At 41.4% G+C, this 72089-nt stretch overlaps 2 protein-coding genes, 2 long non-coding RNA genes and 1 pseudogene across 4 annotated transcripts; 1 reads left to right on the forward strand and 4 right to left on the reverse strand.

Moving 5' to 3' along the window:
• Positions 1–9673: 9673 nt before the first annotated feature.
• Positions 9674–10105, reverse strand: LOC139784989 (uncharacterized). Its single transcript, XM_071724159.1, has one exon. The coding sequence runs from the start codon at positions 10103–10105 to the stop codon at positions 9674–9676; it is 432 nt and encodes a 143-aa protein (XP_071580260.1).
• A 7401-nt stretch (positions 10106–17506) lies between these two features.
• LOC139784986 (uncharacterized) lies at positions 17507–18085 on the reverse strand. The gene is made up of 2 exons (XR_011721746.1): positions 18038–18085; positions 17507–17943 (listed from the first exon to the last, which is right to left on the reverse strand). It is a non-coding gene; the product is annotated as an uncharacterized lncRNA (long non-coding RNA).
• Positions 18086–20953: 2868 nt separating this feature from the next.
• LOC139784990 (putative nuclease HARBI1) lies at positions 20954–22703 on the reverse strand. Its single transcript, XM_071724161.1, has 8 exons — positions 22624–22703; positions 22410–22503; positions 22128–22318; positions 21883–22018; positions 21579–21723; positions 21282–21476; positions 21046–21182; positions 20954–20980 (listed from the first exon to the last, which is right to left on the reverse strand). Exons 1-8 carry the CDS (start codon positions 22701–22703, stop codon positions 20954–20956), a joined length of 1005 nt encoding a protein of 334 aa, XP_071580262.1.
• Positions 22704–32059: 9356 nt separating this feature from the next.
• Positions 32060–32972, forward strand: LOC139784991 (uncharacterized; annotated as a pseudogene).
• Positions 32973–55932: 22960 nt separating this feature from the next.
• LOC139784987 (uncharacterized) lies at positions 55933–57767 on the reverse strand. The gene is made up of 2 exons (XR_011721747.1): positions 57558–57767; positions 55933–57152 (listed from the first exon to the last, which is right to left on the reverse strand). It is a non-coding gene; the product is annotated as an uncharacterized lncRNA (long non-coding RNA).
• Between the last annotated feature and the right edge of the window lie 14322 nt (positions 57768–72089).

Here is a 72089-nt window from a genome sequence, read left to right on the forward strand (position 1 = left end):
TACAGATATTTTTATGTCGTTATCTTGCCATTTTGTATCTTTGCCCTTCAGCCTATGCTTGGGCATATTAAATATATATCAAATCAAATATATCTTTCTTCTTCTTCTTCTTCTTCTTCTTCTTTTCCTTTCTCTCTGTCCCTCTCGACTTTTCTTCTTTTTCTCTTATTTGTCATCCTCAACTTTATCATATCTAATTACAGAGAACAAAAAAATTACTAACACACAATTACTAACACAATTACTATCACCATCTTTATATCATCGACGATTTACGCACAATATAAGTTTAATTATTTTTTTAAAACTTACTTCCTTCTGTTTTCCTCCATCTTTCTCTCTTTTTTTCTTTGTCTCCTTCTTTTTCTCTTGTTCATCATCTTTAACTTTGTAATATCTAATCACAAAGAATGAAAAAATTACGAACGAACGCTCTATCATTATCTTCATCATAGACGTGTTACGTATAATATAAGTTTAATTATTATTTTAAGGCTTACCTCTCACTTTTTCTCCCTGTCTACTTCTCTTTCTTTCTCTTTTTTGACACTTTTCAATTTGCACACACTGTCTGCACTGAGCGCACACGTGCGTATATATGCTGTCTCTTTTCAATATTCTCAAACGTCATCAGGTTTCAAGATTGCCGGCCATGCATATATTTCTCTCTCTTTATACGTATCTTTATATAACCTTATATAGTAGTAATTTTACTACTGTTGTATGCACAAAACATTTGTACACAAAACACATTGTTAGCAACATTTATGAAAACCGTTAATAACTGAAATAAGAAGATAACACAAAGTATCTTATGTAAAATAATAAAATACTAAAAATTATAATAAAAACATTATATAGAATTTATCTAAAACTTATCTGAAATTTTTCGATGACAACCGTTAACAGACGCGCGCTGCGCGCGCGTTATTTAGCTTTTTAAATTTTATACTTTTTATTATAACTTAACTTTTAACTACTATTATTTGATTTTTACTACGTTACACTATTATACTCACACGACAATACGCTAACGTTCAAACTGGCAAAACACACTCCGCGATGACAGTCCCTCACGGGATGAAGCAAGCTACGGCGCGGCAATCAATCGAGATAACCAATCAGCATCGCGGTAAAAAGGCAACAATAAATTCGACTATCGACTTAACACGCCTTTTTTAACCCTTATTAAATGCCACCCGGGGTCCAGCGGACCCCAGACCCTTTAGAATGATATATTTTCAAATGTTCCCTCCAAAAATGGAGCTCATATTTATTTATTTATTATTTATTATTTTTTTTGATTTTGGAGCCAATATTTTAACTGTTGGCGATCTTAATTTTTTATTCTATGTTGAAATTGAAATTTTAACAATATAAGCATTTTATTCTCTTTTCTAAGCCTTGAACAACATTGAAAATAATTTTCATAACTAAATATCAAAAAATCAATAAGTAAGGAGACATTTTTCATGCTGGGGTCTTTTAGACCCCATGTGTCATTTACGAGATTCTTGAGAGGTGTGGCATTTAAGGGTTAAGAGTGGATATCTTTCTATATTAGGTGTCTTCATACAGCAATGAAATATTAGCGGTAAATGCGATGCATGGAGGAAGGACGCATGACTCGAGAGTCTTTCGTTCTTCGCGTTTGTTCCATTACTTAGAAAGACAGCAGGAAGCAGGTGAAAGAGGTTCATGGCTTATAGGTATGGCTAATAATATATTATTGACTTATATGTTTACATAGTATTATGATAAGGATAGAAGGAACGAATATCTCTTATTAGGGAGACGAACTTTTATTACAAGCGAACAAGCGATACAAACTCAACGCGACACAGAGAGTATCTGCCGGACGGTTAGACGCAAGTCACGCACGATTCCTTCAAGTATATGTATGACATAGAAGGCCGCTCATATTATTCCTAGAGACAATTATATCACGCAACGCTACCGCTAGGATGTGCGTATTGCTATATCTGAGAATCATTTCCAACACGCCCTCTCAAGACGCACGTCATTCGCATGAGTCCTCCCTTACACCAAAACCGAGTCCCTCCAGACACTTTTCGTGGCTGGCTCGAGCTAACGGTTTCGTCAACACATCCGCGATCATGTACTCCGTCGACACATGCTCCAACGCAAACATTCCAGCATTAATCAATTCGCGGACAAAATGATGTTTAATATCAATGTGTTTTGTACGAGCATGAAACACGGGATTGTTCGACAGACACTGAGCCCCCCGATTATCCACGAAAATCGTAATTTCGGCCCAATCATGCAACCCGAGCTCGCGTAACATGTTGTACAGATAGATAGCTTCCTTCGCTGAAACTTTGTAAATAGGCTTGTTTTAGGGTACTGTTTAACATATTAAAAGTCCCCATGTGTAGACGCTACGTTGCGGGCAGGGGAGGGTCCAAAAGGTCCAAAAAACCAGTTTTTCGCAAATAACTCGGAAAATATTAACTTTACGGAAATTTATGTAGATATAAAAATTGTAGCTTACAAAATTTCGCACAATTTCGTTTTTTATTCAAGTCTGTACGACCAAATGGAGCAGAGATAGCATTTTTTTAAACACCGGTAGTTTTGCGACGCAACGAAAACGCGTACGCGCGTCGCGAATTTTTCGCTAATATCTCGAAAATGGACTCTCGAATCGAAAAATGTTTTAAATAAAAGTTGTAGAGAATCTAATTACGAACAATTTCGTGTTTTATTCATTTCTGTACAGTGAAAAATCGAGGAAATATGAATTTTTAAATAATTTATAACCGCCATAGAAGAGATCTATGGTGGATCTATGGTAGTTGTTAGTCTTCTTCTTCGTCTTCTTCATTTGCACTATTTGAATAGTCTTTATCCGATTCGGAATCGCTCATTTCGTCAGATACAAACATATTTAGGCAGCCGTTCTGTTTGCAATTAGCACAGAGGTCAGAACATCTTAACCCTGCCTTTTTGCAGCCACATGACCCGGTGCAATTTGATTTGCATTTACATGCTATTAATTTAAGGAGCTTGTTGGGTGCAGGAGGATCAGTTGTGAGAACAGGCTGAAGGCACCCATCAATTTTTTTCCAGCCCCATGATTGCGGATCTTTACTGTTGCCCAGCCACGTTTGAACTTGATGGTAAGTTCTAAACGAGTGCTGGGCAGCAGCATTTGACGTGGGCGGCAGTGCAGGCAAACGCAATGTCTTCTTAGTCGCTGATTTTCTGTATGCATCGTATCGAAGAGTATCCAGAGTTGAATTATTAGGATTCTTCGATCCGTATAAATACAGAAATAATAATTCCCCTGCGTTCTTTACATCCGTAGCACTGGATGTTGCAGACATGAAAATATCGACGATTGTTTGCAATTTTTCTTTTTTAAATAAATTAAAAACCGCAATTTTGCCTTTTTGAAAAATTGCAGACGTCGTATCACATCCGCTGAAGGCATGAGCTACTAAAATTGAAGCTTGCAAATTTTGTGTGCCTTGCAATTGCTGTGAAGAGAAGATTTGTTTCAAACTTGGTCCTCTGCCTGGCTTAAAAAAATATATATTCCTATCAGGTGGCGTCAATGCAGTCAGCAGCACAAGAAGGTCCGTATCTTCTCCTACCACGATGGTGGAGTGGATTTCTGAAGATTTTATCGCAGTTTGGATGATAAGAACGTCGACGTCGCTGGTCGCTTGTTCTACACGAAATCCGTCCATTTCAAACGACTTTTTAAGCAGAGCTATTAGTCTCGATTTGTTACCGTTGTGACGTAGAAATGTATCTTGAGCAGTTGTTGCAATTATGTGCTCTTGAAACATTATTTCAGGGCAAGCGTGTTTTCCATCTCTTCTTACTTGTTCAATTCTTTTTGTGCTATTGGAAATGTCATCGTAGCCATCGAAAACTATGATGCAGTGTTTTCCATAATGCTGCTTAACATGATTAACATACATAGCACAAAGATTTTTGTACGTTGTATTGATAGTCCATACAACACGATGCAACAGGAAACCTCCGTCTATGACATACAGGTGATCAACGTCTGGAAAATTATATTATCGCTGGACTCTTGAAACACTTTCATTAACGTAGATTTTGTGTTTTTGCGCATACCATTTTCGCAAAATAGTGAAAGTGAATACGGAGCTAACTCGTACTTTAAAAATTCTTGTAAATCTTCTTCAAATTTTTTTGCGACTGTAATTCGATGAAACAGCAGCAATGGATCCACCGTTACTTGATCATTGTGCACTTTAACAGAACAATTTATCGAAGCTAACGATAAAACTCTATTGTTACGCTTCATTGTCACATCTTTCAATGGCTTGTTCTGCACTTTTTCAATGAGAAGTTCGCCAATTTCACGTGCTCGAAAACAGTTTATCGACGATTTCTCTCCCTGTACTCCAGTATTCAATGACAAAATTACATCAGTGACTGGGAAGGGATTGTGAATACGCAGTCACTTGATAAGTTTTTGAACGTCTTTACTGTCTCGCTCAATTCGACTGTCACGAGCTTTGACGTGCTGCTGCTCACTCGATGAAAACTGGGTTTCGCTGTACATCTCCACAGCTTCACAAATATTATGCAAAATCGGCATTGTCACGGTGAATGACGTCAAGGAACTATCCGTGATGCCTCTGCCAATTGCGCCCCCTTTGATCTTAAAATCTCTGTTTAGCGTCTGTTCGATCATTTGGTCAGACCATGTTCCTGACCAAAATTTGTCATTTCTTTGAAATGTAAATTTTGCACCTTTCGTAAATTCAGCATATTCGTTGACATCCATTTTTTTCTCCAAATCAGCCATATCTTGTAAATAGATATGACATGATTTAGCATAAGAAAAATGCCCGCTAGAATGAAAGTACGGGAGCATATGCCGAACAGCCAACAAATGGTTCGTCCAGTTTCCTTCTCTCTCTGACTCAATAAATAACTTGAGTATCGTCACCATATGAAAATATTGAGCCCATAATTGAGCAGTGGGCCCATTACTTTCCAACTTAAGAAGTTTACTTTCAAGTTTTACAGAAAGGTTCTTTAAAACAGAGTTTTCATTTATTTCATTCATCATTGGAGGACTTTGAAAATGCTGCAGCAACGAAAACACAGTTTCACGTTTTTGATAAGTCATCGGCAATTTTTCCAGAATTATATTCGACAGTGCTAATTGAACAAGCAAATGCCCTCGTATTGCTCGCGCATAAGCGTGACCAGCGAGTAATTTGTCAGCCGAATTCGGAGCGTAGATAAGACTGAGAAGTTGTCGAAGACCACTGCCTGCCATTATATAGCCTATACATCCCAAAAAAGATAAAAGAGTGTGAAATCCACCTAGTCGTATAATAACGTTACTTAAAATGGAGTTTTCACCAGAACAAGCTACTATATCCCTCGGCTTCATGTACAATGGCTGGTCGAACGTGACGAATATTGTTTTCAATTGGACTTCTTTTGCTTTTTCGACAGCCATCTGCAGCGATGTGTAGATTGTGTTGTAGTCGCTGGGCGAAGCATTGACAAAAGGCAAAAATATTACCTTCGTAATCTCTGCACTTCGGTACTTTGTAATTTGTTCGTGAAAACCTCTCCACCCAGGAATATTAGGTATGTCAGAATACTTTGCTACCATCCACAAAGTATCCGCCACGGTTGGCATTAAGATGCCACCGGTCCACTTAATGCTGTCAGCCACGTCTTTACTCAAATCTTGCAGAATTATTGATTTCAATCCAGCATTTGTTTTCTGCTCGAAGATTTGCAATTGCAAAACGCCGCTTTTCTTCAAATGGTCAGATTTATTTAAAATTGGTTGCTTCACTATCCGATCAGAACAGTTGATTATACCAGAAAATGGAGTAACGCACTGTATGCCGCCCATACTATGAAACGTATGCAGCCCGTCGATTGTACCGACATTAAAATCTGTATTATCGAATACAAACTGACAGTGCGTGTGTGGTCGGATTTCGTACTTGGTTGCCTGTAAAACTGATGATTCCAATACTCTTACATCATGGTAAGAGGCGCAAAGACCAAGTTTAGATAAAATGTTAATGATTGTTTTGCAACCAATTTTTTTATAAAGATATGAAGCGATGCCCAGTTGAAGAGTTGATATAAAAGTGTTAGGTCTAACACCAGATATTATGGAATGAGCAATTGCGGTGCATTTTTTTAATAACATTCTGGATACTTTTTATCTTTCATCACAATATGCTCCAGTAAGGTAGTCAAAGATGCTGGTATACAAGTGTCGACATCATCCAAAAACTGCGTACTTGCTGGATATGATGTTATGTCGCAATACTGTCGACGAATGTCGGCTCTTATAATTTCAGCAGCTTTTTGTACGATTCTAATTTTTTCACTGCTCTCATCTAACAGCCGTTCTTCATACCATGATGTGCAAATTATATCATGCGCGACTTTTGTAAAACAGACCGTGGGATTTCTCTTTGAAACATGCGTTATAGTTATTTCAGTCCCAAATTCTTCTAACAGTCCGTGCTGTAAGGTCTTCCACGATGGTGCGTCGTATCCTGCCTCCGCTATGACTTTATAAAGTTGTTCCGCGGAAAATTGACATTCTTCTGATTGGCGTAAGTAATGAAAAATAGTTTGTAATGCTGATGCAACATTGCTTGATGGTGATCTTCCCACTTTGTTCGACTTCGATATCCGGAAAGATATGTAGCAATCTAGGTGGTATATCGCACCACTTTCCACTACATTTGTAGTTGATGCTAAGCGTTCAAGCACCTGTTGGTCTAGTTGATCGTTACGCTTCCGAGCTCTTGTTTTGATTACTTCGGCAGTTGTATCTTTTCGTACCGTACGTACTCCTCGCCGTAATTCATTTCGGAGCGTAGTTTGCTTCACATAAAATGCTTCGTCGATTACGTCATTACAGAACAAGCAATTTCTTGCAAAGTCGAACGAATCTGAAGATCTCGTTTTCTTCGTGCCAGATGTTGAAGCTTCACTTGAACTTGAAGCTTCACTTGAACTTTGTCGTTTTAATGAAGCATTTATGCTGGTTCTGCGGGTATAATTTTTACGGCATTCGGCATGAATAAATACTGAAGATGATGCAGATATCATACTGTGTTTTCCATCTTTCAACAATCGACTCGCTTCGATTAAACTGTTTAATCCTTTCTTAGATATATTGATTAAAGTTCCTGCTACTTCTCCTTGTTCGCAGATAAAGCATTGTTTGTCGTTGTCCATTGTCACGCAAAATAAACAGGAGCAAGTATTATGGAGCAGCAATGTCAATGTATACCGATCTGTAAAAACAATTACTCATTAAAATATGTTTTATTATTTATGTATTAATTTATTATTTATTATAATTTATTATTTATGTAATAATAATTTTTATGTAATATTACATTTCAATTTACTACAATAGATTTCACGCAATTTATATGCCTTTTGATTCAATATTATATGACCTTTAATTACGAAATTTATTCATACAAATTAATAGACAACATTATTAACAATTAATAATAATTGATTAATTACAACATAACCTACATGAACACTAATATAAATAAAATACTCACATTTTATGAACCAATTGCTATTTTATACTTGTACAGACGGCGTCATTAATGCCTTCCTAGCTGTGTTCTGGGGATTTCTATAGTGCACGTTACATGTACTATGCCTTCAGGTGGAAGGCATTAATGACGCCGACTGTACATTTGAAATGTACATTTCTAAAAACACAGTAATTCACACATGTAATTCACAATGTTCATGGATAATCCAGCCGCAAGAATTTATTGACCCTATTTCCTCCAACCATGCCCTTTCGTGTCCCACGAGTTTCTAACAATCGTTTGTTCCGAAAAACAAATGATTGTCAAATAATCCTCCCCATCCCTAAAAAAAGTTGTTATAGTAGGGAACATCAGGTAGAAATTTATAAAAAAAAATACTATTATAAAAAAAATTAATTTTTTTACATAAAAAATATCTGTCACACTTCAAATTCGTTTTTTCTTATTCAGAAATTCTTTTTCTAGCATTCTTTAAGTCCTTAAAGTTCTTCTGTACCATTTAAAAATTACCAAATTTGCGGCGATGAAATTAAGTATTCTTATTTAATTAATAATTATCTCATTTTTTTTCTCATTCGCACTACTTTTAGCTTTAATTTGCGTGTTTGATCATTAAGCTTCGTCAATTTGTTCGTTAGTTATGATTTTTTAAATAAAACGAGTCGTAACGTGTGTTTGCCGCGCCGCGCGCCGCATACCGGCTTCGGGCCCTTCTCAATGTTTAGTACCTACGTACAGTACTATCGGTTCTTAAAATATCGGCCTAGTACCAAACGATTCAGAAAGACCTCAAGAATAACTTCTGACACTTCAATAAGTACAGAAAAATTGTTAAGGACACGTTTTTTCATCATTTCAGGCGACTCATAGTGATGATCTGCTACATACGTAAACTTACCTGTCTTTTGAAACGCCAGTTTCCCATCACGATGCATTCAAAGTTACATGCCATAAACTCTATTTTATAGGAAATTTTGTCAGCTTTAATTTCGGTCTCTTGAAGTTTTCGTAAAGTTAATAGAAACGAAGATATTTACAAAAAAAGGAATGATAATGCAATTTTTCCACAATTTATCAAAAATACAGCAATATTCATGAACTGTTTTTTTTAAATAAAACATACTTTGCGAAGGACTTATACTACTCCAGCACGTTCATATATATATAAAGTAATGAAAACAAGGTAAAATAAATTTTTGAAAAATTATTATCCACATATTTTTGGACTAAAATGTTAATTTAACAAAAATTGATTTTTTTTCTTCAATATTTAAACGCCTGTAACTCATCAACGTTTCAATGAAAAAAGGTCTACGACGTCTCATTTTAAAGATAATTAAAATATTTTCAAGAAAAATACATAACATTACTGCCTCCAACCAATCAGAAAAAGTTATTTTCCAAAATGCACTCAAAAATGACATTTTTTCATGTTTTTTGCTCTTAACTTCAAGCTATCTTTACCAAAATGGATTCATGCATACATCAACATGTTCAAAATTTTATTCTCTTTAACTTTTATTATACATACTATATGTGTACGACCTATACTTTCAGAGTTAATACTGATTTTTACATGCAAAACATCCACTATCAACATAAAAAAAATTGTCTTTTAATTAATAACTCGGCGAATTTGGACCGTAGAGAAATGAATAAAGAACGAAATTGTTCGTAATTAGATTCTCTACAACTTTTATTTCGAACATTTTTCAATTCGAGAGTCCATTTTCGAGATATTAGCGAAAAATGCGCGACGCGCGTACGCGTTTTCGTTGCGTCGCAAAACTACCGGTGTTTAAAAAAATGCTATCTCTGCTCCATTTGGTCGTACAGACTTGAATAAAAAACGAAATTGTGCGGAATTTTGTAAGCTACAATTTTTATATCTACATAAATTTCCGTAAAGTTGATATTTTCCGAGTTATTTGCGAAAAACTGGTTTTTTGGACCTTTTGGACCCTCCCCTGCCCGCAACGTAGCGTCTACACATGGGGACTTTTAATATGTTAAATAGTACCCTAAAACAAGCCTGTTTACAAAGTTTCAGCCCTGTTCGAATTATTTCCTCCAAATTTTGTCATTTTACTGGGCTATTCGGCCTCCGTTGATGATAATGCCACAGTCCGTTGCTTCTGCAATTTCCACGTAATCGCCGCGCCGCTGAGCAAAAACGCATACCTCGTGTACGAACGACGGTCCACGGTACAGCCACCCCAGTCGGCATCCGCGTATCCAACTAACGGCTCATCAGTCTTTGTACATACCAGTCCAATCTCAGCAGTACCAGCGAGATATCTCAAGACTCTCTTTGCAGCAAGCCAATGATATTTACGGGGTTTGTTTGTAAACTGCGCTAATCGCGATACGGTATTCGCAATGTCCGGACGCGTGGCCACCGACAAATACATGAGGGCACCAATCAACTCGCGATATGGACAATTTTCTTGCGGACCATCCTCACTCGCGTCGTTAAAGCGCGCACTCACCTCCGAGGGTGTCACAACCGGGTTACACTGGTCCATCCCGTACTGCTTGAGCAATCCCAGGATATAGCCTGTCTGGGAAAGCACAATTTGACCTTCACCTTGATCAATCTAGACCTTGATCAATCTAGACCAAGACAATAATTTGCAGGTCCGAGATCCACGATCTCAAAGCCTTTCAACAGTTCACGTTTTATATCCATGATGCACTCTATATCTTGTGACGCTACTAGTATATCGTCCACATACACTAGCACGAGTATCACATTGTTACCGTTAATACGATAGAATAGACACGGCTCATTTTTCGCGGCCTCCAGGCCTAAACTCCGAAGTTTCTCTCTGAGTTTCGAGTACCACTGACGACCTGCCTGTCGCAAACCATACAGAGCCTTCCTTAGCCAGCACGCGTTGCCTCCATCACGCAGATCTTTCAGCATCTTCTTCACTCGAGCTCCAATTTCCGAAGTCTCCCCTTGTTTGGACAAAATTCTTTCTAGCATCTCATTCAACATCTCGGGCACCGTCATAATCACTTCTTCTTCCAATAATCCATTCAGATACGCCGTCACCACGTCGAACTGCCATATCTTAAGTCTAAGCTGAACCGCGAGAGCCAACAATAACCGTAATGTTTCCAGTCTTGCCACTGGAGCGAAAGTTTGATGGTAATCCACGCCATACTTTTGACTGTACCCTTTGGCTACCAGTCGAGCCTTGCGTCTTTCTAATTCACCATCTGGACCGTGCTTATTTGTAAGCACCAAACGACATCCAACGATATTCTTTCTATCATCCTTCTTGATGATCTCCCACGTGTCGTTCCTCACGAGACTCGTTACTTCAGACTCTATCGCGTCCTTCCATTCATCGCACGCCTCGCTGCTTAAGGCATCCTGCACCCTAATTTCCGCTATACCAGCAAACACATCATCCTCCATCAAGTCAGAGTCAGCCTCATCAACTCGAGCCTCCTCTTCGTCCTGTGTCGTCGCACGTGTTGACCGATATAATTTTTTCGGTCGCCGTCTGCTTCCAGTGCGCAACAACCGTGGTCTGCCAGGAGCTCTTCTTGATTCTTCTACAGGCCGTACTCTTGTCTCCGGTGTAACTGGCAGTTCCGTAGGAGCCTCGTTAACCCTTAAGGGGTTCCTATAGTGGCAACATTTAGTTAAATGAACTAAACTTTTAATTGGCTTTACGGAATTGCAAAATTCTTTTACAGAATTTAAGTACGTACAAAAATGTAGGTCTGTCTGGTCGACTTTACATCAAAAACAAAAAAAAATTCAAAATTTGAGCACATACAGCTGTCACTGACGACAATATTTGCTTATACAAAAATACTACAGGTTACATATACAAAATGAGATACGGTCAGACCTAGGGAAAACATTTTAGAACAATATCGTGCAATTAGAACTAAGATTGAAAGCCTAGAAAAAAAGATTACTTCTTTTAACTTTTTATGTGCAAATACACATGCGGAATGACAAGAAGAGCAGTATGGCGTGTAGCGAGAGATGGCGCAGCAATCGAAACAAGGACAGATGCCTCTCGTTAGACAAGGGCAGATATAGGCCGGTAATATAGAAAATGATAGAAAACGAATTAGAACGGAATTAAAAATGTTCGACATTATCGACATCGAGGAAATTCGGCCTTCACTATAGGATCCCCTTAATGGCTGAGGTGAAAATTCAACGGTTTTTGGGCTATCTTAATCATCTTCTTCTGCCTTTTCAACTGACGTCAGCAATTCATCTAGCACACGAGCATCGTGTGGAATCGTTTGAGTCTCTTCTAAGAATTTTACGTCACGGGCATGGATAATCTGCCGCATACTCGGCATCCAAACCCGAAATCCCTTTCTATCTCGAGGATATCCTACGAACACGCCTTCCTCAGATCTTTGCGCTAGCTCGTCCTTGCTGTGACTCTTATCTAGCACGAGCACCTTCGATCCGAATGCTCTAAGGTAATGAACCTTTGCTCCTTTCCCAGTCCACTTCTCGTAAGGAATCTTTCCATCTAAACTGCTAGTCAGGCACCGGTTGCGAATGTGACAGGCTGTGGCAACAGCTTCAGACCAAAATGACGCACTTAAACCGGACTGTAACAACAAGCATCTAGCCATGTCCAGCAAGGTTCGGTTTATTCGCTCCGCTACTCCGTTCTGTTGAGGAGTGTGAGGAATTGTCAACCTCCGCTGGATCCCTTGATCCGCCAGATACTTATCGAACTCAGCATTACAATACTCGCGACCGTTGTCAGATTGTAAGCTTTTTATCTTCTTCCCGGTTTGCTTCTCTACGAGCCTCTGATAAAGCTTGAAAGCGTCAAAGACACCACACTTCTGCCTCAAAAAATACACCTCGCACCACCTTGTGCTATCGTCAATAAAAGTCACAAAGTATTTAGCACGACCCGCAGATTCCGTTCTAAATGGACCAACTACGTCGTAGTGCACGATCTTCAGTGTCTCTGCACACGGCACTCGACCTTTAGGAAAAGGTAACGCGGTCATTTTTCCTTTCAGACACACTACGCACCGCGATAACTGTTCAATGTCTTTCACATCAATCGCGGGTACTACCCCGTCGCGAACTAGCTTCACTAAATCCTTGCTGTTCAAATGACCCAAACTGTCGTGCCACTTCAACAGTTCGGAGCACGCAGGCTGAACGACCGCTTTCGCGCACTCGAGATTCTCACGAACAAAATAGAGATCACCTCTGCGCTCCGCGATCACAAATACATTTCCGCGCTCATCGCGAACGTACGCGTCATCCTTACGAAACGTCACTTCATGCCCCTTATTCGTAATCTTGGCAACCGAAATCAGGTTTGTTCTCAAATCAGGCACATACAAAGTGTCCTTAAATTCTATCAGCCGATGACCACTGTCACTCGCTACTGACACACGAACAACACCTTTTCCTTTGACCTCGGCGGACGCTTGACTCGCAAGATTTAATTTAGCCTTAGAGGACTCATCTATGGACTCGAAAAGTTCCTCATCTCCACACAAGTGCGCGGTACAGCCACTGTCCAAAAGCCACGCCCGATTCGTCGCTCTTGTCTTCGCACAAAATGCTCCGTTCACAACTGTATGGCTCACTGCGTAAGACTCATCGACGTTATTTGCCGACTGCTTCGACTTTCCTCGGTTGTCCTCGGACTTTTTCGTAGGGCATGCATTTGCCCTGTGGCCTTGTGTACCACACTTGTAGCACGTTATGTCGCTTTCTTTCCTTTCTTTCGAAGTCCCTCTTCCTTTTCCTCTCTTCGGACGATTTCGATGCGTATTTCTACCGTTGCGAGCGGCCATGGCCGTGACGACACTTCCGGATGCTTGCTTCCGCGCTTCACTTTCTTCGATGATTTTTACTTTTAGTACCTCTGCGCTGAACAGCTCACCCCGAGATTCGATTGCACATCGAAAATTCTCGTATGAAGAAGGAAGACTGTACAGCAGCATAATAGCCAACAGATCTCCATTTATTTGTACTTTTATATTTTCGAGCTTATCAACAGAATCGAAAAACTTTGCTATGTGGTCCCTCACGTCACCGCCATCTTCCAACCGTTGAAGCATGAGTTGCTTCAATAACGTCGCTTTCCTTGCCGGACCTTTAGATGCGTAGATCGACTCCAACTTGAGCCACACATCCCGCGATGTCTCGCACCCGCGAATTTGCTTTAACTCAGACGGTTGAATCGACAAAATTAAATCGGCCTTGGCCTTTCTGTCCTGCCTCAACCACGCGTCTCTCAAAGCATTCGCGGCAGCCGCACGATCACCGATGCCTTCAGCTGGCATCACATTTGTCCCGCTGACGTACTCCCACAGATCGTTCTTCGTGAGAAGAGCTTCCACGTGCATGCTCCACGTATCATAGTTTTCCTTCGACAGCAACTCGATGCGCGAGGAACTAGACGACGAGCACGCAGCCATCTCGAACGAATTCACACGATCAACACAGACTTTCCGTTCACAACTGACCATGCAGTAATTAACGACGACGCGTGTATTACCGAGTTATACTGGGCTATCCTGGGCCCATAACCTGATAAGAATAGAAGGAACAAATATCTCTTATTAGGGAGACGAACTTTTATTACAAGCGAACAAGCGATACAAACTCAACGCGACACAGAGAGTATCTGCCGGACGGTTAGACGCAAGTCACGCACGTTTCCTTCGAGTATATGTATGACATAGAAGGCCGCTCATATTATTCCTAGAGACAATTATATCACGCAACGCTACCGCTAGGATGTGCGTATTGCTATATCTGAGAATCATTTCCAACATATTATTTAATAGATTTACTTATTTTTTATGATTTAATATTATAAAATTATGCGTTTTAATATGTGTTATAGGAGATTCTGCATATCCGCTTATGCCTTTTCTTTTAAAACCAATCTTAAATGCACCTATGGGATCTCCAGAATTTAGATATACACAACATATAACAACAGCACGATGTGCTGTAGAAAGATGTATAGGTATTTTAAAAGGCCGATGGCGATGTTTACGAAAAGAAAGGGCATTGCATTATCAGCCAGAATTTGCAGGTATTAAGCATAATTTCCTCTATAAAAAAAAAACAATGTTAAAAATTTCCTCTGTAAAAAAAACGAAGAAATATTGTTAGATGGTATTTTGAATAGTTTTTTATTTTAAACATACATATGCATATACTGCTGTACAGATTGTTTAGTAATAAGATTCTTAATATACATTTGTAATAAAAACAGAATATTTAAAGTAATATTTATTTTTATTAATAATATGTATGCAACGTATACTTTTATTTCTAATGCATCTAGAATCTCAATAAACTTTCTTAAGCATATAAAAATGTATCAATTAACTGAAGTCATAAATCTCAACAATCTCAGTCTCATCTAACTTAAGCTCAAGATGTGATCACAGTAATAGATATCACATATCTGACGTTGTGTTTAACAAAAATATTTATACATACGACTATTCTTTTTAATTAATAATATGCAACGTATATTATTTCTAATGTATCTAGAATATCAAACTTTGTTAAGCGTATAAAAATATATTAACTGGAGTAATAAATTGTAACACTCAGTCTTATCTAACTTAAACTCAAGATGTGATCACAGTAATAGATATCACATATTTGACTTTGTGTTTTACAAAAATATAATATGCATTAGACTACTCTCCAGTTTTCGTGTTCTGTGTTTGATTTCATTAATATAAATCAAATAAACTAAACAGAACAAATAAACTAAAAAAACGAGCAAACCAAACAATGTATACTTAATACTTCAACTAAATAGACTGCAGTATATAAGTAAAAATAATAATGTATGCATACATCACAGAATTGACGATGTATCTGTGGTTAGTTTAAGGAGAAAGACAACTCTCTTGAACCTCTTGAACCTCTTGAACATCTGTTGTCAGGTATTGTCCAAATAAGTCTTCTCGCAAAGATGTCACGTTGTCATTCATATTTTGTAGTTGCTGCAAAATTGCTTTAAAGGTATTTACTTCTTCTCTTTTCAATGCTAACTTTTTTTTTTCAAATCCAACATTTCTTGTTTAATATTCTCAGATGAAGTTGATTTCTTTTCTAATAAGTTAATTGCTGTTGCCATAAGTCATGGTTTCTTTGCACCTAAATAATTTAAAAAAGTAATTAAAAAATAATATTTAGATATATTTTATTAAAAAATTTGGTATACCTTCTGAACGTTTTGTAATATATTTCTTTTTTGTAATATATTTATCTGTATCATCTAAAGAAACAGGTGTTTCACAAGTTGTTTTACTATCTTGTTCCTATAAATAATTAAATAAAACACAATAAAATTAAATCTATATTAATCCATACTTATAAAAAGAAATAATATTATAACGCGTGTCTAAAAATAATCTTGTATGCATACCCAATTTTCCTTATTTTGGTGTACATTCTGTACGTTATGTAATGATGAAGCAAATGTTTCATCATATTTCTTCACTTTTGTATTTGGCTCAATACTACGCTTTCTCTGTTTTGCATGTATATTGCGTATATTCTGCATATTAGTATTTGATGATAACATAGATACTGATTCCATATGCTGCTTATTTTGTTGAATAGGAGAATGCGCTTCATATGATTCCAAATGTAGTTCATCATTAGAAATATCATTTAAAAATATATCTTCTGTTTCGTCTTGTTTTTCTTCAATGTTATATGATGAAATAGATGAACTGAGAGTTTTATTATTATTATAACTTGGCATTACACCTGTACATCTACCTTCTGGAATATCTCTTAAACCACTAGCATCTGGTGTTAAAAACTTTATTAAGGCGTTCTCTGTTGCAGATAATTACAAATCTTTTGGTGATCCGCTACCTGTCCCCATCATATATTGCTTGTGCTTTGCCACCTTTTTAAAGGTATTAGATTTCCAGTCTCTCCACGTCTACAAGAAATACGATAAGCAATAAATAATAATTTTACATAGTTACATAGTTAAAAAGTAAATATATACAGTGTCCCAAAACTGATGAAATGATAGATATTTTTTTGTAGCGCTGGAACTTATTTATACAACTCTATATACACACACACACACACACACACATACACACAATAAGTTCCAGGTTTAACAATCAAACTATAATATGTATGGCCATAATTAAGAAATAAATGTATAAACATAGGTTGTTTGGAAGTTTGTTACACAGTTATAACAAAAATATGAAAGAAGAGATAATGAGCTTCTTCTTACTATGTATAGAAGAGAATAAGTTGCATTTATAGGCTATATCGTAAGCAAAAATTCTTATTTGTAATTTCATGTCTTTGTTTGATAAAAGTTCTTATATATTATTAAGTTATAAGCTCTTACATATTCATAAGTACTATGTAATATATTAAAGATTAGGGCAGACCGGGGCAAATCGTGACATTTTTTGGTTTTGAATTTTTTCTGAGATAAGTATTTGAGATAAAAATACGTTTTAGCCGGTTTTTTCATCGTGCAACCTTCTAGTTTTCAAAAAATATTTATTTGTGTCTTTTCATCACATTACTTTTAAAGTAGAACACGAAATGCCTCACTCTGTCTCGTGTCACGAATTGCCCCAATACCGGGGTAAATCGTGACAAGGCACGGGGCAATTCGTGACAATTCTTCTTTCAACGGGTTTCAATATCCGAATTCGTCCTATTTTCATGATTTATATCAAAACGTACACTTACTCACTCAAAAAAGGTTTTTATTAATCAAATTGTACATTAAATGGAATAGGAAGGGCAAAAAATCGTTAGGCTTCGCTTTCGTCGTCTTCCGAACTGCGAGTAACGACCTTTCTCGGGCGTCCACGTCCTCTGCAAGCTGGCTGTTTCTTGGGGAGCTTGATCCTTATATTCTTTTTTTTATTTTGTACTCTTTCGTCATTTTCGTCAACAAGTGCATCGAGTTCATTAGCGTCAGTCAAAATTGCACTTCTCTTTCGTTTTCGTCCTCTTGTCGTGACTTTCCTTTTGCCCGCTTTTGGAAACGATCGAAGGGATTGTTTGAGGCCCTTGACACATCATTTTCAGTTGAGGTACCTGGCTGTGGTTGGTCATCTCCATTCCATCCTCGATCAGTGACTTGACCGGGTAAAAAATCGATTTCACCAAAAACGTCAGGATTGAAAGGAAAGATTCCTGCTGCTTTGAATCCGGCCCTGATGTTTGTACTTGTTGTGGCTAAAGGCAAAGAATCGGTGACGATCGAAGGGATGTCATATATCGTCATCGTTTTCCCAGGATTGTTCACGCAATGTGTCACGAATTACCCCAGGCGGTCATGTCACGAAATGCCCCAGCGTCATTTTTTATCTTTCGTGGTCCGAAAAACCCAGACAAGAAATAAATGCATGCAACCTGCGTTACACATGTGTGTGTAAATGCCAGGTGAACAAGTAAAACTTACCGTTTCAAATCTGGAAGCAATTGCTTCGTATTGAACACAAAATATCCGTAGATTCAAAAATTTACTTTTACACGAAGTAAACACTTTTTCCGCCACTGACAACGAAACATTGTAGATACGCACACCGAATTTTGTTCTAATATAGAGGACCATTAGACCCATCTATGGTCTGTAATACAGGTTTCTACCAGCAAATGCATAGAAGTTATCCGCGCGGGAAATTTTTCGTATTGTCACGAATTGCCCCGGTCTCCCCTACCTTAGCCCATTCCTTTGCTGTCTTCCGTGCTCCATATCCTGCTGTGGTTAAAGATAATGATAATTTTTCCCAAAGTTCATCCTACAAATGTTTAAACAACATAAATGACATACACAAATAAAATTTATAATAATACTACTTATAAAAAAATATATTTGTAATAGATCTAATTGTCATTCATAACACTTACAATTTTTCGTTTATTTTCACCGTTATATCTTAAACGACCACGACCAAAATCAGGATACCGTTGCATAAAACGAATTATGCATACTTTTTGTTTTTCAGTGACATTTATTGTAATAGTAGTATATACGATAAGACACGATAATCATGCACAATAATATACGATAATATACGAAAAAAAAGAGACAAATGGCGATTTGGCAATTCTGCCGTGGATGGCTGCGTGAAGTTCGCTCACGTGAGCATAGGGATGTCACATTTTCACTTGGATCATAGCCAATCGCGCGTATTCCTTCACGTGAGATGGCGGTGAGATGAAAGTGTGAAAAGTGAGAATGTTCGACAGAGATACACAATCGACCCCCTGTGGGGGCCTATTACGTATCTTTTCACGAGGTGAAAATGCGAAAAGTGAGAGAATTCACTAGAGTATCTACGATTTCATTGAGTAAATCTGTTCACTTTTCGCATTTTCACCTCGCGTCATAGTAAAAAAGTGAGGTTAAAGGTGCTAAAAATTTGTTAATTATAGAAAAAAAATACAGAGAAATGAACGTTACAGATAAACAGAAAAGAATGTTACTAAACTACATGAAGGATAATGAAGATTTTGCAAGAGGTCGCTTACGATACAATAGTAGCAATAAAAAAATATTAGTGAGTACTATACATTATCTATCAATAAACATTAAAATTAGAGATCTTATCGGCAATGCCGTAGTATTTTATTAATAATAATAGATAAATATATAATAATAGGTAAATTAAATTTGCTTATGCAGGATGATATGTGTACTTCCATCACTATATCCTTAAATGCCACTGGAAACGGACCTCAAAAACAAGTTAAAGAATGGCAAAAGGTATTTATGGAAGGAATTATAATATCTTATTAGGAAACAAGGATAACAACATTTAATTATACTGATACGATTATTAAGAAATTCTGGTATTTTACATAAATGTAGACATGGAGAGACTGGAAATCGAATGTGCTAAAGAAGTGTGCCCAAAATAAAAGTTATGCTGGCGGTACAGGCGGAGGACCACCAAAGGTACTTCAGTTAACAGAACTGGAAGAAAGTTTATTGGAGATCTTAGATCCAGAAGCTGCTGGTTTGGCTGATATACCTGAAGCAGGAAATTTTAATAGAACTAAGCAGAGAGGATCTGTACCTACTAATCCTGTATCTGCTAATCCTGTACCTACTAATGATACAATTCCAAAAAGAGGATCCTTTCATATGTATGGAGGATCATGCGAAACGATTGCGCAAGAAACCGGATTAAAAGAACAACATCCATCTAATTCTATGCAAATGAAAAGGGTATAATATGCACTGCATTCTATATATGATGTCATTAATTATTGATATATTTATTTTTAATATGAATAAGATATAATATGATTAATGTATCAAATAAATTATTTTTATGTAAATTCAAATAATATTTCAAGAAATGTACTTCTAATTTGGCTTCCAACAATAAAATGTACAAGATGGATAACATAGCCAATTATCCGTCAACGTCTACAAGTGGAGTTCTTCACAACACAGATTTTTCAGCACGGGTAAGTAAAATCAGTATATCTTTATTGTGTGTGTGTGGCGAATAGAATGTTCATGTGTTAATAATAGAGAAATAAAAATGAATATTTACAGGAGGTGGAAAGCAATATTAATATTTTTGACCATAATGCTTTCGAACCTGACAGTGAAGAAGTTGATGACATTGTTTTGGAAGAGAATAATACAAATACCGCACCACGTGGGCAGATCATTTCTGAACGTCATGAAGCGCAAGGCAAAGGTGTTAATTATTACTGGTTTCCCTTGTGTCTTTTTTTAAATATTGACATCATAAAATAGAATAAAGTAGAATATAAAATTTTGAATAAATATTATATTTTAATGCTTTTGATTGTTCAGTTACCAAGGTACCAAGATGTAAAGGAGATAAATCCAGTGCAGCTGTACAATTAATGCACAATAACATTGAAATTAAACAAGAAATGTTGAAGATTTCTAAAGAAAATTTACTTTTACGAAGAGAAAAGTTTGAATTTTTGAAAAGTATTTATTCTAATTATACAAATATTTTAAGTAATGTTGATTATAATATTATGCGTTTAAGAGAAGAAGTTGAGAAAATAGCACCTTCATATCTCAATATCTAAAAAAGAGAGAGAGAGAGAGAGAGAGAGAGAGAGAGAGAGAGAGAGAGAGAGAGAGAGAGAGAGAGAGAGAGAGAGAGAGAGAGAGAGAGAGAGAGAGAGAGAGAGAGAGAGAGAGAGAGAGAGAGAGAGAGAGAGAGAGAGAAAGAGAGACTTTTATTTTTTTTAATGTCTATTTATATTTGTTTTATTTGATTTATGTTTCATTAATATATAATATATAAATAAGACTTTTATATAAAGAAATATATGTTTATTTAATTAACAAAAGTGCAATGTTATGTTACAATTGTTGTCAAACATGATGATTAATTACAAAAATCTGTAATGAATAAATTATAATAGCCTGTCATTTTGAAAATATGTATTAATGATCCTTTCTCGAACTTCATTCCCATTTTCCATTGCATCTTCATTTATTCTTGGAAGTTCCTGATCTATTTCATCGTAGTACAACTCCGGTTCTGGAAGTCTCCACCGAATAGCGATGTTATGCAAAACGCTGACAGCATTAACTATTCGAGCTGAAAATGAAGATATTTATACAATGTTTAACAAATTATCTAGTTCTATGAAGAAAGTTTATACATACATATATATTGTTTTTATCATATCAATTATACCTGCAATTTCTGGTGTATAATGGAGAGCTCTCTCCTTTCTGAGGCATCGCCACCTCCCCTTTAAGACACCTATGCATCGTTCCACACAAGAACGAGCTCGGACATGACACTGCGTGTATCTTGCTGATGGTGTACCTTCAGGTTCATTCAGCTTAGGTGTCATCAAATATGGGAACAACGGATAAGCACTATCACCTGCAAACAAAAGATATATACAGTTTATTATACACAGAAAAGTATTGTTACCGAGGCTGGAACAAAAAAAGAAACCACACTGTCATCTAAATGTACTGTTACCTAAAAGCCAAGCATCTCTTCGTCCTGCAGCGTACATCTCTTGCAGATGATTAGATATAAGAGATGCTCTCCAAACTCTGGCATCGTGTGTTCTTCCACCATGTGCAGCATTTAGGGTCAAAATTTTACCCTCGTAATCCGATACCTATAAATTTATAAATATATTTAATTACTTTGTAGAATTAATCGTGTAGTATAAATTAATACACTTACATAACATAATTACAATTTTCTTACTTATTTTATAATTTACTCTATTGTATATAATAATTTTTGTACATTATAAAGGTAATGTTATACGTACAATAAGAACATTCAACGAATGATATAATTTTCGGTTAATATAGAGGTGCTCCCTCTCTGCATTTGGTGGAACAATCGCTATATGGGTTCCATCTATTGCTCCAATAACACCAGGAAATTGTGTACGTGCCCAAAAACTGCAACATTAAAATAAAATGTATTCACTGTACAATTAAGGCTCCCTGGGCTCTTATTATGGTTGTGATTCATTGTTACTCTATTATAGAATAAATGTATTAAACTTACGTTTCTTTAATATGCTGAATTTCTGCATCTTCGATTGGAAATTGAACCCAGTCATTCATTAAAATATTCAAGGCATTGACTACATTGCGTAGAATCTTGCTAACTGTTGGTTGACTTACACACGATAAATAATCTTGACCAACTCGCTTTTGATATGAACCAGAAGCTATAAAATTTAACGCAATTAGAACCTGTAACAAAAAATTATTGTCACAATAAATACCAAGTTTTCAATAGGAAAAAATAAATCATTATATTACTTTGTAATGATAACTTCAATACCTGTAATTCAATAGGAACTGCATGACGTCGTCTTGTAATTGGTAGTAGAGATCGTACATCTTCTATCAGCACTCGCACAGCTTCCCTGGATAATCTGAAAAATTATAAAGAAGTTTACCATGTGCTCATTTTATTCGACTGTATTTTCAATTTTCATTGTAAACGTGAGTTTTAAGAAAATGTAACCTCCAAAAGTATGAAAAATCGCATTTACCTGTAAAGACTGCGGAATTCACTTTCCGGAATACTAAATGGATCTGAGGCGTCCCGTAATCTCCTTCGTATTCTCAGCATTGTATTATCTCGATGTTGCATAAATACCGCGATCATTAAATTATCCATTATAACGAACAGTCTTTTCTCTTCGTCACTCTAGTTTTATTTCACCTTTTCACCTAGAAATTTCGTGTCGAGCCCGCTCACGCGAATAATTTCGTATTTTCATTGGGTGAGATCAACGGTAATTGGGTGAGCTACTCACTTCCGTCACTTTCACCCAATCCGAGAACCGTAATAAGCCCCCTGATTCAATAAAATGTACTTGTTCGGATCCGTACTCCGAACGGTGCGCCTGCGAGAGCGGCAACCCGTTCTGCGCTCTCAAACCGGGCGCACGCGGCACTATCCCACTCCAAGCCGCGAGCGCGAGTAACACCTGTCGCCGCGGGGCGGCTGTCATTACTCGCATTTAAAACTCGAAACGCATTTAAAACGGAAACATTCATAAGGGCGAGCTTGCCCATAAGGAAATGATTCTTCTCTCGCATTAATACTCCTCCGGGCGTTACATAAACCGGGTGTCGAGACTGCGATTGAGTCGAGTACCATATTTCGCACCAACCTGGAGCGAGCGGAATACGCTTTCCGTTCCTCGGAACGAAGTGCGAGGGACCAACAGCGCCTGCTGTCGAGCCCGGGAGAGTCCGCCCCTCCCACCCGCCGAACAGGACACGTTTGATCCGTGGTGGTAGTAGCGAAGGGCCACTCTGCCCGATGCTCCAGCAGAGGACGCCGACGACCACGACCAAGGAGGCGAGCCAGGAGGCCCTCCCCACCGAGACGACCAGAGGCCGCAGGACCGGCGCCTCCACCAGAGGCCGCGGTGGCTTCTGACCAGGATAAGCCTCCCCGAGTCGCATAGGAGACTCACACGCCCACCAGGGCTGAGCCTAGCGCCGGGTGACCCTCGGGCACGAAGGCCCTTACCACCGGATGCCTGGAGGACCGTGGGCACCCAAACCGAGAAGAGGAAGAAGACGAAGAGGAGCAGCGAACCGAAGACCAGCGAGCCGGCCTTGCCCTCCCCCGTGATCCCGGAGTTACCCCTCGATCGGGCCCCCACAACTCCGGGAAAGAAAGTAGACGTCAATAATAACGACGATAAAGTAATAGCATCTGAGCAAGCAGCAAGGCACAGGCTCTTGCTTTAGACATTTTTTTTTAGAAGTCTGGCACCCCTGTGCGCCGGCATAAGATAAGCTAAAATTAAAGCTCGACTCACAATGTACATACCGACGCAATAAAGTTCACTTTTACCAGAACTTCGAGATTCGAACTTACTCGCCTCAGACTTCGAAATTCCCTGCCATTCCGAAACAGTATTTATTGTCAATTTCATTACACCATACTTTCCGTGGAAATAAATAATTTATTATGTTAAACAAATAACATAGTTGAACAGATCAAGTGGAATGTTCATGTTATTGTCCACCGTATGTGCACTAAGAAAAAAAAGTTAAATTTAAAAAAAATTGGTTTTATCCAACTATATGCGGCGGTCACGGTGTACACGCTCCAGAAAGAACGTGGGCTCGAAGTGGTTGTTAAGAAAACACAACTCTTTTAATTCGTTTGAAACGATAGCTTTCGATATATTACTTAAGAGACAATAGATAAAGTTCTTGAAAATGTACCGCAATATCAAGAGAAATGCATAAGTAATCACATATGAAATAGAATACATAATCAAATCAATATACGAAATCTTAATTATTAATAGTCCATTCACTTAAGTTGATATCCATTCCTTACTGGAAATATTCCTTTTACAAATTCCAAAATGAATATAAATGAATCATCGATTTCCATTTCAATGAATTAAGTTTAATGAGACTAATTTAAATTGTTCACCATATGAGAAGTATTCAAGAATAAATCAGATATGTGAAAGGACCATTGATGCAAACATCTCAAAGTAAATCAAAATGCAATTATAAATTCAAATATCAATTCATATATAAACATCAGAAATGGAATAATGCGTGAAACTTGCTTATTGTTTTCTTAAAGATCCAAAGAGATTTCTGAGAAATAAGTATAAAATTAATTCTGGAATTATAAACGTATATTTTATCTAATTTAGTATTAAACGTGAATTGTACAATAAAGAAAAGTTATTTCATCGATTAAGTCAACGCATTAATCCATAAGAAACATGACAGATAATAATAAGAAAATTATGAATCGTGTGTAATATAATCTCGCAGTCGTGTAATGATTTAGAAATTATCATTCATTTAAACGAATATAGTAAGGCGCAAATTACGCAAAGAACGTCGGTAAAGAGAATCGTAATACTCAATCGCAGGAGAACTTATACTTATAGAAAGAGAACATGTACTATTTACAGAAGATTAAATTTACAGTTGTGATTAGATTACTCTTAATCAAGATCTGACAGAATCTTTGCAATTTTGCCAAAGTATGAATAGTATTGTAATGAAAGAACGCAAGTATTCAAAGAAATAACGAGTGAGTGCAATCGAATAAGTTAGACTTGAGTACTCAAGTGAAATGAGAAGGAATCTTCTCTTCTTAAAGAACGGCCACAGCTTGGGCACAACACGGGATTGCACGCCTTGCAGAAACGCAAGGACAATCTTAATAAATCCCCAATCCAAAAGGATGAAAGAAGCTCTCGAATATTCTGGAACCAAAGATAATAATCAGTCAGCTAACGTAGTTAGCAACGAAATCAGTGGTCCCCTTACGAATAACAAGAGTTACCTGGGCGAGCTTCCACTTTACGTGAAAGGGTCTCCAGAAAGGAGGAATACCGCCTCAGAATGAAAACGCAGCAACGTGCGTTACCAGAAAGTACTCTGCGAATGTCTTCCTTCTCGTCAGTAATGGCGGATGCCTTTCCTTTTGTTTAGCAATGGCAGATGCCTTTTTCGTGTCGAATATCGCCCTTCCTTGCGTCGTGCCGCTTTCTGAGTTGATCCTTCCGTCGTAATTACTATTAGGGATCGCTGCGAATGACCGATATCGTAACTCAGTATCTTTGAAATAAACGTGAAATAACTTGTATAAGGTACGACTCGACACGACTGACTTCGACGAACGACGAATGAATAATGGCTCTCGTCGAGTCGCACGCTCGAGCAAGCGCGCCCATCACTTCCGTAACGAACGCGGAAATTGAGTATCGCAGCGCCGATGCGCGCGCAACACACACTGCGCGCCACTAAGGCCCATGAATCTGGTCTCTATAGAGCGTTCACGGAATCGATTGCTTAGCGGATAATACCATAGATGGCAGCGTACTACTTTTCATGTACCGACAAATCGCTGTGTTTCCAACACACGGGCTGTCAAGCAAATATTTGTTACTCTGCAAAAATATGGTGTCTCAGTAAATACAATATTTAATTTATATTAAAAGAAATATTTAGTTGGTTTAACAAGATTGAATTATGTTTAAATACAAATAAAATCTATTGTACAACTTTGTTTATTTAATTAAATGACAGTTAATTTAATATATTTTAATTATATACATAATTACACAAAACAGATATTAATTTCATTCAAATAAATAAATAAATTATTTATTAAACAATATTTAATGTAATATAAAATAATTATTGTATTGACTGTCGCGAATATAAAATTAAAGAAAATCAAGATTTGTTTTCTTTATATCAATATAATATCTTATTTCAAATATATATTGCGCGAGAGTGCGCGGATGCGCGATTGATAGCGCGAGGAAGACAACACGAGGAAAGCAGTTCACAAAACGAATAAGTTCAATAAACACGTATATTACAAGAAAGTCTATGATACAATTTATATACAGAGTTCGTTTGGTTTCAGCAACGGAAAGAAGCCGTGAAAGCGCGCACAGAAGTTAGTACGGCAAGCAAAGCTGCGAAAGAGTGTTCGCGAAGCGCGATTGCGACGAGCAGCTCAGAGCGGTGTACAAAACGGTTTAACTAGCGGTGGTTTTAAGCGAGTGAACTTCGAGCGAAGTGAGCGATTTCAACTAAACTTGCGGGTGATCTGCGAGCGAAAAGCGGGTGCGCGACGAAGCAAGCTCTTTTATAAGGGAGCTTCTTCTCGGCAATCACCAATTATGTTTAAGTGTTGTAGGTGACCTCAGGCCGAAGCGTGCGATTGGCGGCCAAAGGGCCCGACACGCATTGACTCGCACCTGATATGCGCGAGGCACGTATTGTGACGCGCAATTGGCAGTCGGCTGCCTACGTCATCGCAATGTGCCGTCTCGAGACGAAATATAGTTGACGTGCCGTTGACAATTGTTGTTGTTTGTCATGCCGAACATTGGTTATACCGTGGGTTTTTCTATCGCACAAGAACATAAAAACAGCGTTCTGGAAACGTCTTGAACGTTATCGATTAGGAATGTTCTTGGAAAAGCCCATGTTATAACGCAAAACACAAGGAAATTACAGATAGAAATAATCATTTTATTGAAACGATGAACTTAGAGTATAACGAAGGCACACGCATTGTGCTTCTTCGTACGATGCAATCGATGCAATCTACGACTGCAATCGCGATCTCAAACATATATTGAATTTCAGAAACAACATATATTTTAAAATTAATCAAATATAAGATTAGATCAAGTAAATATTTTCTTTGTTAGTTAGTTAGTTAGTTAGCAATTTATTGTTTATCCCCGCAGGGTTTACAAGGCGTTTTTTTCGTGAGGAACGATCCCAAACCTCTTACAACATTTTGCCCAAATTTTTACAAGTACATTACATATATCCAGTGGCGTTTTCCAGGGACGTACCCAACCCTTTACAAAGCTCCTTCTTACCCCGACCTGACCATTGCGGCCTTTTACATTCTTTTACCCTCCCTCCCTTCCTCGCCTTCTTTCTTCCCTTTTCCCCCCTCTCGACCCCCTACCCTACATAGCTCTCCTTATCCGCATACGTGGGTGCGTGTTCGTGTAACCTCTCTCCTCCTTCCCCCTCGGTTCCTCCTCCTACATGTAACCATTGTCCGACATCTACCTTCTTACCCTTCCTCTCTCCTTCTCTCCGCCTTCTCTAACCCCCCGCGTGTCCGTGTGTGTGCGCGCCTCCTATCTCACTCCTCCTTCTCCTCCACTTACTTGTTCACCTTTCACCTTTGCCCTCTTCCTTTTTCCCGCTTTTCTTTACCCTCTTTCTTAGTTTACCTCCCCTAAACTGGCGTTTTTCAGGGACGTACCCAACCCTTTACAAAACATACCACTTCCTAGCCCGACCTGACCATTGCGGCCCCGCCGTAATGTCACCCCGCTTGGCACCTGACACCCGGCGCCGTCTCAGCCCTCCGCCACTCTTCCCGCCAAGTCTCATGCCTCCTACCTCTTAACCTCCCCTCCCTCCTCCTCCACACTTCCCCTCTCCCCCCGTGCGAATGAGGTAATGCATGTAACCCCTACCTCTATCCTCCTTTTCCCCTACTCCCCTCCTTTTAATTATTCTCAACTCCTATCCTTTTTACCCTTCACTTCCCGATCTCTCTGCCTCCTCTCACCCCCTCCGTGTGCGTGTGTCACCCTCGCCCGCTCCTTTTTCTCCTTTTCCCGCTTTCTTTACCCTCTTTCTTGTTCCACTACTACCAGGATCTTCTCTTGCTGCCGATTCACATTTTCTTCTCTCTCTGCTGTCACCCGTGCATCGTCGTGCCTCGCCACTCTCCATCGTCCCCACCTCTCTCGACCTCTCGATCTCTAAGCGTGTGTGTGCTTCCTGCCCCTTTCTTCTCTCCTTCCCTCTGCCTCCTCTAACCCCCGCCCGTGTGCGTACATTACCCCCGCCCGCTCCTCTTTCTCCTTTCTCATGCTTTTCTTTACCCTCTTTCTTGCTCCATTGCTTCCATGGAACTTCCCGGAACTTCTCTCTCTGCCGATTCACACTTTCTCCTCTCTCTGCTGTCACCCGTATATCGCCGCTCCTCGCCACGCTCCATCGACCCCGCCTCTCTCGATCTCTCGATCTCTCGATCTCTATCGATTCTCCATCACGGCGCGCTACTCGCGCAGCTCGTTCGCCCCTGTCCTCCTTCGCCGGTCTCTCCACTCCCTTCCTTACCGGCCCGCTCCGCACGCTGGTCCCGCCGCCAGTCCCGCCGCCCTGCAGTGGTGCCAACGTACCCTTTTGAGGCCGTCGGCACCCCGCTCCGGGTCGGAACGCCAGTGCTGCCCGCTTCCGCTGCTCTCCTCACCAGCCGACCAGAGCGCCACACGTCACCACTCCGACCAGACAAACTCCGCTCCTTGTCACCTTTCCCTCTCTCGAATCTCTCTCCTCTTCCGTCTCCGCTCCCCTTCTCTTCCTGCTCCTCGCCCTAACCTCCAAACCTGCTCCAACTAAGTCTTGTCACCGCACTCCATCCACGCCATCCTCGGCTCCTCCTCCATTTCCTCATCTTCTTCTGGGCCTCCTCCACCTTCTCCTCCACACCGCTCACTTGCTGTGCCCCCATCTCCTCTTTAAACCTCACACCTCTCTCCACTCACGCTCGGAGCCAACCGCCCGCTCTATCCCCCAACATGGAGTCTGTATTTATTTTCTTTGTATTTATACATATTTTTTATTTAATAGGTATAATATTAACTTAATCTTACAAAGTATTTTGTTAGTTATCACGAATGTTTAACTGAATGAATTAAGAAATTATTGCTACACTGAGAAAAAAAATTGTTAATTCAAAAAAATATTTAATCCGATACGTTCAACTAAACATTTTAGTTAATTAACTAAACATTAGTTGTTTAAACAATTTATTTAGTTTCTTTAATCGAGAATTAATTAATTCGACTAATGTTTAGTTAACTAACTAAAATGTTTATTTGAACGTATTGGACTAAATATTCTTTGGGATTAACAAAATTTTTTCTTAGTGTATTAATCTAAAATTTAACTTTAATTATCAATATTATGTCTATATAATTTTATACATTTTTGAGGAAAATAACTGTTTCTTCTAATCAAATCAATATATTTTTTTATTAATACATATTTATTATTTCTTACATGTTCATATATTATTACTAATCACCTATATTAATTATATTTATATATACTTTTCTTGTTACAAACAAAATAAAACGTTAGATATCTGTTATGTATATTATCTGTCAAAATTATAAATATTATCTGTCTTATTTATCATTTATATATAATAGTTTCATGTTAACTTAATATTAATAATCTTATAATTTAATAAAATAATTTGTATCAATATCTTATAATCTAATAAAAAAAAATTGTATCAAATTTTACATTCTAATTAAAAATAACCTGTATCAAATAATCTTATAATAAAAATCTTATAGTTACATATATAAGGTCTCTCTAAATTCGAAAAATTCGATAATATAATTGTAGCAAATAAGTAAAAAATTAAATAATAAAAATATTTGCGATTTTTTATTCCAAGCAATAGTTTTGAGATATAAGAAAAAGTTGATCAATCACAGACTACGTTTCAGACATTTTTTCGTTCGTGGATCATGACGTACGTCATTAACACTAATGCACATTGTACAAAGCCGCGAAAATCGCGGTCGATAAATAGTGCTGAAAGCGTGCGCGCGCTTCCGATCGCGTGACGCTGCGACCGCCCCCTTCGAAGTCCCCACGCCGTTCAAAACCAGGCTCCCCCCGCGTGCTACTCCGCCGTGTGGAGGCGCCCGAAACGAAGCCTGCTCTTCAGGCAGCCACCACGGCCCCGCCATCCGGGCCGCAGACTAGTTCGAGGGTGTTGAAAATAGCCCAGGAGGGGGCGTGTACGTCGGTACCGCCGCCGCGCCGGTGCCGATGATGTCGGCACTGAGCTTGCCGATCTTGACTCCAACGCCGCCACCGCTGATGGAGGAGATCATAGCCGCCATCGGTCAGGCCCAGCGAATTAGTCCGGAGGACCAGCCGTCGGACGACTTCCAGAGTCCGTCCAGCGGCGACGAAGAAGACGACGAGACATGGAGACCCGGCGCATAAATTAGATGAAACGGGTTGGCGTTCCGAGGCGATAAGACGCGTAGAATTTACACTAAGGTTTCCTTTTCTATGACTCGCGTTGATAATACCAATATTGTTTCTTTCCTTTTAGGTTTTCCTTTTAGTTTCCGCCTCAAGAGTAGGATTAAGTTACTAGGATTTAAGGGGTTAGTCTACCCTGGAATTTTCAAAAAAATCGATTTTTTATTGGCTTAAAAAATCCTTTGAACCCTCTAGAATAAGGAACAAAAGGTTTCATACCTGCCAGAAATCGTTTTCATTGAAATTTCGAGCTTTTACCCAAGCGCTCCGGAGTGCTCCGAAACGCCTACCTGCGGCAAATCGTTATCTGCTCGACGGGTACAGCGTAATAATTTACTATTCATTTTTGAACTTCTCTAATACACTAACGACACCAACAGATGTCGTTAGAAGTACTTTATAGTCAGTCAGAAGCATTTTCAACAGACAGCACGCCAGTATTGCATCATTTTATAGCCATAGTTTCGAACAGCTGTCGTCATTTCGCCGTTTCCCGCGTGGTCTAACGTATCGTGGAAAGTTGAAAATTGTCGGGAAATGAAGCGTACGCATTCTGGCAATAAGGGTTCACGTGAAAATCCTGGACGACCTTCAAGAAGTAAAAAAAGACCGCCGCCACCGAATCGACATTCGTTCGAGAGCGAAACCGCGTCGACGAGTGCTTCCGCGAAAAAATTACAAAGTGACTCGGAGGAAGTGCCTGTAAATGCTGGCTACGGATACCGTTTGATTGTGTTTTTAACATTTTTTTCAACGTTGAGTGAAATGGTGAAATGCAAAGAGTGCGGTGAAAATATCACTTTTTCTGAATCAAGTATTCGCGGACTTGGATTCAAGTTAGTTGTCAATTGCGTTAAATGTCAACCACGCTACATCCTCTCTTGTCCGCTTATAAAAACCGCGTACGAAGTCAACAGGCGTATCGTTTTCGCTATGAGACTCCTTGGAATCGGTTACGATGGCATTAAAAAGTTCTGTGGCATAATGGACCTCCCGAAAATCTTCCACAAAAACGTTTATTATGATGTGATGAATAATATTTATTGTGCGTCGAAAGCCGTTGCTACTAAACTGTTTTCTGCAGCCGTTGCTAAAGAAAAACAGTTGACGGAAAATGCCGAAAATGGAGCCGAATCGAGAGGGTTAACAGTTTCTGGCGACGGAACATGGAGGAAACGCGGCTTTTCGTAGCTGCAAGGCGTGACAACTGAGATCGGCTCTTACACTGGAAAAGTACTTGACCTCGTGGTGAAATGCTCGTATTGTAAACAGTGCGAATATTGGAAATCAAAAGTAGACACATCGGAATTCCAAGTATGGTCGGAAACCCATGCAGAGGAGTGCAGTGCCAATCACGACAGAAGTGCCGAAAAAATGAAGGTGGACGCTGCCATAGAAATATTCAAAAGATCGGAGGAATTTTACACCGTAAAATATTCTTCGTATGTCGGTGATGGAGACTGCAAAACATTTAAAGGAATTACCGAATCTCATCCGTATGGCGACGATTTTAGTATAATAAAAAAAGAATGTGTTGGCCATGTACAAAAACGAATGGGGGCGAGACTTCGGAAATTGAGAAAAGATAAACGACTCGGCGGAAGAGGCAAACTGACTGCGAAACTTATTGACAAGCTGAGCGTTTATTACGGATTGGCAATACGAAGACACGCAAATTCCGCGGAGGACATGAAGAAGGCAATCTGGGCAACATTGAAACATAAATCGTCGACCGATGCAAAACCACAGCACGATAGCTGTCCGCCTGGGAAAGACAGCTGGTGCACCTGGCAGCAAGCAAAAGCGGAGGATAAACTCGCCGATTACAAACATAAACCGGCTCTCGCCAATGATGTTGTAAAGGCCGTCACTCCCATATACGAAGAGCTTAGCAACGACATTTTGTTATCGCGATGTGTCGGCGGATTTACACAAAACAACAACGAGAGTCTCAACGCTATGATATGGTCGTTTGCTCCGAAACGAGTGTTTAGTGGCGCAAAAGCAGTTGAAGTGGCATCGTATTTTGCAGCAAGCATCTTCAATCACGGCGAGTATCCTGCAAATGATGAGCGTCCTGAATTTGCAAATTGGGCCAAATGCCGTTAAAATGTGCGACAAAGCAGATGAGTTGAGAATTTCGGTTGCTGACAAGCGGTCGCTCGAGACCTCCAAAGAAGGACGAATTGAGAGAAGAACAGCACGATCGGCTCTCGAAGAGAATTTTCACGAGCAGGAAGGTTCACTGTATGACGCAGGAATGGCTGATTAACGGTAAGACGCTTAAAATGCAATTTTTTACTCAAAAAACTAGTGCCGAAACTTTAAATGCGTTTTCCTCGAAACTATGTTTTTCAAAACGGTGTACACGATATCTCGAGTTCTAATCGATGAATCGACTTGAAATTTTGCACACATATTCTATGGAATAGTAGTTTCGGAATGACGGACGATTTTATCATTATAATATTTTGTTCAATAATTACACAGGCACACAAAAAAAAAAGTGGTCTGTACCAAAGACTAGACCCATCATTTCTTATGTATTTTGACGTGCTGAATCCAAATCCGGGGTCAAAATTGACCCCCACCACACCAATTTTTTTTAAATCGCGAAAAACCACCATTGAAAACGGAAAATTCCAATATAAGGTGGGTCAGCGTTAGGTATAAATGTGGCAACCAACTGTAAGACCCAATCTATAGGTACTTTGATGTCCTGAATCCGATTCTCGGGCCAGCATTACTGTACCACCCCCCCACTTTTTTTTTAATCATGAAAAACCACCTTTTAAAACGGAAAATCCCAATATAAGGTGGGTCAGCGTTAGGTATAAATGTGGCAACCAACTGTAAGACCCAATATATATGTACTTTGATGTCCTGAATCCGATACTCGGGCCAGCATTACTGTACCATCCCCTACTTTTTTTTAATCATGAAAAACCACCCTTTAAAACGGAAAATCCCGCTGTAAGGTGGATCAGCGTCAGGTACAAATGTAACAACCGACGTTACGGCCGAGTTGGACGTACCGAGACCTGGTTTTGTGGAGGACCGCAGCTCTGCCCCCTGGGGGCCGAGTTAGACGCCTGCCTTCGCATCCTATCCCGACCGATTTTAAATAGATATACCTACCGTTATTTGATTTCTACCGAGAGATCACTTAGTTTTAGTTTTGAAGAGGAAAAGAGTTTCTTTTACTCCTTTCTCCTTTTATAACGAACTCTTTTTTCTTCGAACGATCTATGTAGAGGATTTCTTTGTCTCTTTCGACTTTTAAGCTGGGTTTCTCTTTTAAGCATCCAACAAAAATCTGCCATCATATTAACATCCCACCTTCCTTGATACCGACGCTCCATTTCTTTCATATCTTGATGAAACCTTTCACCTTGTTCTTCGCTGAAATCTCCCAGGTTTTCGGGAAAGTAATCAAGATGAGAGTGTAGAAAATGCAATTTTAAGTTCATCAAGGAGCCCAAACGGTTGTAATTTTCTAACATTTCCTCAACTATATTCTGGTAATCCTCACGTTTCTGATTTCCTAAGAAATTCTAAGCTACTTTCTTGAAACTGAGCCATGCTGCTTTTTGATGCTCAGTCATTTTTGTGATAAATTTTTTATCGTTAAACAAGGTACGAATTTGAGGTCCTACAAAAATACCTTCTTTTAGTTTAGCATCGCTTATTTCAGGAAACTTCTTTTGTAAATATTCAAAACAGGCGCTTTCTTTGTCCAAAGCTTTGACGAACTGTTTCATGAGACCAAGTTTTATGTGGAGAGGTGGAAGCAGAATATTTGATGGATCAACTAAAGGTTCGCGTAGGATGTTCTTCTCCCCTGGATAGAAATCTGTTCTCTCTGGCCATTCTTTCTGTGTATAATGCCTCTCTCTAGCTCTGCTATCCCATAAACATAAGAAACATGGAAATTGTAGGACCTCAAATTCGTACCTCGTTTAACGATGAAAAATTTATCACAAAAATGACTGAGCATCAAAAAGCAGCATGGCTCAGTTTCAAGAAAGTAGCTCAGAATTTCTTAGGGAATCAGAAAAGTGAGGATTACCAGAATATAGTTGAGGAAATGTTAGAAAATTACAACCGTTTGGGCTGCTTGATGAACTTAAAATTGCATTTTCTACACTCTCATCTTGATTACTTTCCCGAAAACCTGGGAGATTTCAGCGAAGAACAAGGTGAAAGGTTTCATCAAGGATATGAAAAAAATGGAGCGTCGGTATCAAGGAAGGTGGGATGTTAATATGATGGCAGATTTTTGTTGGATGCTTAAAAAAGAAACCCAGCTTAAAAGTCGAAAAAGACAAAGAAATCCTCTACATAGATCGTTCGAAGAAAAAAAAGTTCGTTATAAAAGGAGAAAGGAGTAAAAAAAACTCTTTTCCTCTTCAAAACTAAAACTAAGTGATCTCTCGGTAGAAATCAAATAACGGTAGGTATATCTATTTAAAATCGGTCGAGATAGGATGCGAAGGCAGGCGTCCAACTCGGCCCCCAGGGGGCAGAGCTGCGGTCCTCCACAAAACCAGGTCTCGGTACGTCCAACTCGACCGTAACGTCGGTTGTTACATTTGTACCTGACGCTGATCCACCTTACAGCGGGATTTTCCGTTTTAAAGGGTGGTTTTTCATGATTAAAAAAAAAGTGGGGGGTGGTACAGTAATGCTGGCCCGAGAATCGGATTCAGGACATCAAAGTACATATAGATTGGGTCTTACAGTTGGTTGCCACATTTATACCTAACGCTGACCCACCTTATATTGGGATTTTCCGTTTTAAAGGGTGGTTTTTCATGATTAAAAAAAAAGTGGGGGGTGGTACAGTAATGCTGGCCCGAGAATCGGATTCACGACATCAAAGTACATATAGATTGGGTCTTACAGTTGGTTGCCACATTTATACCTAACGCTGACCCACCTTATATTGGGATTTTCCGTTTTCAATGGTGGTTTTTCGCGATTTAAAAAAAATTGGTGTGGTGGGGGTCAATTTTGACCCCGGATTTGGATTCAGCACGTCAAAATACATAAGAAATGATGGGTCTAGTCTTTGGTACAGACCACTTTTTTTTGTGTGCCTGTGTTATTAATAATAATAACATGTAATTTGGGTCCAAAAATGCAGCGAAAAATTCAGGAATTTTTTTCTTGACGCCAAAAACGAGAAGTGAAAAAAAGCTCCGTCATTCCGAAGACAATACAATATAGTTAATGACCATATTATTTTTTGTTTCAGACCACCCACATTTCAGAAACCATGTACACCGTCTGACCACCTTTTTTTTTTTTTTTACGCAGGAGAAATCTTCTACCACCGGGCCCACCACGGAGCGGTAGGGGCAACCAGTCGCGACGCCCGATCAGGGAGCGCCCGCGACAACCAGTCACAGGCTAGGTCCGATCATGGATTTTACGCCTGCGGGCAACCAGTCACGAGCGCCGGTCGGGGAGCGCCCCGCCGCAATCCGAGGGATGGCCCGATGACCCCCCTCGGGGGGAAGACCCCCCGGGGAGGGGCGGGGGAGTGCCGGATTCTACGGGCGTGCCTTCCGATTACGGGGGAAGCGGCGTGGGAGGCCGAAGCCCCCCCCCCCCGCACGCTCCCAAGGACAGCACGTATCCATAGCCTGCCGGCTAAAACTCCTGCGAGTGACCCTAACACTGCGCTATGTTGGGGGAGCCCTATGTAACGCTCTGATCACTTCCGCGAGCTCCCCTACGCGTTCGCTTTTGCGAAAAACCTCTAACTAGTGACGGATGAGTGCCACCACCCTCCTCCGTCCCCCTCCCTTTGGGGTTGCCACTGCTAGGGCAGCGGCAGCGAACGAGCGTCCCCGACCGCTCGCCCGCCCCCCAAGCGAGGAGAGGAGGATCGTGCGGTGACGATGTCCTCCTCCCCTCGCGCCCCTCTAGGGGGTCGGCGAGGCCCGCGACCCCGAGATGGAGCAAGCCCGTCCCGGGTGGTCGCGGCCACCCGCCTTCGCGGAGCGGAGGGAGCGCCTGTGGCGGAATCCCCTTGGGGAATCCACCCGAGCCCCCCCGTCCCGCACCCTCCACCGACCTGCCCGGCCTCCGTAGAGGCTTCGGAGGTCCGCCCTCCCGGCGCCAGCTCCCACTCTCTTTCTTTGACACGCCGTCCCTCCGTAAAGGGAGGGACGGCGCCCGGGCGTCGGCCCGGTTGTCATCTCCTTTCTTTCGAGGGGCTGATGTCAGCTCCCTTTAGTCCGTGTCAGGCTGAGGAGGGGCGGCTTCCCCCCTCCTCACCCGTTCGTCCGCCTCCTTTCGCGACATTACTGTCTCGCAAAAGGAGACGAACGCCCTCCAATTCTCCCTTCCGGCTTCGCCCGGCCTAGTCGCGGCCGCGATGACCGCCGGAAGGGAGAGATTCTCTCCTATCTTTGTCCGGAGGGCACGGCGCTCGTCTGCCCACGCTGGACAAAACTCCAGCGTGTGCTGCGCCGTGTCCGCCTCCTCCGGACAATGCCAGCAGCGCGTGGTGCGCTCCTTCCCGATTCTGTGCAGGTATTTGCCAAAGCATCCATGGCCCGTGATTACCTGCACAGTGTGGAAGGAGAGATGTCTTTCTTTCACTCCTTCCACCCACTCCTCCAGCACCGACTGGACGGCTTGGGCGACCCTCTTCCCCATTCCCGATGGGGGGTTCGCCAACCATATCTTCCATCGGTCGACGAGGGCCGCCCTGACTTCGGCCTTTACCGCCTTTTTAGCCCCTGACGGGATCGTCCCCCGCTCCGCGCAAATTCTGCGCACCCTGTCGTACGTTTCCGCGTACGACCTTGCTATCAAGTGAGCAGGGGGGATTCCCGCCAGGGCAGTCGCCCCCACGTGGGCGACGGTCCTGTATGCTCTCGCAGCTCCAATGGCAATGAGCCGTTGTGCTTCCTCTAGTTTGCCCCTGTGCTTCCGGGAGTTTCCTACTTTCTCCCACCACACAGGGGCAGACCGTCTGACCGCCTCTAAAAAGCATAGTTGCGCGCGAAGGAGTGCCTCATTGTCATATTGAAATTTTTTTACACAAAAAAATTTGTACATGTTCTTGAAACCCCTTTTTTTTAACGTGGAGAAATCTTCTAAGCTGCTGAAATCCCTGTCCTGACGGACAGGTTTCAACCAGCAGCCCCCCTCTGGTGGTTGAGAGGGGAAGACCCCCTCACCCTCCGGGGAGAGGAGTGAGGGGAGTGAGATTCTTACCCACTAAAACTCCACGAGTGTCCAACTGTGCGTTTATGGGGGGCGCCCGGGAACTTGTTAACATTGCATCCGCGACGCCCCCAACGCCGAGCCCTGACAAGGCTGTCTCCTAAGAGCCGTTAGGCTCTAGGCTCTAGGAGCCCTGGTTATCTATTGTGGCGGGGTGTGGACACCACCCACCCCGCCACTCCTCCCGATGTTTTGGGGAGGATAGTTCGACGTCCCGTCATCCCCGCCGGGACGCCGAACCTCCCAGCCTCCGCACTGCCCTTTATCATCGGGCAGCGCGGAGGTACAGCACCTACTCTTGTCGCAATGAATAATTGCGACAATTTCGTCGGCTAGCCTGACGAAACGGCAAGTCCGGGGGACAGGGCGCGGGAAAACCCTCTACCATACTCCCTCGGACCATCGTGATAATCTTGTTGGGGGAGGTCCGCCGCCTAGGGAGGATTTACCTCCCCGCGGCGGATCCTCTCCGCCTCCTCTTTGGCGGACATTACCTGGCCACAAAAGGCCAGGAATGCCCGCCATCTCCTTTCATCCCCGACCATTGCCGCCACAATGGCCGGGAGGGAGAGGTCGTTGCCGATCTCCCCCTGTAGGACACGGCGCTGTGCAGCCCACGCTGGGCAGTGCTCAAGCGTGTGCTGCGCCGTGTCCATCACCTCGTCGCAGTGGTGACACTCCGTGGTGGCCTCCTTTCCTATTTGGTGCAGGTACTTCCCAAAACAACCGTGTCCGGTCAGCACCTGCACTGCGTGAAATGATATTCCGTGCCTCCGACTGTCCAGCCATTCGGCTAGACAGGGTCGGATGGCATCGACGGTCCTCTGGCCAAACTCGCAGTTTGCGAGTTGATTCTGCCATTCCCTTGTAAGGACCGTCTTTTCCTGGGCTCTGATTAATTGCACGGCCCCGGGCACTATCTGCCCCCCCCCCCCGCCCTAAGCGCTTTCACCCGCCGGTACACTTCGGCGTACCGCCGCGCCTCGAGCTCCAACGGGGGGAGACCCGCCAGGACTGTTGCCGCCGCATGCGAGACCGTTCTGTATGCACGTGACACTCTCTGAGCCATTGGACGCTGCACCTGCCGCAGTCTCATCTTGATGAGCCACGACTTCCTCGCAGCGTCCACCCAGACCGGCGCGCCGTAGAGCGTCACGGCATGAACAGTCGCGGCGTAGAGCCGGCGACCGCTCGCCCCTCCCAGGTTGGGCATAAGCCTGGCCAAGCAGTCAGCCACCCTCCACCCCGGAGCCAGGCGAGTATAGTGCTCGCCGAATTTCCAGGTGCCATCCAACCAGAGGCCCAGAATTTTAATATGGGCCTCCACGGGAACACGGATATTCTCCACCACAATGTGGGCCTCCGGCGGGCTCCCCATAGACCTGTCGTAAAAGAACATGGCCTGTGTCTTCTGGGGAGCCACCTTGAGGCCCACTTCACGCATGGCGGCCACTACTGTCGCCACTGCGACATTCGCCCTTGTGATTGCCTCTTCCCAGTTGTCGCCCTCCACTCCCAGGACTGTGTCGTCGGCGAAAACGTTTCGGCAACAGCCCGGGAGGAGGGGGACGCGGAGTACGTAGTCGTACCCCGGGTTTCACAGGAGCGGGCCCAGCACCGACCCCTGCGGAACCCCCCGCACGACCAGTTTGACTATGACGTTGCCGTCCTGGTCCGTATAGACCAAATGCCTGTCCCGGAGGTAGCTGAACAGAACAGCTATCAGATAAGGAGGGACACCGTGACGTTCGAGCGCCCTCCTTATCACCCACCATGGCAGGGTGTTGAACGCGTTCGCGATGTCAAACGCAACGCAAAGTAACACCCTGCCGGCCTCCGTCGCGGCTCTCGAGAGGGCCATGATGCGTAGGATTGCATCCACGGTTGATCTGCCCTCTCAAAAGCCGTACTGGTCCTCGGACAAATTAGGACCAGCCCGGGACAAGTGCTGGACGATACGGTCGGCAATGACTCTTTCGAAGAGTTTGCCGACCTCGTCCAGCAGGCAAATCGGCCTATACGCCGACGGCTGGTTGGCGGGTTTTCCCACCTTTGGGAGGAGGACAATCCGCGCCATTTTCCAAGCCTGGGGGAACCGGCCCTGCTTGAGACACTTGGTAAACAAACGTCGCAGGTGCTCCGCCAGTTCCCCCGTGGCCAAGGACCAGGCTTTTCCGGGAACTCCATCAGGACCCGGGGCCTTACCGGCCTTGAGCGTTTTGGCTGCCTTTTTCAACTCGTCCATGGAGACCTCGAGCTCCTCGTCCCACTCCGTGTCAGGCGGAGTGGGACCCCCCTCTGCCCTCTCCCTTGGATCGTCAGGGAAGAGGGTGTCTATCACTTTCTCGAGGAACTCGGGCTCCATGGACTCCGTGATTGGGGGCGCCGAAGTCCTCAATTTCTTGAGGACCATTTTATACGGGCGCCCCCACGGATCCTCATGCAGGTCCTGAAGGAGTTCGAGCCATGACTTATCCTTGGCCAGCTTAATGGCCCAGGAGTAGGCCCGCTTGGCGGAGCGGTACTCTACTCCTGCCTCCTCAAAGCGTCGTGGCTGCCGGTGCTGGGCTCTCCTAGCCCGCAACCAACGACGCCTCGCCTGGACGGAGGAGCGCCGTAATTCGGCGATCTCCTCCGTCCACCAATACGCGGCCTTACGCGGATGTGGCCTGGATCGGGGCATGGCGACGTCACACGCCACCTTCATAACGCCACCGATCCACTCCGCGGCCGCATCCACATCCTCTGACTCTGTAATAAGGTCGTCCACCCATAAAGAAGTATGGATCGAGGCCCTCAAAAGGTCCTCGTCCATCCTCCTGAGCGCCCATCGTGGGAAGCGCAGTTCCGCCTCTTTACGGCGGGTCTGGACCTCCGGAAGGGTGACCGGGAGACCCATCTCGACAAACAGATGGTCTGAGAGGGTTTCGATCTCCTCGGCCACCCTCCATCCCTCCACCCGACGGGCAATGTAAGGGCTGGCCCAGGTTAGGTCTATGATAGACCCGCCCCGGTGCCTAACACAGGTCTGAACATTGCCCGTATTTAAAAGGGAAAATCCCAGGCCCGCCGCCCAGTCCTCCAAGATCCTGCCTCGGGCGCTCGTGACCGGGGAACCCCACAATACCGACTTGGCATTGAAATCCCCAGCCACGAGCACTTGTTGCCCGGTGAACAGGATCCCCCTGAGGCAGGCCCCAAGGTCTGTTAGGACGCTCTCAAAGTGGGCCGTGTCCCGGTTGGGGGATACGTATACTCCCCCCACAACCACACGGCCCCACTTTACCACGACGTAGCCGTCTCCCGCTTCAATGCTGGAACATGTGACGGGTATCGCCGTCTGCCTCCACGTAATAGCTACCAAGCCGCACCGGCTGCCCGCCCACGATGGGTGGTCTTGCGGGATCCAGTACGGCTTGGCAGCCACCCCCAAGCCACACCTGCGCTCCGCCATCGTGTGTAAAAACACATCCTGCGAAGCGCGGGCGTGGTTCAAATTGGATTGTAGGAGGCGGTGTAGGGGCATTAATAGCATTCCCCATTTTTAAAGTCCTCCCACTCTTTCGCCTCCCGTTTGGCCGTGTCGGCCTGTGTCTCGTTCGGAGTCTTCTCCTCTACGTGACCGCTTAGTGCGGTCGTTTCGTTTGGAACCGGTGTCGCTGATGCCGGCAGTGGGGTAGGCTGCCGCGACATCACCGGCTCCGTGTCCATCTCATTGTTCTCTCGTTCTGTAGAGGGCACTTGAGCAGAGTCCAACGGCGGCGGCAGCGAAGACAACCGCTTCGCCGTGTCATGGTCCCTGTTCTTTTTTTTACGCTGGGCCTTAGGCCTCTCCTCCGTCTCCCCTAGTTCCGTAGCAGGAGCCGGTCTTTTGATCAGCTGTCTGCTCGGAGTTTGGAGATTTACTTTCTCTACGTTTACAATCCTTAGTTGGGGGTGGGAGGACCCTGTCTCGTCAACATCCATCCTCTCCACTTCCTTATTGACCCGAGATCCGGGTCCAGTCCTGCCCATAGCCGTTCTGGGCTTGCCCTTCTTTTTTGTCTTAGCTGAGGAGCACGATTTGCCCCCGGCACGGTGTCCATCCGGCTTCCCCAGATCTGAACAAACAGGGCATCTGGGGGTCGCGTTGCAGTCCCGGGCCAGGTGTCCGCTATCTCCACACCTGTAGCACCGGGTACTGCGATCAATCACGCTCGTGCACTGGGCACGAACGTGACCCCCCTCCAGGCATCTAAAGCACTGGAGGGGTCTCGTTTCCAGTATTTGCACCCGGGCCTCGAACCAGCCCACCGTTAATTTGCCGCCAGCGCCGGCGATGGCGTTGACGGCCGCGAGTGGGCATTTCACCCAGGTTGTATTTAGCCCATTGGGCCCTCTTCGCAACGTTCCAACCTGGACTTGTGACGCCGTGCAGTTGCCCTTGTTGGCAACAACTGCCGCAACTTCGTTCTCCGTAATGGAATCCTCTAAGTCGAGGATCCTAATTTCGCCCTTTTTGGAGGGTCTAGAGATCTTAACCTCCGGGCGTCCCTCGAACAGCGTGGCGAGCTGTTCTGCCAGTTGATCAGCCTTGGGGGCGTTCTCCCTTCCGGGAATCTCTATTATAAGAGCCCCGGTTTGGGCCCTTTTAGGCTTAAAGCCTTTGGTGAAGCCCAGCAGGCTGAGGTCTATTTTCGCACGGGCCTCTCTCAGAAGCTCCTCGTGCTTGCCGTCCGTGCTCGTGATTGTGACCGCCTCGCTGCGCGGCAGCTTCTTTGCTGTCTTGGCAGTGGAGGCGGTGTTGTTCTGCATATTTGCAGGTTTAGCCTGAGCAGGTTTTGCAGTGGCGGGTGTCCTCTGATTCGAGGTAGCTCCGCCCGCATTCCCGCTTTTCCCAGCGGCCTGCTTTTTACCTCTCTTCCCCTTCTTCGCCACTGTCTGCCAGACCCCGGTGTTGTTCTTGGCAGCTTGCTCTGTATTAGCAGGGGAGGCTGAGGAGACTTTGCTGGTCTGTTCATTGCCAGCAGCTGCGGTTGACATGCCCGAAGCTTTACCCTTGGCAGGGGTCCTCTTCGTCATGTCGGCAAAGGATGGCCCCGACTGGGTCTTACCCTTTTCACTCGTGGCTTGGTTGACCTTATTGCCACCATTGGCCTTGACTACTGTCGCCTTCTTAGTCAAAGGGGCTCCGATACCCGGCGTCGGTCCCTTTGTTTTATTTGTGGCGACGGATGTGGCCGATGTTTGGGTAGCCGACAGCTTATCCATTAGCATGGTAAACATGCTTTCAAGTCTGTCCAATCGAGAGTTCACTGGATTGACTCCCATTGGTTGCTCCACCGGCGAAACGCCCCTCGGGAGGTTAGCTCTCACAGGTCGCTCCGTCAGTGGGTCGCCCTTCGGGGGGACAGCCCCCTCAAGGACCGTCAATTTGCCTCCAATTGCGGGTCTTATTACTGGCGGCATTCCTTCCTGATCGATTTGTTGGAGGATTTGTCGCCTTTTCTCCTCGGCGGCCTCTCTCTCCCTTTCCTCGATCTGGTCATCGTCTTCATCAGAAGACTCTGGGATGACCTTCTTCACTCTCTTCCTGGTACGTCTTTTGTGGACTGGTGACGGTGGGATAGGAGCGTCATTCTCCATTTCCGCATCTATTTGTTCTTCTCTTCTCGAGGACAACACCTTATCTACGCATTCGCGTAGCCTGGCGTTATCCTCGCGGAGGGCGGCTACCTGGAAGCTGAGTACCTCCACGTCTCTGGCATTTTTGCTCTCCTGGCCTAGTCGGGAGACCAAATGTGTTACCGCAGCCGTGATCGATGCGGCAGCATCATTTAGATGCTTTTGGTCGGTCCCTTTGAGGCTTGCTGTGGTACATATTTTGTCCACTTTGCGGACAGCCTCAAGTATTCTTCCCGGGAGGTCGTTTGTCGGAGCTAGCCTAAACTCCTCAAGTCTCTTAACCTCCCGGATCCTTCTCTTCTTTGAAAGATCTGCCCCCACGGATGGGTCATCCAGATCACGGAGTCTCTTCTCCTCCTTCAACCTTTCCTTACGGGCGAGGATCATCTTTTTTACCTCCCAATCACCCGTAGTTACCGGTCGTCCTCTCTTGCGGTCTGTGTCTTTAGTCCAGAGCCTGCCATCAGCCGGATTTATGTACACCGACGTATCCGAAACATCGGGATCGTCGTCCTCGTCGATGGAATCGACGTCCACCATAGTGGCGTCAGAGTGCTCCACTTCCGATTCCCTAGTGATCGGGTTCGCCCCTTCGAGAGCTTTCTTCGATCTATCCAGGAGCGAATCGATCTCGGATCTATTCCTATCGTTAGCGGGGGACCGGGATCAAGAGGCTCGATCCGCTGCCCTTTGCGCTAAAGGAGTGTCCTCATCAGGACTTTCATTTCCCCGCGGGGACTTCGCAGCCTTGTCACGAGCACTTTTAGGGCCCAATAGTTTCCTGGAAGTGCTCCTGGAACTCCTTTTGTTGGAATCAAGGGCTCCCTTGGGAGGGGGGCCATTGATCCCTGCTTGCCTCCTTTCTTGGAGGTCTTCTCGCTCGGGGGAGCTGGTTTGCTACCCTCGAAATTGCCGAGGTAGTCGTCCAGGCCAGTCGCCTGGGCGCCTCCGCTCCAGTGGCTACATCCCGCCACATTGTTATCGAGGACAGACGTGCTTCCTCCCTTCTCCCTCGCCTCATCCGTTCCTTGTGAAAGTGTGTTGGGGGTTAAATGATGCATGACATAACGGTTCCCTAGACCCCCCGCGGCTCCGCCTGCCAGGGCGTGCCCTCACCGACCAGCCCCCGAAAGGACCGGCCGGGCCCCGAGTTCCCCCGGGGGGCAGGTTACACATATGCCCCAGGAAATAACATGTTGATGATTAATACTGCTGGATGCAAGGAGAAAAGGTTTTCAGTGGAAATACAATTTTATTATAACAGCGTGACCAGCATGACTTTCTTACTAACGAATCGCTTGTTGACTAACTGACTATCGGTATGCCTCACGGCAACGGAACTCGCACTCGACGCTCGGCCGGATTCGGCCATCTCCAGAGCATGCATACACACACACACGCATCTCAAAATGCGACGACACATACCTCAACACTTCCGCCGTCGGAGCGTTTTACACACAATCCCAGATTCGCACACAAATCGTGAAAACGGTTTCTCGGTAGAGCCTTAGTAAAAACATCCGCTAACTGAGCTTCGGTTGGCACGAACGCCACGCTAATCTCTCGACTCTCGACTCTTTCGCGAATATAGTGGTACTTAACATCTATATGTTTGGTCCGCTTGTGGAATTCTGGATTTCGCACAAGACGGATTGCACTCTGATTATCAATGTGTAATACGGTAGGCTCAACGCAGTGATGCCCAATATCTGCTAACAAAGTACGCAGCCATACGGCTTCTTTCGACGCAGTTGCAGCTGCAATGTATTCCGATTCGGTTGTGCTTAATGACACAAGCTTTTGGCGCTGAGATGCCCACGTGACAATACCATTGGCCATACAAAAAGCATATCCCGTCGTTGATCTACGTGTCTCTACGTCGCTCGCGAAATCAGCATCGGAATACCCCACTAGCTCGATCTTCGACCCCTTTGCTCGATATTCTATTCCCATACTAACAGACCCGACCAAATATGAGAAAATTCGCTTTACTGCACGCCAATGACTATCGTCATGATTGTTCAAAAACTTGCTTACTAGATTAACTGAATACGCAATATCCGGGCGCGTCACTATCGCAAGGAACATTAAAGATCCTACAGCCTCTCGATAAGGCACGTTTTGCCCTTTTTCTCCTGACTCGACCGGATGTAGAATAACATGTGAGTCCGCCGGTACGGAAACCCCTTTCGAATTATTCATACCGAATTTTTCAATTACTTTCTTTGCATACGCCGTCTGATGCACGAACATCGACTTCTTTTCGCGATCCCGCTCGATCTGAATACCGACAAAACAACTACAATCCCCGAGAGTGATCTCGAACGAGGTGCTCAGTATGTTTACAATCTCTGCGATTACTTTTGACGACTTTGAGGCAATTATACCATCGTCCACAAAAAGCGCAAGATACACTATATAGTTCTTATACACGCCGTAAAACACGCACTTATCGGCATCCGACTCTCGTAAATTGAATCGCTTTAGAAAACCCACGAACTTCACATTCCAGCAACGTGGTGCTTGTTTAAGCCCATATAAGGACTTCAAAATCTGACACACAACACTTTCTTGTCTTCCGTCTATCTCGTCGATCCTCAGCCCCGTTGGAATCTCCATCTGTATGTCTTCCTCCAGGTCTCCATGGAGAAACGCCGTGCGAACATCGAATTGCACGACATCAAGGTCCTCCTCGGTGATGATCGCCAACAAGACTCGAATTGAATCATATCTGACTACAGGTGAGAACGTTTCGGAGTAGTCCACTCCGTGCCGCTGTAGAAATCCTCTCGCGCATAAACGCGCCTTGAAACGCAGTACTTTTCCTTCGGTGTCTCTCAACACCTTGAAGACCCACTTGGAATCTATTAACTTTCTTCCTGGTACTCGCGGCACCAACTTCCACGTCCCGTTCTCCTTGTGCGCCTGCAGCTCATCCTCGATCGCCTCGATCCACTGAGCAGCTTCTGGACACGACACGGCTTCCTCGTACGTAGACGGAATGTTGTATTCGGCGAGATTCACCTCGAATCTCCGCGGCAAGCGCAATGTCGCGCGATCCCGCAACACACGAGGCGTCGTTCTCAACCCGGGCTCGGCACTTGCAGTCGCCTCGGTCGCCTCGCCCTCATGCGCGTCTTCATTATCGGCAACAGCTCCATCCTCTTCGTTCTCGGCATCCTCGGCATCGGCTTCAGCTGCATCTTCGTCACTGACTTCCTCCGGCTTTCTGTCACCGCTCGACAACGGAACAAATATCTGCACCTCGGACGTCGGTACATTTCCAAATCCGCTCGACTTCTCATTGAAGCTCACGTGCCTACAGACAGATACTGTATTATTTTCGGGATCATACAACCTGTAGTTTGTCGACTCGCTGTCGTATCCTACGAGGATCAACTTTTTAGCTCGCGCCTCGAACTTCGTTGTCTTCAGTTTTGGCACATACGCGTACGCGTCCGAACCAAACACCCTCATATGCCCGAGATTCGGCTTCCTGCCGGTCCACAGCTCGAACGGTGTCTGACTTCCGCCCGATTGCGACTGTCCCGTTCGATTGAGCGTGTACACTGCCGTGGCTGTAGCTTCCGCCCAAAGATGCGCCGGTAGCTGCTTCGCGTGAAGCATTGTCCTTGCTGACTCGATGATCGTCCTGTTATCACGCTCCGCCCGCCCGTTTTGCTCAGGCGTATATGGTGCCGTTGTTTCCAAGGTTATCCCTCTCTCCTTCAAATACTCCGACATCCTCGCATTCCGGTACTCCAGCCCATTGTCGGTGCGCAACGTACTCATCGTGCGCCCGAATTTGTTGTGTATCAACCGCTCGAACTCTCTGAAGCGATCATACACATCAGCCTTATGACGTATGAAATACACATACCGGAAACTCGTTGCGTCGTCTTTGAAGAGAACATAGAAACGTGCTCCGCCAGTTGACTGCACAGGCACCGGACCACACACATCGCTGTGTATGAATTCGCCGGGCTTTCTCGACCTCTTCTCGACTGCTTTTCTGAATGGCAGCTTATGTAACTTGCCGAACTGACACGCTTCGCAAAAGAATTCTTCAGCATTCCGAACGCTGACTCCTTCCACGACTCCTTTCTTCACGAGATCACACAGGGCGCGCTTATGAATGTGTCCAAGACGTTCGTGCCACACTTTAAGATCCAGCGACAAAACATTCGTCTCTCGTTGCACCACCGGCACTCGAAAAAACATGCGAAATAGACTGTTCGACTGCTTAATCCCCGTGGCCACGATGACCCCGTCTCTCGACACTTCGACAACACCGTTCTCAAATCCGATGCGAAAACCCTTCGCAGTACACGCCCCGACAGAAAAGAGATTTCTCGTTACTCGCGGAACAAGGAGCACACCATCGATAATACCGGACTCCCATTCGCCGTTCACTAGTTTCTCGATGCGAACTTTTCCAACACCGACAACTTCGCACTCGCCATCATCGCCCAACGTGACCTTCTCTCCCGCCAAAGGACGCAAATCTTCAATCCAGTCTCGACGGTAAGTGATATGAGCAGAAGCCCCACTGTCGGTAATCCAGACGTCCTTCCTGTTGACACTCAGCAGCTGCTGAATTTGTCCACCCGACGGCTGTTTACCTCGACTGCTCACTGTCTGCGCGCTTTCATTCGTCTCGCGCGACCCGACCACGAACGCGCAACTACTTTTCGACTGTCCTTTGTCATCACGATCACTCTGACTCTTCTTTTGTGGGCACTGGCTTGCGTAGTGACCTTTCTCCTGGCAACGGAAACATTCAATGTTTTTGTTTTTCCTTGTCTTTGTTTTCTTCTTCTTCTGTTCGTCCTTTGCCTGCGACTCGCTCTTCGGATTTCCTCGCCTCGTTACCGATAATGCGCCCGCGGATTCACCTTCCTCACTTAAACTATTCTCTTCACGAATAAGACGCTCAAGGAGATTCGATACTGTCTGCCTTGCCGGATCCACACTATCCCACGCAGTTTTCAAAACACTATACTTGGCTGTAAGACTTGACAGAATTTTCGCAATTAACGCCGCGTCTGACACCGTCTCGCCAAGATCCTTTAATTGTCTCGCCATATTCTGAACCGTTGACACGTGTTGAATCACTGAATCCGTTGGTCCCATTCTGTATGAATAGAAACGTTGAGTTAGAGTCCCCACATTTGATGCCGATTTTTGCTCGTGTACCGCACTCAGCTTGTCCCACATTTCCTTCGCAGAACTGCACACAATGACACTCGTTACTTGCTCGGCCTCCATTGCCGATGCAATGATCGCTGTTGCCCTCGCGTTATCCTTAATCCAGATTTTCATCCGCCCTTCATATCCTTCCTCGTTCTCCGGCCTGGCTCGAGTCCCATCGACCACGTCGAAGATCTCGCTCGCCACCAGTACAGCCGTGACTTGGAATTTCCAGGCTTGAAAATTCGTTCCGTCGAATCGTTTCACCGACCTCAGCAATCCTTCGTCCGGCATGTTTCCACCGACGATTTGCCTCGCGAAACTCGACACACGAATAATGCTCCGACGAAAACACGAAACTCGCGATGCTCGCGATCCGCAGCGATTCCCGGTTTTTAAACTCGGCCTTCGTGCCTTGGCGCGCACGACAATGACAATGGCCGTACCGTTTACGCCGGCTCGCACGCTCTGCTCGTCGCGACTTCGACACGCGCGATCTTCCACACCTTCTCTCCTTTCCAACAATATTAGGCAGTTACGTTGCCTGGGCCCATAACCTGTTGATGATTAATACTGCTGGATGCAAGGAGAAAAGGTTTTCAGTGGAAATACAATTTTATTATAACAGCGTGACCAGCATGACTTTCTTACTAACGAATCGCTTGTTGACTAACTGACTATCGGTATGCCTCACGGCAACGGAACTCGCACTCGACGCTCGGCCGGATTCGGCCATCTCCGGAGCATGCATACACACACACACGCATCTCAAAATGCGACGACACATACCTCAACATAACATCTGGGGCAGGTCCCAGCCCCTTACTTACCCGCGGGCGCAGCCCATCAAGGGGCAAACGCACCGCGGGCTTTCGGGGGTCCCCCGCCTCCGACAGCGGGGGCACCGCGGGGGGCGCCGCCACGCACGGGAACGACGATCCCCCCACCGTTCAGGATGTAGGAGGCCGCAACCCCTCCACCATCCCTCCCGACGGGGGGACCAGCATAAGGTCCGGGGTCGTCGGCCGAGGTGACCTCCGCACCAACGCCCCATGTCACTCGCTGACGGACTTAGGATACGGGAACACCCCACCATTCACCTCCCGCGCGCTAAGCTAGACGGGGGAGCGGATCCGACCGAGAGTCTCGATCCCGCCCCCCCCCCCTCGCCAGCCGCCCGCGAGAGGCCTGGGCACAGGGTGCCCCCAAATGTTGCAGTTATCCGTCAGCGAGCCTCTACTCGTGCTTCCGGCCCGTACAGGGTGTATCAAGACGATACAGAGCGGTACGGCGGGTTGCCCATTCGAGCAGGCGCGCATGGTCGTTCACAATTGCGTTGACTTCGGTGCATCACCTATAATCACTCGCATATCTTTTTTACAATAAAATAAACTTTTTAGCGCCCGAAGTTGCAATACAATTGTGACGGATTTTCGTAGCAGTAACGTTAAAACAGAAGTCGAGATGACAATACAGGTTATGAAATAAATTTTATTAAGAAAACGAAAGACATCTTCTCTCTTACGAAAAAAGCTCGTACCATAGACCATTATAATCATTATATATTATAATTTTATTACTTAAATTATTTTTTGCACACAATGTTTATGCACAGGACAAAAGTCAGCAATTAGCATATGTGTGCAAATTTAAATTATAAGTCGGCTAATAAATTTCATTCAATGTAAGTTTAAATAATGGCAGAAATCACCATTAACAAATCTTACAATATTCATTTTGTTTAATTAATAAATAATTTATCATTAAATTAATAATCAATTTAATATATCAATACTAATGAGCATTATATAATTCTTTATATAATTGATGCTGCTGCATCTTAAAAATCTTAATCTTAATCTCATAAACAAGAGGTTTATTAGTATAAAATATACATTTTAAATATGATGTTAATGAATAGTTTATATAAGGCAAATTATCATAATATTTAATGAATACTTTTCAGTAATAAATTTCTTGTAGATTTATATGAGATTCAGTAGCATTATTTACATAAAGATGCTTATTAGTGTTACGTCCTGCAGACTCCACGATTTCCCTTTTTCGCGGGAATTCTTGTGCGGCTAAGAGTGGCCCTTAAGATTAGGATACACAAACCGAGCACGGACGGTTGTCGATCGGGGAGTGAGTTTAGATCTCCTCACATTCCTTTTTTTATGATCAAATGAAACCAACCCTCCAGATTACGAATTGGTGACAGACGGGGCGTATGGTGACCAGATTCTCAGCAACCTTATCGGGCCCATAACTATAAACCCGGCGACACGACGCGTAAAAGGGGCCTTAATTCCAGACAGGGGTTGATGGGGATCTGTACTGTATTGTGCGACTAGCTCAGATTTCCCGCGCAATGTTCCGACAAACAGAAACGAGATCTAAAACGTGCTTTTGGAAATCTTGTAAGAGCACGTGGCGGAAGTTTCTGTTTGCACTTAGCAATAAAACTGCAATAAAACTGCACTTGAGATTGGAGGCATATGCGTCGTCTGTCGGTAATTCGAGCAGGGTCGCGAGATAAATAAGGGACCCTAATAAAAGAGAAATCGGCGATAGTCGAAAAACAGATGAGTCACTGGAGGAAACGATGGGTTGCACCCCCAGCAAGACAGTGGGGGCCTTACGAGGGGACTCACCAATGAACACCCGGAAAAATCGACAACCGTCTCTAGCTTTCTAGGATAGGCGAAAACTTAAGAATCCAGCTCTTGGGTGAAGACCATCCCACCCAATAAGAAATCCTTCAGACAAAAATTAGAAACATCCCGCCAACCAGAAGTTCCCAAACTGAAAACCTGACACATCCCACACGCAATTCACCCTTCCCATCCTTAGAACTTTCCTATATAAATCGCGACATCGCAGGACTTGCTCTCTTGCGCAGCTCCTCTTCAGCCAGATCATCTCGTCGCCTCCTTTCAATTTACTGCGCCAGATTCAAATCTCATCTTGAGTTCAAGTTAAATTCTGTGCGTGAACTTAAACCCATCGAGTGCCAACTAGAGCCTATCCACAGCACCCAAGGAGAGCCAGCGATTTCAAAGAACCAGCTATTCGATCACCGACAAGTATGGATTCGGCCGGTCCCACCAATAAGAAGTCGCGAAACGCCGCGAAACACGGGAGACGTCGCCACAAACGGGCCCGCAGGGAACCAGAAGAACCTTGTCCCACACAGCCCGGTGCTTCGCGTCTCGCCACTCCACCGCCCCTACCAGCCTTCTCAGAGGAACCCTGTTCCTCACAACAGCGTCGCCCCGTCATACAATCTCGCCCCATTATCCTCCCATCTCGGTTTTCCCCCGCACCTTATCGTCCGGTTTGTCGGGTGGCCCCATTTCGCGTGGTCCCCGTCAACCGCGATCCGGTCGCCCTCCTCGAACCTCCCGACTCCCCCTCCTCTTCCCGAACTCCGTCTCCGGCCCCGTCCACCGCCTCGACTCTCGACCTTGAGCAAGTAGGCGATCCTGAGATCGTAACCTTAGATTGATAGCTATATAATTAGGTTTTACTTATTACAATTTTCATATGCTTTACTTCATCGATTAACATACACACGCACACACACAGTAGATTCATGTAACTTCAATCCTAAAACTAACTGTAATAATAGCAGGCAGGATGTGTATTTTCAAGTAGGTATCCCCTTAGAAATCTTGCCCGATCACCCCCGCACTTATGTAACACCCGCGAGAAGTACATACATATACCTTAAACATACACTTCCATTGTAAAATGCTTTCAATCTACCGTTTTTGCCTAGTTCTCATCAATTGTAATTTCGACAGTTACTTAACTTAAATTTATAATAAATGTTTTACTTATATTAAATATAAATTTCCATTTATTTATCACTTAAGACCTCACCCACCACTATCTCCCTCTCGAAATTGCACGAGGTCCGATCCCGAGTTAAAGGGATTAAATTCCTTGACTCGAAAGAGGACCGACGATCGCACCGCTCACGGAAGGCGTTCTAGCGTCCCTACGAACGTTGACCCTTCCTGAGTCATAAAAGTGTGTTCGGGCTCGCGCCACGCGCCGCAGAGCGCGTACCTGCGAGCAGTATTCTTAAGCTTCGAGTTGCGTCCTTCCTTACCCCGATCCCCCTGGTTAGCTTTTCCTTCGCTTCCCAGATTTTCTTATCCTAATCCCGGGGTTGGACGTAACATTAGCATCAGTATATTGAATTAATTACACAGGCACACAAAAAAAAGTGTCTTGGCCGAGACACTACACTAGTGTATTCCCATGTACTTTTTCCCGTTGAATCCGAATCCGAAGTCAGAATTGTCAGATTGGCTAAAATTTATGAGATAACCACAAAAAAACAATTTTTTTTGCCTTTAATTTGTATTTTTGAGCATTTTTTGTGGTTATTTCATAAATTTTAGCCAATCTGACAATTCTGACTTCGGATTCGGATTCAGCGGAAAAAAGTACATGGGAATACACTAGTGTTGTGTCTCGGCCAAGACACTTTTTTTTTGTGTGCCTGTGTTATTAATGTTAACCCTTAAATGCCACACCTCTCAAGAATCTCGTAAATGACACATGGGGTCTAAAAGACCCCAGCATGAAAAATGTCTCCTTACTTATTGATTTTTTGATATTTAGTTATGAAAATTATTTTCAATGTTGTTCAAGGCTTAGAAAAGAGAATAAAATGCTTATATTGTTAAAATTTCAATTTCAACATAGTATAAAAAATTAAGATCGCCAACAGTTAAAATATTGGCTCCAAAATCAAAAAAATAAAAAATAATAAATATGAGCTCCATTTTTGACGGGAACATTTGAAAATATATCATTCTAAAGGGTCTGGGGTCCGCTGGACCCCGGGTTGCATTTAAGGGTTAATGATGAAATATTAATATTCTGAAATAAATGTTGTTAGACACAAGATCCGCTGATAATTGTTTTTATCGTTATAAATAACGATGCATAATAACATTTATTTCAGATTATTTATATATATATATATATATATATATATATATATATATCGTATATATCGTATATATATAATTTATATTAATTTTTGTATGAAATATTTCGTTCCGTGCAAAATAAAATAATTGAAATAATAAAATAACAATGTATAATAACTATGATCGACTATGATCCAGCTTTCTTGGTAAGAGAAAAATAAGGCATCCCTTGTTTGTCACGTTTACTTTATAAAATGTATTTTCATACCTTGTCACTTTGGCTTCTGTTTTAACCGATCAATGTTGAAGTCTATTAAAATTGAACGTTTTGCATAATTTAAGTTAATGTCTCGTATGTCTGATGAAAATTTGTCGAAAGCGCAGAGATTAAACAAATCATCAGTAATCAGTAATATAAATAGAGGTGTTAGAGGTCAGGAGAGCGTGGGGGCCATTTATTCAGAGTGCTATGGATGCCTATCCATCTGTTAGGAAATCTTTGATTTAGTATATTACGAGCGAGAAGGGATGTATGAGCAGGATGGCCATCTTGTTGAAAGATAATATTTGGTAATACAGCCAATGGAACATCTTCTAATAAATTAGGTAATGTTTCCTCCAGGAAAGCGGAATAAATTTCTGCTGTGACGTTAATATTTTCCGGAAAGAAATACGGCCCGATAACTTGATTATCTAAAATTCCCATCCAGACATTAATATGGAATTGGACCTGGATGTGTGTTTCCTTTCGGCAATGAGGATTTTCCTCCGCATAATGATGTTCATTATGTCTGTTTATGTCTGATAATGGAGCGTATTAATTGTTATTAATTTTTTATTAACCATTTATTCTCTAGCGGTCGACAGCAAAGAGCGATTTTCTCCAAATTTTTAGGCAATCACGTTCTTGCGATAACAAAACGATTCAGCAAGTATTTGCGACAAGACGAGAGAATCGTTCTTTGCTATCGGTCGCTGCAGAATAAATTATTAATAAAAATATAATAACAATTAAAGGAAACCGCGTCTTGTCGTAGATACTTGCTGAATCGTTTTGTTATCACAAGAACGTAATTTCCTAAAAATTTGGAGAGAATCCTTCTTTGTTATCGACCGCGAGAGAATAAATGGTTAATAAAAAATTAATAACAATTAAAGGAAACTGCGTCCCCTCGCAAATACTTGCTGAATCGTTTTGTTATCGCAAGATTGTTTTGTAGGGGCAAAATACCTTGTTTTTGGCTGTAGAAAAAAATCCTGACGTGTAGGGGCAAAACTGAGGTCATATTCGGTTTCAGCAGGCGAAAATACATGGGAATACCATGGTCTAGTCCATGGCGTAGACAACTTTTCTCTTTTTGTGGGCCTGTGAAGTTGGTGAAATCAACAACTTTGACCCTCCATATCTTGAAAATAAAAAGCCAGCTAAATCTGAAACTTTCTGAGAATTCATGACTCATTATAGACTATCATTTAGTACTTGTAAGTAGAAGTCTAAATTCAAGGGTGAAAAAAGAGGCTATTTTTGCGGTCACTCTTTGTATAATACACATCTATGCTCACGTTTTCCGTTAAAACATATATTTTCTGTTTTATATATAACATGTAATAGTACTTTATTTGCCAGTGTTGTATATTTGGATTTCCTCAAACTGTCCGCGATTTGTTGATCCACTATAGCTTTTGCTTCTGCAAATTGTTTCTTTGGTATCTGCCATTTCTTCAGTTTCTGTGTCTTCTCCGTTTCACTCAGCTCCGTGATGCCTGTGCGCCACGCAAAAATGCCGCTTACACTTGATACAAGGCATCTCGATCAACGACGCATCCTTGCAAGATTCCTTAGAGCACAGGAAGCTTGCCGATTGTCCTACATAACGAATTTTGCGGTCTCCGTTTTTAAACACTCGTGCGATACCATATTGAAATGCTCTTTGCAGAAGGTGGCCTGACAATGCTCGCACACAAACGGCAAGAAGTCCAACAATTTGCAGTCCGCCACCGAACATTGTTCGCCAGTCGCAGGAAATTCGATTACAGCAACAAAAGGATATCGATATTATAATTAGATTTAATACTTTGGATACTGTATTTAATTTTCCGGCGTTCAGGAAGACTGGAAGAGATATTTAGTTGTGCAGTGGTGTCGGAGAATGCAGATGATTGTCGAATAATATTAAATTTTGAAGATTCAACAGAAAATACAATGTTTATTCTACAGATAAATTCATCAAATCTATAATACTATATAAATTATTTGTTAATTACACAACAGTAATATGTCGTAGATAATTTTATCAGTAACTTCCAGTCTATTAATAAAATACTAAATATTAAAAAGCGACGCCATTATTTCACGTGCCGGGCCTGGGCGAGGTGAACCGATCGGCGTTCTCGCGCCAGTCTCGGGGATCTGAGCTCGGTCCCGTGCCTTGGCCTCCCGCGGATCTTCCTTGCTGCGAGGCTTCCGTGGCGGCGCGAGCCGTCGTGGTCGTCCTCTTCGGCCGCCATTCAACGCTCAGCTCAGAACTCGTTGAACTCGAAAAATATTAAGACGTATTAGAAATAATTAAAACTGAATACAATGTTATTTACAAAACGGTAATAATAAATAAACATAATATTATTTGAAAAATTATGCAGATAATTATATGTCTTGCGTCACATTTGATATTTTTGATTGATCAGATCAATTGGTCACTTTCATTTCTCCCAAATCGGTTTGTAAAATATAAGTACGGCCTCTTTAAGATTATTTTTACGCTTTTCTATCAGCTTTATAATGCTTGACAAAGTGTTTGGATTTTGATTGAAATAAGTTTCTGCGAATCTATTCACCTTGGACAATTGTTCGTTAGAAAAAACATTCTGAATAATCCATAAAATAATTCTTCGCCAGTGATAAAATAATAAAACACGAAAATTCGTCGGCCTAACTGGCAATAATTTTAATATTAATACAACAACGTTTCGACCTCTACTTTGGGTCCTTATCAAGTTATAAGTTATTTAGCAATGATTTAATTGCGCGTCAGGTTTTGAATCTTATTATCATCGTTAAACTATGTGGTCAGGAAGTATAACATAGCGAACATTAGATTCAAAACCTGACGCGCAATTAAATCATTGCTAAATAACTTATAACTTGATAAGGACCCAAAGTAGAGGTCGAAACGTTGTTGTATTAATATTAAAATTATTGCCAGTTAGGCTAACGAATTTTCGTGTTTTATTCTGAATGATATATTTATTTATCGTTCAACCTGCAGGTGGGCGTGGGACTTTCCTTGGAAATGGTTCACGGAAGCCATGAATAGATGTTATCCACTCATGCTCATCCACTTGTGAACACGCAGAAGAGTGTGCCATATACTTGCGCAAGGAGACAGTTCCTCGTTTCTTTATATTATCTGCAAGAATATATATGATGATTACTACAGTCTGCATCTTTGTAAAGCAAATCATATCTGACTTATAATTATAAATATATTAGAATATTTATTGCAAAATAAAATTTTCTCTTATTCCAGTCCTTTGGCAAAATTCTACAACGTATAGAAATATATAACAAATCGTTTAGCTCATATTATATCTTAACTAGATAGACTTATCAAACGTCGCGAAATATGTAAGAGAAATAATTTAAGACTTGAAAGTTATTGGAATTACTCTATTTTTTAATTTAAATATTTTAATTTAAATAGATTTATTTATTTATTTAATTATTTATTTATTTATTTATTTATTTATTTATTTATTTATTTAAATTAAAATATCGTAAAAAGTATACGTTATTTAAGATGTCTTGTTCCTACCTGTTATCAGATGTTACGCTGTAAGATGTCTTTTGCTGTGTATACACACCCTGTATATGCTCTTTTGACAGCTGTCTTAACCTCTCACTACAGCTCACTGCTGGTCACGGCCCGTCACGGCAGCTCCCTAGACGCAGTGGCTCGCAGTCTCTAAATATTCGTGCGTTCCAAAACCCATCCAAAAAAAAGTGTTGCAACCTTTCCGTGAACGACTGTACATATATACAATATATATATATATATATATTATATACAGATAATAGATTCTATTATCTGCATATATATTCTATACATAGAATGTCACATTTTAATCAATCACTCCCAAAAACTTTTTCATTTGTGATTCTAGAAAAAATGCCTCAGACGAAAGTTGTTTGGTTTGAAGAAGGACATATGATTTCAATGTAAGTCGTGTCATACATGTCATCATTTTCAAGAAAGAGTGACCCCAAAATCGGACATTTTTAGCCTATTTTGGTAGCCCTTGAAATTCGAATCGAATTGTATGCCAAACGATGCTACATGATGGAACATTAATCTAAAAAAAAATTAAAGTTGAGCATAGGCCTAGTTTTGGAGATATGGGGAGTCAAAGTGGCCAAATTCCCAATATTATCCAAGTACAATAGACACAAAAAGGATGTTAAAACTTCTTTGACAATAGTCGTATTTTGAATAGAATTAATCTGAATGATTCTCTGACCACCGTACTTTAAATCACCCCCTCCCCTCCTGTTACTTAATTTTTTAAAGGGGTGAAACTACCCCCAAAAGAACTTTTTGCTGAATTTCTGGAAAACGGATAGAGATACGAAAAAATGTTTCGGTAAACCTGACGTTAAGGGGACCCACCTCCGATGACCTTGAATTTGACATATATTGTCAAGGACACCCTCCCGAGTAACATACAAGTGATTTTAGTCGGGGGTCGCTTTTTATTAAAAAGTTATAAACAAAAAATGTTTGAAAAATATAGCAGCTATTTTGAGTATTGGAAGGCATAAATGACTAATATATATGTTGAAATAGTTCACGCATACACTTTCCACGCGGACCTAGGTTCACCCCACCCCCCCCTGTTTTCGGGGGAGGTGCGGTAGCCCCTCCCTCGCTTACGTGTGTACTGTTTATGCACACACACATAAATAATACGTCAATTGTGCCCATACACACGTGTGTGTGCCCTGCTTTAACGAAAATCACAACTTTTATAAAGCAGGGCATACACACGTGTGTGTGTGTGTGCCCTGCTTTAACGAAAATCACAATTTCTATAAAGCAGGGCATACACACGTGTGTGTGTGCCCTGCTTTAACGAAAATCACAACTTCTATAAAGCAGGGCATACACACGTGTGTGTGTGCCCTGCTTTAACGAAAATCACAACTTTTATAAACCAGGGCATACACACGTGTGTGTGTGCCCTGCTTTAACGAAAATATTCTTTGTCGGAAATATATGAAGAATTTCAAACGTAAACAAACAGGGACTGCCGCACTTACCACGCGAAACGAGAAGCCACATGGGTTCGTGGCGCGCTTTACAAACTCGTTCAGATAGAGGTGGTATTAAACAAGATAAGTTAGTCGATCATCTGTGTGAATATTTGTGGCGATATACAATAAACGAGCTTGTAAAGCGCGCCACGAACCCATGTGGCTTCTCGTTTCGCGTGGTAAGTGCGGCAGTCCCTGTTTGTTTACGTTTGAAATTCTTCATATATTTCAGACACAGACCTGTGACAACTCGTCTCGCGTGAAAAGTGTATGCGTGAACTATTTCAACATATATATTAGTCATTTATGCCTTCCAATACTCAAAATAGCTGCTATATTTTTCAAACTTTATTTGTTAATAACTTTTTAATAAAAAGCGACCCCCGACTAAAATCACTTGCATGTTACTCGGGAGGGTGTCCTTGACAATATATGTCAAATTCAAGGTCATCGGAGGTGGGTCCCCTTAACGCCAGGTTTACCAATGTTTCAAATAAAAGTTGTTTGTCTAGGAATTCTGCACAAAAAGGTTTCTTTTATTTTTTTCGTAAGACGCACTCTTTGACCGGAAACCGCACCTAAAAAAAGATAATTTTTAAAAATAAAGGGTATTTCCTCTTAAGGTATAGTTGTCAATTTCTGTCAATTTCTAGCTCCTTTAAGTATTTTATATCAAGATACTTTAAATATTACATACGGTGTAAAACACAGTTGTGTACACCATATAATCACAGTTTGCAATACTTAAGATAACTAAAATCTTTCTACAATTATATTTTAAAATATATTGACACTTATTTTTGTGATGATAGTTTCTTAAGAGGAAATTCCCTTTATTTTTAAAAATTATCTTTCTTCAGGTACGGTTTTCGGCCAAAGAGTGAGTCCTACGAAAAAAATTAAAGAGACCTTTTTTGTGCAGAATTCCTAGACAAACAACTTTCATTTGAAACATTTTTTCGTATCTATCCGTTTTCCAGAAATTCAGCAAAAACTTCTTTTGGGGGTAGTTTTATCTTTTAAAAAATTAAGTAACAGGGATAGAGGGGATGGATTTTTAGTACAGTGGTCAGAGAATCATTCAGACTAATTCTATTCAAAATACCACTACTATCAAAGATTGGGAATTTGGCCACTTTGACTCCCCGTATCTCCAAAACTAGGCCTATGCTCAACTTTAATTTTTTTTAGTACTATATACACTAGCTTATCCGCTCAAAATTAGTTTAAATCTGTTTAAAATTTATTAACCACTCCACCAAAATATCAACCAATTTTAAAAAGGTGAACTCCTCCATCGATTCTCACCAAATTCAGGCCCGATATCGATTAATGTCTCGTTAATCTTTGCACAGAATTTCTGTTTAATTCAAAAATCATGATTAAAGGGAGTCTTATATTAGTTTCGTCCGAACTTCAGTCCAAAATCTTAAGAATTTTAAAAAAATTAAACTGTCTTGCTAGTCAAAATTAGTCAAAACAAAACTTTTCTAAGAGGAAGTAAAATAAAAAAACATTCGATTTTAATCAAAATATAATAATAACATATTGAATAATTTGTAGGGGAGACCGGGGCTAAAACGTCTACGGGGTAAATACGTCTAATCAAATATCTCGGAACCTGTATATTGTGCGAACTCGCTATTAACATTGTAAACGCTGCTTATAGTACCCATGTGACCAACGGAGTTTCGGCAGGTTACCTGCCGTGTTATGATTTTTACGAGGGCAAACGTGTTTTCGAAAGGTGAAAGTTACATTTTCTGCGCGTGGAAATTTTGTAATATCTGCAATAATATTTGCTCTCCAAATCTCGAGGTACGTGATTATAAAGAGTAATGCATGCTGAACACGAATCCAGTGTAGTTTTTTCATTATCGTTGATGTCTAATATTTCGTGGGCGATCAAACCTGAAACTTGTGTTTGGGGCTAATCGGTCAGTAAGCAGTCCGGGTGCATTTCCAAGGCATTTTTGGGCTCACTGCATATGGAATATGGATGAGACGGGAATTACAACCGTTCAGACACCGAATAGAGTCATCGGACGTCGAGGAGTGAAACAAGTCGGGCGAGTGACTTCTGCGGAAAGAGGAACCCTCGTAACTATTTTTTAATAATGTTTCGCATAAAAATTTTAAATAATTTTTTATATTTTTCTCTTAAAAAACAATTATTGCATGTATCCTATTATTTTTTAGAATTAGATGTACGTATATATATTGAAAATGCAGTGCAGACTGTTATACCCCGGCATTTTTGAGATTTCAATTTTTCCACTGTTGTCGTTTTTGCTCTATACCAGTTAAACAAAGCGACGTAGACAAAAATTTCCTATATAAATTTTGTAGCTAAAGGTTCACTCTTTACAGTGGTATAGGGGAGACCGGGGCTAAAACGTCTACGGGGTAAATACGTCTAATCAAATATCTCGGAACCTGTATATTGTGCGAACTTGCTATTAACATTGTAAACGCTGCTTATAGTACCCATGTGACCAACGGAGTTTCGGCAGGTTACCTGCCGTGTTATGATTTTTACGAGGGCAAACGTGTTTTCGAAAGGTGAAAGTTACATTTTCTGCGAGTGGAAATTTTGTAATATCTGCAATAATATTTGCTCTCCAAATCTCGAGATACGTGATTATAAAGAGTAATGCATGCTGAACACGAATCCAGTGTAGTTTTTTCATTATCGTTGATGTCTAATATTTCGTGGGCGATCAAACCTGAAACTTGTGTTTGGGGCTAATCGGTCAGTAAGCAGTCCGGGTGCATTTCCAAGGCATTTTCAGGCTCACTGCATATGGAATATGGATGAGACGGGAATTACAACCGTTCAGACACCGAATAGAGTCATCGGACGTCGAGGAGTGAAACAAGTCGGGCGAGTGACTTCTGCGGAAAGAGGAACCCTCGTAACTATTTTTTAATAATGTTTCGCATAAAAATTTTTAATAAATTTTTATATTTTTCTCTTAAAAAACAATTATTGCATGTATCCTATTATTTTTTAGGATTAGATGTACGTATATGTATTGAAAATGCAGTGCAGACTGTTATACCTCGGTATTTTTGAGATTTCAATTTTTCCACCGTTGTCGTTTTTGCTCTATACCGGTTAAACAAAGCGACGTAGACAAAAATTTCCTATATAAATTTTGTAGCTAAAGGTTCACTCTTTACAGTGGTATACCACATTTAACTACAATTATTTATTTTGTTGTTAAAAATCGGCACCGAAAAAAAACGGACTGTTTAGCCCCGGTCTCCCCTACCACATTTAACTACAATTATTTATTTTGTTGTTAAAAATCGGCACCGAAAAAAAACGGACTGTTTAGCCCCGGTCTCCCCTACTATTAAATGTTAATATAATCAAAATATTAAAAATTAAATAAAAACAAATGTTTCTTTATTTTTTATTCTGGAAAGTACAAATTATTTTATTTTGTTTATGATTTGCTGTAAAGTATTTTCGAAAAATTTAATTTGTGTGTGTGTATGTGTGTTATAATATTACCACTAATTACTTCAAAAATGTGTCAATCAAATAAAAAAAATTTTTAAATATTTGTTTTTAATTAATTTTTTTTATATTTCTGTCAATCATATGAACTAATAAAAAATTAACTTTGCAGTAACAAAAATATATTGACAGAAGAATAAATCTGCTTAAAATTTATTAACCACTCAACCAATTTTAAAAAGTTTGAACTCCTCCATCGATTCTCATCAAATTCAGTCCCGATAGATCTATAAGTCTCGTAAATCTTTGCATAGAATTTCTGTTCGATAAAATCATAATTAAAGGGAGTCTTAATTATTAGTTTCGTCTGAACTTCAGTCCAAAATCTTAAAAATTTTTAAAAATTTTAACTGTCTTGCTAGTCAAAATTAGTCAAAACAAAACTTTCTCTAAGAGGAAGTAAAATAAATAAACATTCGATTTTAATCAAAATCTAATGATAACACAAGTCAACATGAATTTTGCGTTTGAAATTAGGGTATGCAATTACGATAGGTTAATCGACAGTCATCCGAAAAAAATTTATATTTTATAAAAAAGTTTGTTTTTGTAGCCAGGAGAACGTTTGTACGATATTTTAAGAAATCTATGATTTTAATTTTTATCTGTTAAAAAACCAAAACAAATATATTTGTATATTATTTTTATTAACTTTAACTATTATATTAGCTTACAAAATAATGGAAAAAAGTTCAAAAGTGAACCCTGTTACTCTTTCTTTTATGTTCATGAGTACTTTTTCTTATTAAACCCCAAATATAGTCTCCCATCATATTTTCATTGTATTGGCCTTGATAACGGCGTTCGAAGTCCATAACGTCTTGATGAAAACGTTCTCCTTGTTCTTCTGAGTACGCTCCCATGTTGTTTTTAAATTTATCTAAATGAGCATGTAGCATATGCACTTTCAGAGATATCCTGCAACCCATGGCCTTAAAGTTTTTTAACATATTTTCAACTAATTCTTGGTAACAGTAAAGAGTTTCCAAAATTGCTTACTAGTGCTCAAAAAAAAGGTTGGCATAGTTTCAAAGCAGTAGTCTTTGGATTTTTAGGGAATAACAAAGCCAAAAATTACCAAGAATTAGTTGAAAATATGTTAAAAAACTTTAAGGCCATGGGTTGCAGGATGTCTCCGAAAGTGCATATGCTACATGCTCATTTAGATAAATTTAAAAACAACATGGGAGCGTACTCAGAAGAACAAGGAGAACGTTTTCATCAAGACGTTATGGACTTCGAACGCCGTTATCAAGGCCAATACAATGAAAATATGATGGAAGACTATATTTGGGGTTTAATAAGAAAAAGTACTCATGAACATAAAAGAAAGAGTAACAGGGTTCACTTTTGAACTTTTTTCCATTATTTTGTAAGTTAATATAATAGTTAAAGTTAATAAAAATAATATACAAATATATTTGTTTTGGTTTTTTAACAGATAAAAATTAAAATCATAGATTTCTTAAAATATCGTACAAACGTTCTCCTGGCTACAAAAACAAACTTTAAAGGGGATATTGATATTTTTCCTTTATTTTGGTGCATTATGAATAGGAAAATCATGAAATGAATCCAAGGACAAGAAAAAAATTTTTTTTGTAGAGTTGTGTAATATATTGAATAATTTGTACTATTAAATGTTAATATAATCAAAATATTAAAAATTAAATAAAAACAAATGTTTCTTTATTTTTTATTCTGACAAATGCAAATTATTTTATTTTATTTATGATTTGCTATAAAGTATGTTCGAAAAATTTAATTTGTGTGTGTGTTATAATATTACCACTAATTACTTCAAAAATGTTTCATTTAAATAAAAAAATATATAAAAACATTTGTTTTTAATTAATTTCTTTTATATTTCTGTCAATCATATGAACTAATAAAAAATTAACTTTGCAGTAACAAAAATATATTGACAGAAGAATGATTACAAATAGGTTTATAAAGACAAAGAAAATTACTTACTACTGATTTTAAGCACTTCGGCTTTGTGGTACGATGTTTTACCTGTCGATGTGTCTACCCACTTCAGAGACGCAATACAGCCTTCTGTGCGATACTTTTTCGGCACGCAAGTGAGATCGACAATGTCACAGAGGCTAGCTTCTCCCTTCTTGTTTATTTTTTCGCTGTTTTTCGATTTCCAAAATATAGCAGCCCATTGCTCCTTTACCTTGGGTTTCGGCATTATGTATGTGTACGAATAATCTATACTATTATTATAAAGAGACAGAGTTTATCGGTTTGATTGTTTGTTTTCGATGATCTCGGAAACCAATGGACCGAATTTTTACCAAAAGTATATGAAATAGGGGTAGAATTTCCCGGGGAGTGTCATTATGTGTATAGTTTTTTGTTACCGATTTTCTGGAAACCGGTTTTTTTAATTTTTTTAATTTTTCGAGAAATAATTGACCGAATTTTAAAGAATTGTATATAAAACAGGGGTATAGAATTTTCCGGGGAGTGCCATAAAGTGTATAATTTTTTGTTACCGATCTTTTTGGAAACTGGTATCAGAAGTTTTTCGAATTTTTCGAGAAATAATTGATCAAATTTTAAAGAATTGTATATAAAATAGAGGTAGAATTTCCCGGGGAGTGCTATAAACTGTATAGTTTTTCGTTACCGATCTTTTTGGGAACCGGTATCTTTTTGGAAATCGGTTACGAAATTTTTCCAATTTTTTAGGAAATAATTGAGAGAATCTCAAAAAGAGAGAGAGAGAGAGAGAGAGAGAGAGAGAGGGAGAGGGAGAGGGAGAGGGAGAGGGGGAGAGGGAGAGGGAGAGGGAGAGGGAGACTAATTATATATGAATCAAATGCCAATCTAAAAATTTGTCAATTTGTCAATTAATATTCAAAAAATAAGGAGAGAGAGAAATTTAAAAGAAAGTAATGAACGGAGAAGATAAAAATATTAAAAAGGAAGAAAATAAAAAGGAAGAAAATAATGATGATTATAAAAAATGTAAATATTTAATAAAAACAATTCTGGTTTTTTAAAGAAATGTATAAATTTAGAATTTTAAAATTTTAATTTAAATAAATAATTAAGGTAAATTTAAAAAACAATTTTAATTACAGTACTGGACGATAATTTAGATGAAATTTTGAACGAGGCTTATGATAAATTTGAATTGGAGCAAAATTATAAGTTAGAAATTGAAAGGCAGAAGATAGAAATGGAAAGGCAGAAGATTATTACAAGAGGAAAGCGTAAGCGAGAAGATGGGGATAAAAAAGGAGAAGCGAAAAGGAGAATATAAAAAGATATACTGTAATAAAGATAATGCAAAAAGTAGAGCGGAAAAATGTATACATTAGATAAATAAATGTAATACATTAGATTTATATAAATCCTACATATTTATTAATAGAGCGTAAGCGTGTACGTATGTGTATAAAAGTGAGAGAAAGAGAAAGAGAGGGGGCGAGGGATGTGAATGTAAGCGGAAGTGTGTTGGTATGGGCATGTTTTGACATTCAGTGCTCCTCGCCAGACTTCAATTCAATCCTTGCTCTTTGTTTCCCACATAAATGGTTAAACTTATCTGCTATTTTCATGTTTATATTTAAGTAAACTGTGGTTAGTTTATAAATGCTTATTAAGGAAAGAGGTGGATTAGCGGATTAGAGAGTGGCAAAGTTAAAATAATTGAGGAAGTGACGTCAACAGAGGTATACATGAATTGTCTTAATACATTTTTTAAGTTGGTTATAATACAAATGTAAGATATAAATTTAATTTATATAAAATTAATTTAGTAATTAAAGAGAGAATCTCAAGATAGCAACAAAAAATATGAAAAATTAAAAATATTTGGGAAGACGAGAAAAAAGAAAACGTATAAAAGGAAAGGTAAAGAAATAGAAAAGGATGAGAAAAAGTGCGATTTAAGGAAATTAGAAAGTGAGTTAGAGAAAAGGAGAGAAAAAGAATTATAGGTAAGATTAGGTTTAAATAATAATTGTTTTTAGATTAATAGAATTGTTGGAATTTGAGTAATTTCTCCGCTACACGTGATCAGCTGATGTGCTGCGCTGTATGCCCGAGAGTGTGTGAGTGCGTGTCGCGCGCCTAGCGAGCGCGGTGTGGTGCTGAACTGAGTAGAACGTATCGAACCATAAAAGCCTAAGCATGGACGATACACAGCTGATCACGAGTATACTTGTATCCATGTGAATCATGGAGGTAATTAGGTATAACTCAATAAATATATATTAGTTCAAGAGAAGAAAGCTGTAGCAAAGTGAGTGAACACCTTTTTCACCGATCCAGACCGATTTTACAAACAAGAATAATTGAGTTAAAAAATTGAAAATAGAAAAAGGATTAGGGGAAAGAAAAGAATAAATTCTCGACTTTTTAGTTAACTGTAATTTAATTATAATTGAGATTTAATAATTGATATTAATAAAATAATTGAGTTTAAAAATTGAGAGTAGAATTTGTACAAAAGTAAAAGATAGGAATACTTTTTTTTAAATGCCTAAGATAAAGTCAAAATTGGGAAGAAAAACTCCTCAGGCTAGAAGAGAAGATCTTAGAAGACAACATGACGAACGCGTGTTTAAAATAGGTATGGTAAGATCTAAGAAACATGCTCAAGAAAGTAGTATACAAAGAGAATTGCGAATGTTGATACAGCAAACGCAATCAAATGAAAATAGGAATCGAGAATCGACATCTCAGACAGCAAAGCGTCTTGAAAGGCAATGTTTGAGGACGTCAATCAATAAAGAACATGAATCAAATATTGAACGTATACGTCGATTGGAAAAAGATCGATTAAATAAAGTAGAGAGAAGGAGTAGAGAAACAAGTTCGCAGCGTAAGAGAAGATTAGAAGAACAACGACAACGGAAAGCACGAAAAAGAGTTCAAAATGAATGCAGCTATAGGTCTGCATTAAAATATCAACCAGAAAATGATTATTTGAACATGAAAGAAGTCCAAATTGGAAAAATGGATAAAATCTGTGAGCATTGTAATGCGAAGAAATGGAAAGAGGAAGAGCCTAGCTTATGTTGTGCAATGGGCAAAGTTGCTTTACCAGAAATAGAGGAACCACCAGAGCCATTAAAAAGTTTAATAAATGGGTCACATCCATTATCAAAAAAATTTCTAGAGAAAATTAGAGAATATAATTCATTATTTCAGATGACTTCATTTGGAGCAAAAGAGATGAGAGAGGGCAACTTTATACCTACATTCAAAATTCAAGGATAGATTTATCATTACATTGGGAGTTTGTTTCCAAGTCAGGGAAAGGAGCCACAGTTTTTACAAATTTATTTTACATCAGATGCAGAACAATTACACAGCTCCACAAAAAAAAATCGACATTTTTTTTGCGGGGATCTGACCCACCTTACTATATGTAATCGAGCATGCTGAAACCGAATCCGGAGTCCAAATAACCTCATCACGTCAGGTTTTTTTCCTAACCTCAAAAAATAGGCTAAAAATCATAAAATTCAATAAAAGCCCAAACAAAACCCCATTATCATATATCCCATCAACTCCACAACCCCATAATCTTAAAACCCCATAACTAAATAATTGAATAATCGTGTGGGTAAGGTCTATGTATTTTTGCCACAAAACCTACATTCTGCCGAACCCACGAACAACGACGTGGACATAGCAGGTTTCTGTTCCCTTTGAGGTGCTTTATTAACGTGAGATTCCCTCGCCTCTCACGAGTAACAAAAGTTGAATAAATAGATAAAAATAAGAATTAAAATTCAGGAAAGTGATATCAAATTCTATCCATTGTTTTTGCATCGTTTATGATAACGCACTTGTTTTTCTTGAAATGATCTGCGAAGTGAGCGCCGGTTATGATTCGCCCTGTCTGTATCTATATCTCGTTTTAGACTCCAGCAGTAGTCTGCCATCATGTTAACACCCCATACTCCTTGGTATCGCTTCTCAAAATCCTTCATATCTTGATGACATCTCTCTCCTTGCTCCTTACTGTAATCACCGAGTTTGTCTGGATTTTGAGAAGCGATACCAAGGAGTATGGGGTGTTAACATGATGGCAGACTACTGCTGGAGTCTAAAACGAGATATAGATACAGACAGGGCAAATCATAACCGGCGCTCACTTCGCAGATCATTTCAAGAAAAACAAGTGCGTTATCATAAACGATGCAAAAACAATGGATAAAATTTGATATCACTTTCCTGAATTTTAATTCTTATTTTTTTCTATTTATTCAACTTTTGTTACTCGTGAGAGGCGAGGGAACCTCACGTTAATAAAGCACCTCAAAGGGAACAGAAACCTGCTATGTCCACGTCGTTGTTCCTGGGTTCGGCAGAATGTAGGTTTTGTGGCAAAAATACATAGACCTTACCCACACGATTATTCAATTATTTAGTTATGGGGTTTTAAGATTATGGGGTTGTGGAGTTGATGGGATATATGATAATGGGGTTTTGTTTGAGCTTTTATTGAATTTTATGATTTTTAGCCTATTTTTTGAGGTTAGAAAAAAAACCTGACGTGATGGGGTTATTTGGACTCCGGATTCGGTTTCAGCATGCTCGATTACATATAGTAAGGTGGGTCAGGTCCCCGCAAAAAAAATGTCGATTTTTTTTGTGGAGCTGTGTTATAACATAGTAAAAAAAATTCAATATTTATATTTTTACATTTTGTATTTGTGTATATATTGGTGTTTTTGTGTATAATACTCTTAATTTATTATTTTTAAAACTTATAAAACAAATTATATTATTTTAGATACAACATCGTCATTAAATGATACATTGTGACCGGAACAACGAATAATATTATTAAAAACTTTATTTAAGCCACTTACTACTTGGGCTGATTTTACGGTCGCCACTGTATTTTCTGGCATCAATACAGAAAGCCCTGTTAACTGCGTTGCCCCTTCTTTCCTTTTAGCAAGATGGCTGCCGTCTTCTACGTCGCAGACGTGTTCAAGGCCGTCGGCCACGCCCTTGTTAAGCGAAGCGTAATATGCGGATATGTGGATAGGAAATTCACTGGGGTCGCGAATAATTACTCGTGTGTTATTATAAACAAATACAATAAAATATATTTGGAATTCAGCACTCGTTACAATCGCGGGCGTGTTCTCAATTACGCAACCGACGATCTCGAGCTTATTACGACTAAGTGTCGTTCCGCGTGTCGCGCTGGTCAATGCCCGTTATCGCGCAAACACGATTATTCAATCAATGTAATCACGCTACTCTCGCTAGCGGACAACGGGATAAGTTCCACGGGATCGGATTATTAATGCGAAAACCGATTGTCGAAAATACGTGTTAACGCGCCGAATGCTCGCGAAGAACTGTCCGGGGAGGAACGGGTCTCGTTCTCCCACTTTGGGGCTCGCGCATGCGTAAAGCCGCTGCTTTAGGCGCGAACAGGATGTCATGCGTGCGATAACACTCCTCGGCCAATAGTGTCGCCGGGCGACGGGCGACACGATCCCTCATGTATAGTGAACCAATAACGTCACACTGAGCCGATTTACTGGCTCAGCTCTCGGTTTTCTGAGCTGCTGACTCCGGATTGGACGACGGACATTCGCTATCGCTCGACATTCACGGAGCGTGAACCAATGTCAGTCGTCGCTGATGCATGAAATGCACGTTCGCGAGTAAGTCACCCGGAACGATTTCCGAGTGACCGGGAATGGTCAATTTGACGAACCAAGACTCTACAGGTAAGTACCCGTCTAATTAGGAATGTTCAGTGTAAAACTCGGGGCAGATGGCGCCATGGCGTTCTGTCCTGTCATGGCGGCGTCACTAACACTAACTCAATATACATGTGTGTGTTGGTGTATCTGTGAGCACATCCGTGAGATATAAGGTCTGTTTTCTGTTGCTGCACTGCTGAACTAGTACAGAACTAGTGTACTAGAGTGCACTAGTTCAGCAGTGCAGCAACAGAAAACAGACCTTATATCTCACGGATGTGCTCACAGATACACCAACACACACATGTATATTGAGTTAGTGTTAGTGACGCCGCCATGACAGGACAGAACGCCATGGCGCCATCTGCCCCGAGTTTTACACTGAACATTCCTAATTGAACTAGCTCTGCTAATCCTTTCTTTCTTTCAGGTACCCCGACTCCATAGGATCGTCTCGCCCAATCAATGGACTGGTAAGTATAAAAGGTAAGTATCGATACAAAGTATCTTAAATCTATCGCATACGTAAAATTAACGCAAAACATAATTAGTTCGACAGGGATAAACGTAAAAGGTAAGTATAAAAGGTAATCGTCGCGTTTCTACCGAATCTCGCTATCTGTAATTATACTCGGCCCTCATTGGTCGGCTATTCGCGTCTTATCGCAAGGAATGGCACAAAGTGCTCCGATTGGCTGAAAGCCATGCTATGCTGTAAAATAATCTAAAATAATATGAATTAGCCAGGAATCGCTCCTATTGGCTGTCGCTGTTGACAAAATCGTATAATTGATGAATGAACTGAAATCATGTTAAATTGTTATAAAATCGCCTGGGACGCTTCCCATTGGCTGTCACGGTATGGAAATGTATCAAATCTATTAAAATGAACATAAAGTTGTGAATGAATCTAAAATCCTCTGTCGTTGGCTCCTTCGGCCTTTTCATCTGCCTTTTGGGCAAAATTAATTGAAACATGCTGAATATTATATAATGTCTTAACTGTTATTCGGGAACCAATCGTGGTTCGATCTCGCTGCTTAATAGCAATATGTATAGAGTTTAAATTGTGAAAAGTGTCACGATAATGTTCATGTCGTAGAATGTTGTTATTATTGGGAAGAATACGATTATCGTTACTATTATGTACTCCTTGAACTTCATTGTATGACTTTGGTTGAATAAATTGTAAAAATGCTGTATATAATTAATAATGAGAATAAAATAAAAATAGCTATCAATATCAGTGTTGTTATTCTATCTGGAACCATCTTTAACTGCAATTAATTAATCTTATGACTTTCTTGAACTCTGGCCCTTGATTGGTCCTTTAATGATTTTACTTTATTTTACTTAATAGGATTTATGGGAATTTGTGTGGTAATTGTACGTGTCTGTTGTTGGTATGACGTGTTGTCTTTTACTACATAAGTACTTATTCTAATACATGTATGAGTCATGCAACATAAAATAAACTCTTTCGTCTTAATTGTAAAAATGCACTCTTTGGCTAAACTTGATATAAAATGTATGGAGAATAGATAAAAAATAAACAAAGGGAACGTAACTTTTTTGGGCACGTGGATCTACGCGTATGCTGCCTCTGCTGCTGTGTCCGTTACCGTCTGCCCGACGGCCTGACTCGTCGACCTCGTTGTCGTCCCCTGATTGGCCGGTTGGCTCCGGACCATCTCCAGCGGGCTGTTCCCCGCTCGCTCGTATTACCTGCTCGATTTCGGCTTCCGGTACCTCCTCGAACAGTTCGTGCTGTGAGAGCCCCTCGCTCTCGAATACCTCGACCTCCGCCACC

This window comes from Temnothorax nylanderi, unplaced genomic scaffold (genome assembly GCF_030848795.1).
Source record: "Temnothorax nylanderi isolate EJ_2023f unplaced genomic scaffold, tnyl_v1.0 TNYL_tig0719_pilon, whole genome shotgun sequence".
Classification (NCBI taxonomy): Eukaryota; Metazoa; Arthropoda; class Insecta; order Hymenoptera; family Formicidae; genus Temnothorax; species Temnothorax nylanderi.

Bases quoted from the DNA above. Each gene is read 5' to 3' on its own strand.
- LOC139784989 (XM_071724159.1), bottom strand. From the start codon at position 10,105: ATGGACCAGTGTAACCCGGTTGTGACACCCTCGGAGGTGAGTGCGCGC.
- LOC139784990 (XM_071724161.1), bottom strand. From the start codon at position 22,703: ATGCTGAGAATACGAAGGAGATTACGGGACGCCTCAGATCCATTTAGT. The intron at 22,319-22,409 runs GTATTGAAGTTA...TTTTTGTTACAG, and splicing joins CAGTTCCTATTGAATTACAG to GTTCTAATTGCGTTAAATTT. The intron at 21,183-21,281 runs GTATAATTGATA...CTTCATTTTCAG, and splicing joins TTATACACCAGAAATTGCAG to CTCGAATAGTTAATGCTGTC.